Here is a 70569-nt window from a genome sequence, read left to right on the forward strand (position 1 = left end):
TTTTATGAGAGAGAAAATGTAAAATAGACCGTGAGATTTCATTTCCAAAAATAGCCCACCAAATTCAACGTTCACGTGACATTGGGATTTTGCCCGTGAGTTTTCGTGAACCAATCAAGATCTGCCAAGTGTAGGAGTGAGCAAAAAACAGTTCGAAACCGCCAGAACCGAGGAACCGGAACCGAACCGGTGCCTCAGAACCGCTAACGTGTGTTACCTTACGGTTCTTGGTTCTCCGGATTTGCATTAAACGGTTCCCGGTTCGATTACGGGTAAAACCGGCGGTTTTAGACTTGGAACCGAAGAACCGGAATATTAAAACGTTTTAACTAAATTTACCAAACCCTATTTTTTATAGAGTAAATTATTAACCGGCATCCATTCAATTATTCTTTATTTTAATTATTCATTCTTTACGTTCCAGACATAGTAACCTTGATCAATTTTTTATTTAAGCTATCAAGGAAATTTGATATAAAATTATTTGATCTTTCTTTAATCTATCGTTGCCAATGATTTATTTAACTTCAACAATTAGGTTTTAATCAAAAATATAACGGATGTTCATGTTGTAATCTAAATTAGTTTTACCTTGAAAGAAGATATACAATTATATAAACTTGTTTTGCAATTTACAAAGTTTGCACAACTCATTTGATAAATAAAGACCGAACCGGTTCTAACTATAACCGATTATCGAGAACCGTCTTTACCTGTTCTGAAAATAGGTTCCGGTTCCGGTTCTATTTTTCAGCCATTTTCGGTTCCAGTTCGGTTTCGAACCATTGCACAACCCTAGCCAAGTGTTTTCCATTCCCACCTACCACGCTAGTTTGCATACCAAATCTGTCTGAAACGTTAATTTTTGACATCAAATATATCCTGACGAAAACCAACTTTAACGTGATGTTTCAAGGTGTTTTCATCGGCAACGTGATTTTTCAAATAAGATGATTTTTTTGAGTTTTTTTGAAATTCATCTCCAAATATGAATTTCAAATAAATTACGTCTTTTGAAAAAGACAACCATCTTCATCATCTTCTTCATATTCATCCTCATCATCTTCTTCTTTAATATTTATCTTCATCACTTTTATTAATAATAATCCCACCACCTCCTCCAACCATATAACACCATCTTCTACACCCACCACCCACCAACACCAACACCAACACCAATACCAACATCCTTATTATCATCATCATCTATCCAAGACCCCAACTGCACCCAAACCATACCAACCACCTTCGCCCACCAAAACCCTACTACTAAAACTCGTGGATCCGATCATCAGATTGGAGTAACCAATAACCCCAAGAAACGTACCCGAGCTTCCCGCTGTGCGCCCACCACCGTCCTCACTACCGACACCACCAACTTCCGCCAAATGGTTCAAGAGTTCACCGGCATCCCCGCCGCTCCTTTCACCCGCCGCCTCGACCTCTTCCGACCCAAAATTCAATCTCAACACCCACACACACCCTTTCTTAATAATAATATTAATCTTGGCAGTTAAATTCAAATCAAAATTCGACTCCGAAGTTGAAATTCATTTGAAATTCATCTTTAGAGATGAATTTCAAAATAGCTTTAAAAACCATAAATTTGAAAACTCACGTTGGAGACGAAAACTGCCTGAAACATCACGTTAAAGTTGGTTTTCATCAAGATAGATTTGATGTAAAAATAAACGTTTAAGACAGATTTGGGATGCAAACTAGCGTGGTAGGTGAGAATGGAAAACACTTGGCAGATCTTGATTGGTCCACGAAAACTCACGGGAAAAATCCCAATATCACGTGAAAGTTGGATTTGGTGGGCTATTTTTGGAAATTGAAATCTCGCGGACTATTTTACATTTTCTCTCTCATAAAAATGGTTATTTAGGTAATTTTCTCTTTTTCTATATTAAGCATGTCTAGAATATAGTTTATGTAATTAATAATTCAATTAATGGAAATTGACCAATTTATACGGTATGTTAAATTTATAATCAATATTATGTTAGAACCAAGATTTTTTTTTCCTCATCAATAGAAGAGAAGTGATTTTGACGGGAATTTGATAGTGAGATTAACCTTAGAATGCCATGTGTCCAGAATTATTTTCATTTATTAATATAGGTAGATTCCGGTTAATATTTTGAGGTATTTAACCAATTTTTAGATTAATTATTAAAATTGTCAAAAAGTAAGAGTTGTAGAACAAGAGGGATCAAATTGTCGAGAAGGGTGGGGGGATTTTAGATTCGAACAACCCTAGTAATTCATTACTACATCAACTTATTTTCTATAAATAACTACTTTCTATATGTATAAATGTAAAAACCAATTATGATAGTAACAAACACTTAATATGCACTACTACTAATATAAACTAGTTTTAATCCGGCGCGTTGGTAAGGGATGTTCTGTAAGAACTATGAGATTTATCATGTATATTTTGAATGTAACAATTGAATGTAACAAATATTAGATCTTCAAGTAGACAAGTAGTGTACGACTTGGTTGGAGTCTTGTTTTTGCTTGCTGCTAGCTCTTGTAACTTGTTGCTGAACCGCACTATAAAAAATAACAACATACAGAATGACAGAAGCAAGGCTCAAACATGGGCAGTCCGTACCAAAGACAGACTTTGAGCTGAACGATTCAGCCAAATGAATTAAAAGAACGCATGTGTTTTAAGCCCATAAATATACCTAAATAGCAGAGTTGAACACTTTAAATTATGCGTCACCGTCAACCAATCTTTATCTTATGTTATAATATACAATGTTCAACTTTATATATAAGTTCTATATTGAAATATATATTTTTCCGAAAACTTAACCTGTAATATAATGTTTCTAAGTGTCTTATCATACGGTTTATATTCTATATTCTTATCACAGGTTCACTAATTTGTATTACTTGTTTAATAGTAAGAACTTGTTATGATCATTTTCTTGTAATTTTCTTTTAAAAAGATTGCTAAAAGAACTTAGTTAGAATGCTATTTCATATTCAAAGTTTTAGGTCCACAAATTTTAGAATAAACAAAATGTAAACCATAATCAAATACACAATAATAACTATAATCATAAACCAAACCATATCCTAACTCCAATTTCATTTCTTATTTTATCTTCGAAGTTTCAAGTCCACTAATTACAAAATAAAAACAATTAGGATTTAGAAGATTACCTGAGTCATGAACATGATGGCGATGAGTTGTCGACGGCAGGGGAAGGGCGGAAGGTTGGCTAGGGGTTTGGCATGGAGTGGTCACCAGTTTGTTATTCTCTGTCTTTTTTCTTTTTTCGTTCAAAAGAATCAAAACCCTTATCATCAAAAAGAAACTAGACTTGGGGCTTTAAGTTTTAACGAAATATTGGGCTTTTAATAATCGTCAGTTAGTGTTGGGTTCTAATAAAACTTTAAGTGTGTGAAGTGTTGGACTTTTATAAATAACTAAGGGGTAGCAAAATTAATGTCGGAGATAACGTAACACATAAATTGTGAAAAAAGGAAAAAAGAAGCCACTTCGTCGAAAAAGTTGGGTAGCAGTTGCTTTCCGTGCCAACGAAACATGTTCGCTACTGGTGATGTGACGCCAGGTTGCCACCATGGACAGAAGTGGCGCCCACTACACGCAGTCTTATGTTTTGTGATTTTGTTTTTGCATCTATTCAAATTTGCTTAAAACAGAAAATCATGTTATCAAAACAATTGGATTTAGTAAGTAGAAATTGATAAATATATTAACTCAAGTAGGAACAGAATTCGACCCATTAACTAATATACTAATGAAGAGATAAATTTGGGATTTGATTGCAACACGTAGGCATAACTCATAAGTGATCGAAGAGAGTTGATGGCGATATTAATGTAAATTCATGTAAAACGCCACTTGCTCAACGCTATCATGTTTGATGTTGACATCACTGAAACATCCAAGAACCATCATATACCCCACATTATACGAGTTAAATTTTTCATCATGCCTTCAAACTCTTTACAAATCTTTTGTGAGATAATTAATTATTTGTGTCACTAATACAATTTATGACGCAAATATATTCTTTCTAACGATGCAATTAGTTAGTGTTGACTTTTATTTTTATGTAAATACTACTCTTTCATTAATTAAAAAAGACTTACCCTAAAAGTATTATATATATGATCTAAAAAAATATTTTTTTTAATAATACCGTAGAATTTTAGGGGTGTTCAAAATTTGATTCGAATTCGAAACATTCGAAATTCGACTCAATTCGAGTTTCAATATGAAGATTCGCATTCGATTTCAAAATATTCGAATTCGATTCGATTCTTATTCGAGTATAGTAATCGAATACGAATCGAATACGAATTCATGATTTTTTATTCGATTCGATTCGAAATTCGAATTTAAATTATATAATATATTAATATATACTTAATTTATAATTTGTGGTCAAATCCGTAAATAATAAATGTCCAAAACATCATAATTAATCCCAATAACCATACTGATATTTCTTAATTTTGTCAATACTTAATTTTGAACTTATTATCATGTGGTATTGTAGTTACTTCAAACTTATATTTATGTGTTTTACATCGATGATTATGCTTTTTGAAGTTTTTGACATAAGTGAACTTGAATCAATTCGAATTCGAGTTTCAAATACGAATATAATCGAATTTCGAATATGGGATATAATATGAATACGAATACGAATCGGATAATCCAACTTTTAAACGAATACGAATCGAATACGAATACCAGCAAAAAAATAAATTATTCGATTCGATTAACTTAAAAATTCGTTATTCGATGACACCCCTACGTAGAAACATGTTATAAATTATATTCGGACACCAAATAAGTAAAGGACAATGTCTGTCAATAAATTTTATCTTAATTGGCATTGGAGGAGAAGTGAATATTTATATTGGAGGTTACAAGGTCTCAAAGTTCGAATCTGATTCAAACCGGGTTTTACCGTAGTGGGTCTTCGGATGGCGGGTTTTCCGCTGAACATGAGATGGTGGACCAGCACTATTTGCGATCACAGTCGTCGGGGTTGCTTTTTGTCATGGTGTTACTCTAGGTAGCCGAGCTTTTTTTCGTTTGCTATTTTAAAAAAGGACTGTTTGTAGTGAAAACAAAAATTGATCTTAAGTCAGAATCCGAGTTCTATATCATTAAATATAGCTCTTTTCTCTTCTTTACGTACAAATGGTTCCATGAATCTCTAAATAATATACGTACGGTTGGTAGTGTAAAATTGAGTTTTATATCTACAACTTGATTTTTTTGTTACAAACTAGCCTCCATATGCCCATCAAAAGAATCTTAAATTATAGAATTCGGTCTTATGTAAACAATCAGGTTCTATTTGCTATACTTAAGATAGATGTTAATACTGACACGTCCGTTGGTAATGGCCCCACCCGAACAATCGCTTAAAAAGTTTAGGTTTGAATAATTGCCCAATAGAGTGAGTCCGCTAGTAGCAAGCCGTTGGTAACACTCATTTATTGACTGGTTCTTGGTGTTTAAAAAATACGAAAGATAAGATATATAGTGTGACTCGTTTTATGCACGTACGTATATATAACTTTTGTTCCATTGACATGCATGTCTCTAAAAATGGATTAAATATAAACTATCAATACATTAATTATGTCACTGAAAAGTGATTTTTGTTTCAGACATTCTTCAGCGTCATTAAAAATTTGTTGACCTCAAAATAGCAAAGATATCTCGGGCTTGATCTTAATCATGTATCATGCATGTGTACGTATATGTTTTACAAAAAATAGACAACTATTTAAACCTAAAAGGTCGGTAACCTATAAGGGATTAAAAATCCTATTTTTATATCGAACATTTACATATATCTGTTATATTTAATTTGTTGCACACAAGAGTAATATTTTCCTCTTTTTATTTAAGGAAAAACATTTGAATGAAAATTATTGGATGTGGGGACAGGCACGGAAAAACCGTGGTCTGAACAGTTCACATTCGTATTCATTTATTCATATGCAGATTTGATGTGATCAGACAACTTGCAGAACATATACGTAGTACATGATGATACATATACTGCATACGCGTATACATACAAATATGTTACATGTATTATGTATATGCCAGTAATACAACTCATACACAAACAGTAGTGGACCCAGAAATTTTTCTCAGTTGACTGTCACTAGCTATATACTCGTAGGTCGTTCAGGATTTTTACATTAATAATACTTAAAAAGAAATTCACATGGGTGGCCGACCCTTGTAGTACCACTAGGATAGTTTCACCCAGTATATATGTCTGCAAACAAAGCGAATGCTCAATGAATTGTTCATGAACTATTCAGTGGGAAGTTCCGTTTATGCTCATTCATTTAATAAACGAACGAGCACGAACAAAAAGTTTGTGTTCATTTAATTAGACGAGCGAATATGAAAACATGTTTTGTTTATTCATTTATGTTCGTTAATGTTCGCTTGCATATTAGAATCCAATTATATATTATTTGTATTTCACAAATTATACCACCCTAATATGTTTTACATTTGTTCGCCTTTGTTCAATTCATTTACGTATGTTATAATATATGTTCATTCATGTCTATTTATCATTGTTCAACAATGTTCAGTTATGATCGTGAACTATTCAACTAGATTTTAAATGAGCGAATATAAAAGAACACAAATATATTCATTTTTTAATTTAAAAAAAGGAACATGAACACAAATATTTGTTCGATTAAGTATTCGTGAATGAACAGTTATAACGTGCGTTGTCTGTGTCCATGCAGTTCCCTTACACGCCTACGGGCTCTACACAAAACGAATGGCTAGATGTTATTCTGCCGTCTGCATGCATGGTGTTCCTACTTACGTACGATTTCCACTGTTACTTAACTTTAGCTATTTACTCTTACTTCGACGCACTGAAACACATACACAGACCAGTACAAATTAATCATCATTCCATTTAATATATATTATCAGATTCGGAAGTGAAGAAACTGTAAGTTAACGGACCCAGTAACAACCACCAGGATCTAGCTGTTACCGCCGGCGACCATACGTAACCAGTAACCACCCTACTGCACAACCATTAAATTGAGAATTTGAAAAAGGCCGACATGAAATAAAAGACGATCAGTAGAAGTAGATGGGGAGGAGTTAAGAAGCCATGGCTAATTCATTGGTTTGGTGTTCCTGGATGCAACAACATTATGAGCTACACAACAAATAATTTGCAGAATTTCATGCATCCATTTCAAATACTTTTGAATTATTATTATTCACTTATATTTTTTTGTTTTTGTTTTTTTAGGATGTATTGTTGTTTTCTTCTTTCCCAGGATTGATACCCAACATTACGAAATTTTTGTATTTCTGTCATGTATCATGACTTGACGTAAATGAATATTAATTACTAGATATTGTTATTGAATTTATATAATTATTTACCAATAATAACGGCAATGCATGCAAACAAAATCATCAGCAACTGCCATATAAGAATTTATTCAAATTAATCAACACTACTCGTATATTTATACGTGTAAATCTTTCATATAGACATATATGCAATTATGCTTACAAATAATATTGATACTTTTCATAGAGTCGCGGAGAACACGGTACGCCAAGTTTTAATTAAGCTTATACTTTTATATGTAATGCAATTTTCGTTAATTATAATTATGAGTGCTAAATTGATATAATCAATCTATAGTATTAAGATTATTTTCTTTCAATCAATAGGCTATAATATGATAAAATCGGAGGATAACTTATAATGATATGGAAATGGTTACATGGAGGTCTAGCCATCATTTTCAAAAAAGTGACCAACCCGTATATAAAACCTTTTCGGGTATATATCTAACGTCCGAATGCTTGAATGCTATCAACACTATTTAAATCCGTAGGACTCAAATGAAAATTATAATTAATGAATCAAACTTGTAACATCTAATATTAAATATATTAACATAAGTAACATGTATTTGAAAAAAAATGCATTTTAGATTAAAAAAAAGTACATAAAAAGGACAAATATATGTAGCTAGAATCACTACATAAATATAATACATACATAATTAAACCAACATAAAATTAACCGGCCCGGCCATGTTATTTTTAAACACTATATTATATTGTATGTTAAAAACAAATTACTACTGTTGGGTTTGATTAATTAATAGCTAACTTAAAAACATGTTGAAGATAGATCTGAGTCGGCGCAATACATTTTAATACCGTGTTATGTGGCATCGGTAGCATCACAATTTGTAAGCACTTGGTGTGGAATCTCTCCGGCTTTTGTGTTTGAATTAGAGACCTTCTAAAGGTACACTTGAACATGAAATGTAAAAGACGATGTAAAAAAAAAAAAGCAATCCAATCGATCATACTCACAACAATCCAATCAATCATACTCAAGGAAATTCAATTCTCATTCTGATCTTGTTGTATTTTGATGTGTTGTAGTTAGTGATATTTGATTTGGCGTATGTAACTTATTGAGGGTAGCAGCTTGCTAGTCTCATTGTCTTATTAGTGAAATGGTTATTATAAACAGAAAAGCTAATCTAAAATTGAATATCTAAGACAGTAATTGAAAAACAAAACAATTTTTATTATGCATATGTTAAAAAGATGCAACTTGTGATAATTCTATGTTACAAAGATAGTTAAAAACTTAAATATCAAAAACAGTATTTGAAAAACAAAAACAAAATAAACAATAAAATAAAACTATATTTAAGGGTCATAAATTTCTGACTATAGCTAGTCGTGGTTTAAAATAAAATATCTTTTGTTCTCGAATCAAATGTATCTGTATCTCTATGTTATGGTAAACATATAAGAAACTCGAATGAAAAAAAGGTTCAAATTTAAAAGGCAACTTGTAAAGGATGCCGACAAAAACAACATCCAACGGTTAAGACATGATCTACTAAATGCTACAATAAATTCCAAAGAAATAATGATCACTTAAAGATAGTTTTAAAAAATGAGAATTTTGTGATCCGATTCTGGCAAGACATTATTATGAATCCAATTCAATAAATACTTTACCTCACCATTATAAACCCATAATCCTGTAAAAAACAAATTTTAAAACATTAAGAATAACATTAAAACCGTATGTTGTCACTATCCATGATCTGATTCGCCCATCAATGTCTCATGATTTTGCTATTTAGCTTTTCAACATCTCATTCCATCTTTGTGCCTACAACCTAACTTGCTTTTTTGCTTCAACTAACAAACTCCTTTCTTGTCTTCTGATAATGGCTCAAAAACTTACTTCTTTGACTGATTTCTTCGATGGTTACATCGAACAATTTGCTGACACCACCAACTTCACATCAACCGATGCGGACGATATCTTCAGTACTCTTGAGGGTGAGTTCACATCCATGGAGAGCCGGTTTCATGCCAAAGAAGCCGAACATTCATCGGTCTCTCAGAAGTCCAATGCTAATTTACAACAACGTGTAGACCCGGAAGTGGAGACACTTAATTCTCCCAAGAGTAAACGTCAGAAGCTTTCACCTGTGGAAGATGGCGGCGGTGTGAGCTCGGATGGACAGCCGAAAGTGTCACATATCACAGTGGAGAGGAACCGGAGGAAGCAGATGAACGAACACTTAACCGTTCTCCGTTCATTAATGCCTTACTTCTATGTCAAAAGGGTATAAGGAAAATTTTTATTTAGAACGACAGCTATATTATAAAAAACTATCTGGTAAGCAACCAACTATATTTCTTTTACTAAATTATGTTGTTTTGAAATGTAGGGTGATCAAGCATCAATAATTGGAGGAGTAGTTGATTACATCACCGAATTGCAACAAGTCGTTCAATCACTAGAAGCAAAAAAGCAAAGGAAAGTTTACAGTGATGTTTTAAGCCCCAGGCCTTCACCCCTCAGCCCCCGGAAACCGCCTCTAAGCCCCGGACCACTCTTGCCTATTAGCCCAAGAACCCCACAACCAATGAGCCCTTATAGACCTAGGTTTCAGCAACCTTTAACTTCATCTTACTTACAACCATCATCAATAGCTAACTTGCCTTCACCTTCTAGCTCTTCATCAAACTCGAACTTTATTGTTAACAACGACCTTGTTGCAAATTCAAAATCATCCATTGCTGATGTTGAGGTGAAGTTCTTAGGCTCAAATCTTGTTCTAAAGACTATCTCACCGAGCTTGCCAGGCCAAGCAACCAAAATCGTTTCGGTTCTTGAAGACCTCTCTCTTGAAATCCTCCAGGCAGGCATTAACACTGTTGATGAAACTATGGTCAATTCCTTCACCATCAAGGTCAGTCATATATATATATATATATATATATATATATATATATATATATATCATATATGTAGACTTAATTTTTAAAATCCCATTTAAACAACATGAATAAATGCATGCATGCGAGCTTCCATATGTGTGTACCTAACGATTATTAATTGATTTGTAATAGATTGGAATTGAATGCCAGTTAAGCGCGGAGGACCTGGTTCAACATATCCAACAGACATTCTGCTAGCTAGTCAGTAGTATTCATGAGTCTCGATCATCTGCCTTATTTTTATACTTAAATGTGTCTTTTTTTGTTTAAGGATAGTATTGTTGTCTTGAGATCATACCTGATACATTGAGCATGTGCTTTTTGCATTGGGCATGATGTCAAAGCAAAATACAAACTAATTAACAAGTTAAAGAAGATAAAGGCAGTTTCTGGAGATTTTTGATATCACATGTTCAAGACCTAACCTAGCTCCTCTTTGTTTTGTAAAAGTAGTTTAATTAATCACTTATGTACGTGTTAATTATTACTCATGAGTAATTAACAGATCTTAGTTTAGACAATTGTATATCACAGTTGATTAGTTTAACTGTTGTATTTGTATTTGACGATCTTTGTCTTTATGTTTTGTTCAATTTATTGTTCCACATTTTCATGAGCTTCATTTATATGCTGTAAATATCGGTGATGAAAATACTAGTAGAAGTCTTATATAATCAGCTTAAACTTATTTACAAGTTACCATATATACTTGTACTAAATTGAAAAGTATGTTCTATATATATAATCAACTTAAAGTGAATATCCTCTTCTAACTTTTCATATATATAACATTGGCCATTTGGCGGCCAATAATTCTGAAAGAGAAGGAAAAGAAATTCGAAAATAAGAAGATAACTGAAGACTATCCAAGTGGTTGAAATTTAGTTAAAGTCTAATAAGTAAGTCGTGTACTTTAATCGAGTTTATTTATAATACATAAAAGAGTTTGAGGTTTGGTTAATCTCAAAACATTGTGTTCGGTGGGTTTGGTTGCTTAATGTCGGTTGCATATCCAACAATATGTATCAAAGCTACTTGATCAATATCGAACAAGCTGAAAATACCTAGCAGGTGAAGTACATATATTAGGTTGGCCAAACCAAAGCCAGAAATCAGAAGACTCAAACAGCCCAATCATTAGTAGCACTCTGACCAAACACACAACAATTAATTATTAGCATCAGCAAGTCCGAGAATTAAAAACTTCAATGAACGGATAGATTTTAGCTGAAAAAACTAAAACAATCGATCGATTGAAGGCATATCACAAAAACAACCAGAAGGATCGGTGCGGTTTTGAGAGGCAACGACAACCACGGTTCGATGGTATAGATAATCGGTGGTGTGACTGTTGGGCAACCAACATGCAACATTAACAAAATCGTAATGGTATAGAAAAATCAGTCTGACTATAACAATGAGTGAGATCATTTTCAAATATAACCCCCCCCCCCCCCCCCCTCCTCTCAAGTTGGAGAGCATGAAGTTTTGAATGACCGACTTGTTGAGTAGTGTTCGAGATCGTTGTGTTCCCAATGGTTTTCTTAGAATGTTATTGATCTGTGTTTCGGTGTTAATCTTCATGGGTTGTATCTCCTTCGATTCAACTTGTTCTTTAACAATATTACAATCCATCTCAACATGTCTAGTGCGTTCGTGAAAAACAATGTTGTTTGCTATATGGTGAGCCGCTTGGATATCACAAATCATATGAGTTGTGCTAGTCGGGGAAATGCCAATTTCACTCAAAAGTCATCTCATCCACAGGATTTCACCATGCGAATCTGCCATTGTCCGATATTCGGCTTTGGTCGATGACCTAGAGACGACCGACTGCTTCTTTTTTTAACCATGAGATGGAAGCCACCCCCCCCCCCCCCCCCCACAAAAAAAAAAAAGTGCTCCCCGATTTTAGATCTTCTGGTGATCGGACACCTAGGTCAATCAGCATCACAACAGGTTGTGAGAGTGGCGCATCCTTTTTTTGGAATGAGGATACCTTGTCTAGGAGTGTCTTTAAGGTATCAAAGGATTCGGTTGGCAGCTTCTATGTGACTTTGTCTTTGGTCGCCAACAAATTGACTTAAGACATTAACCGCATAAGCTACTTAGGGCCTAGTGGTTTTGTATGTAGAGGAGACACACTATCAATTGTCAGTATCGATTCAAACCAAGCCCATGGTCCTTCATTACATCGCCCAAATTTCAAATTGTGTTTCTTGTGCAATGAACTCGGTCGACACCCCATCATTCCAGTATATTTAAGGATGTCTAGATTATAGTGGGCTCAACACCATTCCTTCCTTCGTACCTCAATTCCAAGAAAAAACTTTAAAGATCCTTGATGCTAATTTTTTTTTTATTCAAAGGTAAGTCTTAGTTTCTTGTATTTTGGTCAAACTATACCACACAATAATACCATCATCCACATAAAGGGCAGCAGCAAAAACGTCACCTGTTTTACGTCCTCGTGAAGATAACCATGAAGGTATTATTTGCGTGTAGTTGGTGAAAATGTCATATTCGCTTCACAACAACCGTTAAAAGAGATCTTACGGTTACTAGCTTCGCTACGGCGGGACTCCATTGGGCTTATATTTTATCTTGTAAACCCGGGTCATTTCTATGAATAAAATATCAGTGGATATATAAAATAAAACAATAGGATGTAAGTGGATATAAAAATAAGTTATAAGTTCACGGTTAAATTGAAAGATATAAAACTAGGCTAGTGGCTAACGGTTTAGCCAAAAGAAAAGATTTCTTTGAAACATTTTCATGTGCTGTGAAAATGGTTGTAGTTAGATTTGTATTATCTTTAGCAATTCAAAATAATTGGTCACTATATTAATTACATATTAATAATGCTTTTTTATATGGTAATATTATTGAAGATGTATATATGGACTTGCCTCATGGTTATTTTTTCTAAACGTGAGTCTAGAGTGTGTAAACTAAATAAAAAGTCACTATATGGGTTAAAACAAGCACCTAGAATGTGAACTGAGAAACTTGTAAATGTTCTAGTTGAACTTGGTTTTGTACAAAGTATGTGTGATTACTCAATGTTTGCTAAAACTGGTAAATATGTGTTTCTTGTATTACTTGTTTATGTAGATGATATAGTATTAACTAGAAATTCTGAGTTTGAGATACTAGAAGTCCATAAATTTTTTAAAACAAAATTTATGAATAAAGAACTTGGTGAACTTAAATATTTTCTTGGTATCGACGCCATTAAGATTAATGTTGGTGTGTGCTTGTCCCAAAGAATATACTGGCTTGACTTACTTGCTGAGTATGGCATGATTGGTTGCAAACTAGTGAGTAATCCATTTGAGCAACATTTTATTTCAAGCATGCGTAAAAAGGATGATGTGTTGTTAAGAAATATGACTGGCTAGCAAAAACTTGTTGGCAATTTGATTCACTTGTCTCACACTAGACCTGATATTGCTTATGCATCACGTAGTACGGACATTACTTAAGTCAGTACATGCATAGTCCTTTTAACTCACATTTGAAAATTAACTTAAGATTACTCAGGTACCTAAAAGGGTCACCTGGAAATGGTGTTTATTTAGCAAAGATCAAAGGTTGGAGTTGAAGGTGTACGTAGATTCTCGTTGGGCCAAATATTTGGAAACAAGAAAATTTGTTACCGAGTTTGTATATTTCTCGGAAACTCTTTAGTTTCTTGGAAAAGTAAGAAACAAGCAACTTTGTCTAGGTCTTTTGCTAAGACTTAATATCGATCATGCTATGTGTGTTGCAACATGTGAGGTCATATGGATCATAAATTTGTTGAATAAACTTTAAATAAAAGTTAGTTTGCCTATAAACTTGTTTTGTGATAGTATTGTTGCAATTTCTATTGCGGCTAGTCCCGTCTTTCATGACATAACTAAATATTGTGAGATTTTTCTTAAAGAAAAAAATTGCAGGAGGTGGTATAAAAACAAGAAACATACACTCTAAAAGCCAAGTGGCCGATGTGTTCACAAAGGAGCTTCTAATAACACAATGTTGTTGAGATGTGCAATTTGCTTCATATGTTTGATGATGTCTTTGATATTTGAGCTGGAGCATTGGGCTGGATGGCTGGAATTGCTGCTTATGGGCCTGAAGTGTTGAAAGATTAGGCCCATCAATATTGTTTTCAGGTTTTTCTCAAATTTACCAAATGAAAGTTTTTGCTACTTATTTTTGAACCTTCTTTACCCTATAGAGATATTGAATCCAATGAGGTACTCCGTTTTCCACTGTAATTTTGAAAATGAATGCTTAAATGCCCTTCAAAAGTAGGTAAATAGATCCCACCCGGAGACTTGTTGAGAATGTATATGAACGTGGGTTGGGATCATAACCTTATTAACACACACATTATTGAGTCTTCTCATTTTTCAGTTAGGTTCGTCATGTTGATGAACTGCTAGTCTATTAGATTTACTAAGAGATTGAAGGTCACTGTCAGGCCCGGTTCTTGGGCAGTGCAGCCCGTGCACAAGCACGAGGCCCAAATACTTAAAGGGCCAAAGGTTTTCTTTAACTTATATAAAGCCCAAATCCAATTTAATTAAATTAAATAAAGAGAAAATAGTAGGAAGACCTTGAATTATATAGCAGCATTTTTTAAGTGGATTATTAAATTGTAACACACAAACACGTCCCCTGTGGCCCTGTCCAATTAATCTAAATAAACCACCTTTTTTTTTCATTTAACTTTTGTGAGTTTGTCTATAGGTATTATTGTAAAAACTCAAAACCCCATGAAACCTTGTATGCGATTTTTTTTTAAATTGAATAAACTTAACAATGGGTTTATAAAGCCAAATCAAAATGTAATATTGGTTTCATAACATCAATAACTAAAACTCTAAATATTTTTGTTTTTGTTTAGAAATAACACCTCTCGTTCTCAAATACAAATACCCCTTCAATGCGAAAAGAAAATTGTAAAAAGTAGCTAGATGGAAAAAAAAAGAGCAAAGCTGACAAAGGGCCGCGTATACACAAGGTTTTTTTTCCTCAAAACTACCTCCAAGCAATTGTATTGTGGTTTAACTGATGAGTTTGTATTATAAAGAGGAGGCCCAAATTCTATCTCGCACGAGGCCTAAATTTTTTTTATCATTCTCGGAGACGGCCCTGGTCACTGTGTTGGTGATCTTGTAGTGTTTGTTCTTGATTTCTTCCGTTGTATTAATTGTAATAGATTTCATCATCATCATCATCATCATCATCGTACTCAGTATATCCCACCAATAGCCAAGCTATGGTAGGGTCTGAGGAGGGTAAGATGTAGACAGCCTTACCCCTACCCCATAGGGATAGAGAGGCTGCTTCCGATGAGACCCCCGGCTGGATAGTAGTTTTGCATCAAGCCTTGGACATAAGGCACATAGCACTCAATCATCGAGACACAGGCTGATTGGTGCATGTACCATTGTCTTTCGGCTATCAACGCCACCACACGATGCCTGATTAACCTTCTGCCACTTTTAACGTTATTTTCACGAGATTAGTAAAATAACGTTAAAATTAGTGCAATTTTACTTTTGCCCACCCGAGGGTTCACACATATATACATTATATGCACGCACCGCAAGCAGGGCGAATTAATTGTAATATATTTAGTTGTGTTAAATAAATCAGTTGTTTCTGGTATCCATTTTTACATATTTAAAAGAAAAAAATTATGGTAGTAGCGTATCAGTGTGGTTTTTGTAACCATATTTGTGCCACGTTAGTTGTTAATAAACAGTTTGAAAACATGGATGAAGAAAATGTTGTACGTATTGTTTTACCTTCCATTTTGTTAGGTTATGTGCAGTGGGACTACAAATTTGGGCGACAAGGGGCAAATACACCGCTGGACTACGAGACATGAAAGTGGTTTCTTATTCTTCTTCCAAGCAAGGGCAAGGGCAAGGCTAGTTGAAGAAGATGTGCAAAAGGAGACCTTAATAGAAGTCAGTAAACAGGTACAAGGGCAATTAACTGTTAATTATACAAAGATGTTGCAATCATTGTCATTTCTTGCTTTGCATATCTACATCTCATCATTTATTTATCAAAACAACTTAACATGTTGTTCTAAGGTAATTTCCACCTATTGATCGAAAAATGGACCATCTCATTCTCTCGTATAATATTTAACTAAAAATGAGACAAATTAAATGTTATTCGAAGCTTTTATAATCATAAACGTTTACTTATATGTAAACTCATTGAATACATGAAATTCGATAAAAATATAACAAAGGACTAAAAATGCATAACTTGCCCAGTAATCCGGTATCGGATTGCATGTTTTACCACATCTTTAAAGCCCAAAGTAAGCACTAAGCACTAATGTTATTAGATATACTTGACAGAGCAGGCAGTCCGGGTAACTTGTTACCCTGGGCTTGGGTCAAAACAGGTTCGTGTCAAATTTAGGAAACATGTTAAACTGGGCTTGGGTCAAAACGGGTTCGTGTCATATTAGGTAACATGTTAAACTGGGCTTGGGTTAAACCAGGTTAGTGTCAAAAGTAGTTTAACCTTATTAAAAAGTATCAATTTGATTAGGACTAAATCGAGTTATGTCTAAAATGGTCACAACAACTGCACGAGTTGGTATAGACTTCAAGTTATACTACATGAACTAAAAAAGTCTGGTAACGCATAAGATACTTGTTTTCAGTTTTCACCATATTTATTCACAACTGGACCAGCAGAGCTGAAACTTCAACAACAAAATCTTTGTGTTTGTCCTTGGTTGACTAAACCATTTAGCAATTTTAATCTTATACAAGTGTGGTTCTTAAGGCTAGAGACAGATAGTCCAACATGACAACACTGAAACTAACACGAATGGAGGAACAGCATGTACCAGTCAGTCACCAAAAGCCAACAGCCTTCAAAGAAGCTTCATCCGTGGTACAACAGCCTGCTCTGGTCTGGTCTCACATCTACATGCGGTCAATAGGCTCGGTCCTGTCTTGGACTGCAAGGCGTTCAGACACGTCAGCAAGAGACCTGAGATTGCACTTGATCAATGCTTGAACAAAGTAGCATGTTTCATCCTTGGTATTCCCTTCTGGCACATCAACCACAAACGACTCCACCACTAGTGTCCCAGGACGCCCTTCAATAATTTCCGGATGGACTGTGATGACTGATGAGTAGTTCTGGAACAAAACGCACAATCAGTTTATATCATATATAGGCCTGTAAGCGAACCGAACATTCAGTGAACTGTTTGTGAACCGTTCGGCGGGAAGTTCGTTTATTTAAATTAATGAACGAACATGAACAAAAATGTGTGTTCATTTATTTGTTTGTTTGTTCATTTATGTTTGTTTTTGTCCGTTATCGTCTGTCCATATATATTCATTTATGTTTGTTCAAATATATTCATTTATGTTCGTGAACTGTTTGTTTAGATTATAAATGAATGAACATAAACGAATATGAACATGTTCATTTTCTAAACGAACAAACGCGAACACAAATATTTGTCCGATAAACTGTTCATGTTTGTTTAAAGTATAAGCGAACATGAACATGTCCTTGTCGTGTTCGTTCAGTTCATTTACAGGCCTAACCTTAAAATCAACATCATATATCCCTACTAATTAAGAATATGAAATCAATTACCCTGAGTCTATGATCACCGCCAACAATGCGAATGCTAAAGATATGCTGGTTGTCATCAAGGAGTTCCAGCCTCTCGGTGCTGGTAGTAGCGGGCAGGCCGGACTTAACATCAACTTCTCTAAGGCTACCAATCTCAAGATACCCCTGAGCAACACATCTGCTAACAAATGGCTTGTACTTTTGTGGTTGGTCAAATCTCCTAACCAATGACCAAACCTGTCACATAACTAACTAACATTACTCAAATTCCAACCAACAACACAACTTCCCAAATCCTATTCATACTATTAATTAATATAACTAACGGGCAATTTTTAAATGAGTTAGTTTTGCTATTAATTGCCCCTAATTAAATTGAAATAACACATTTCAAAACACAATAAAAAAAAAGATGTGAGATAGATAGATAATAATAATAATAATAATAATAATAATAATAATAATAATAATAATAATAATAATAATAAAGAAGAGAAGATGGGTTACGTACGAGATGAAGAGGGGCTTTGATGTGTTTAAGGAGAACTGAAGAGCATTGATTATCGGCAATCTGGTCTTGGTGTCTGTGATGTTTTTTAATGCATTCCATCTCCAAATTGTTGAATCCACTAATATTGCTCATCTTGTACGGACACCGATCACCGGATGGATGATGATGATATATGAATTAAGTAATTAAGTTGAGTCGACTCAGAGACTCAAGACCACCACCATGTCTACTCCATGAGACAGCCAGTCGGCCTTTTGTTATCGTCGTGTGTGTTATCTCCAGTGGATCTGTATATGCCCTCTGATATCTAACTAATTACCGTTTTGCCATGCTTTTTGGCTTTTTGTCGGTTTGTCTTGATGCGGTTTGAGACTGGTAGTACTGGGGTAGTAACCAATCTTATCGATAAAATTGATGAGAGTGAGGGTAAATTTTGTTGAAATTTAACCTGTTTTTGTTTTTATAATGCTTTTATGATAGAAATAAAAGAAGCAAAATTAATGTTGAAAGTGAATGTGGTCTAATTTACTAATTTCATACAAAAATGAAATAGGAAATACATTCTATTTGCCAGTAAGTTATCAACGTCAAAAAACTATAACTTTGTTTTCAGTATAATCGAATTTGTTATTTAAAATGAGGTGGCGGCGCAGCTTGTTACCCGCTTATCAACTTCTTTGTTGTAATTGGATTCTTTTATTTAATATATGAAAGTTTATACAATGAAAAATTAATATAAGGCAAATTCTATTTGGATAACATAAGTTATAACAAGTTGGAATTATTTTAAACTACATAGCTCAAGACAAAAGATAAATAATCTAAGCTCTCATGATATAAACGACCAAAAACTCGTCATTTACTCCTCATGTATCACAAATATCCTAATTTCATATTAATAAAGGTGTATGTTTTTCAATAAGGTACCTAAAACCTACAATAAGATATAGTGAGCTTAACTCTGAACCGATATCGATCCTGAATCTTTCAAAAATTCAGTACTGATACTGAAAGCGGTCGGTTCAGTATCGTATCGGGTTGATACTAGTATCGTAAGCAAAAATTAGATATATACCGAAATTGATCCTGAATTTTCTTTAGAACCTGATACCTATATCGACATTAAAAGACTTTAATATTAATACTCGTTACCATTTGTTTACCCCTGTTGAGATCTGTTGAGATCTGATTATCCCGCCTAATTTTTCTTGTGATCCACTATAAATCACTTGTAGAGTTATAGTGCTCATTACCTTTCCTTTTTCTAGGCCTGGTCTCTTTGGCACCACAATTGGATTTAAATAAATATTTCTTTTGGGTGGTGTATTATTTTAATGAAGAGATATTTTCTTAGTTTTTCTATTATTAAGTAATTTTTTAATAGTTAACGTTTTTGATTGGTGTATTCCCTATGTTGCTGATTTTTTTTATATTAACAATCGTATTTGACTAAAAATCATTTATAAAAAGTATTACTGTTAATGGATAAGTTTACATGTTTTCACATTAAATATAATGAAAGTAAAGATGGTTATTTTTAGAAAAAATATATAAAAAAATGAAAGATTTTGTCAATCCCACTTTGATGATGATGAGGTGGTAAGATGATTTGAGTATAAAATAAGAAGTTACGTGTTTAATCTATGTATTGTGTAAAAAACAAGCTTAGTTGTTAAAAAAAGGCTTGGGTTATACACGCACCAAGTAGATTATTCAAACACCAGGAGAGCCTATGCGAGTCGTATAGGCTCTATACGGCTCGTATAGGTGCATCGTTAAGTCATTTTCAATCAGCAGTGTCAGGTTTTATTCTTTTGTATCGTATGGACCCTATAAGAGCCGTATAGGGCTATACGACTCGTATACTTTTTTTTTCAATTTTAAAATTACAAAATATTAAAAATAACGCCCGAGTTGGTTACAAAATAAAAACACGTAACTCAAAAGTAAATATTTTGTTCCATACATAACAACCTACGTACAACATGAGCGTTGTGGTCACCATGGCTCACCAGTAATGCTCGGCCGTTGTATTTATTGTGGTATATATTTTCCAACTAATTGAAACAAAAAATTAGTTTTTCTTGTACCCGGACGTCTAACTTTCGCGGTTGACTTGTATACTCCACCGCGATCACACTTAAGGAATATTTTTATCACATCCCCCGCAGCGTTGTTCTTCGTTCGTTTGGTGACTACGACGACATCATTCTCCCGACCTACTTTTTGAGCCCAGTTCTTCAATTCATCAAGAGATATAAATATCTGTAATGAAAATTATTTGTTAGCAAAGGTAATATATACGATTGAAAAAAAAAGTTAGATTAGAGTACTTTATGATTTTACTTTATCGGTTGAAAAAATGGTATGTTGCTTGAATTTTCATCACCGGTAGCTTCATAATTTTAACCACCGATAGCTTCATAATTTTCATCACCGGCAACTCCATAATTTCCACTAAAATACTTTCTTCATATTTATTGTCAAATATTGTTGTGAAGAACTCCACTCGGTTAAAATTATGAGAAAAGAGACTAAGAAAGAACAAGAATAATAAAAATTGAAAAACTTAAAACACCTCTTTATATTATTTTCACTAGATTATTAAATCCCAATATTACAATTAGTCAAACAACTTTCTATAGAAAAATATAAATCATTAGACAAATCTATCATATTTTAGACTTATATCCAAATGTTACAATCAACCATATAACTTTTGGTATTATCTTACAAAGCAACAAACAAATCTTACATGGTTGGAGAAAGAAAATCTGCTACATGGTCTATACGGGTCGTATACCACCTACACGAGTCGTATAGACCAAAAAATAATTTAAAATCTTTGGTCAAAGTACATGCTGACATGCTATATATATATATATGAGTCGTATAGACCTTATACGGCTCGTACAGGTCAGACGAGTTACGTGGGCTATACGAACTGGAAAATCTATACGGCTCGTATAGACTGCAAAAAGCTGCCATATTATCACGTTTGTACGCATGTCAATAAGTTAGGGTTATACAACTCATATAAGCCTTATACAAGTCGTATAGACTTATTCACACACTAGGGGCGGGTGTTTGTATATAACCACCCTAAAAAAAGACAGAATTACAAAGATTGTCCTTTATGTATGTACCAGATTTCAGTGATTGTCCTTTTTCTTTAAAAATAACATGGCTTGTACTTTATGTTTTCCAAATGTTACACCGTTTGTTCTTTGACCCTAACTCAATTAGATTTTCTCGTTAAATGATATCATATGACTTGCACATTAGGGTATATTGGTAATTTTACCCATTTAATTAAAAACATTATATTAAATCACAAAAAAACAAATTAATTCCATACCATCCTACACCACCACTACCAGTAGGCCTGTTCACGAGCTTAGCCCGAGCCAAGGCTAGCTCAAGCTCGGCTCGACAATTAATCGAGCTGGCTCGGCTCGAGCTCGAGCTCTTAATCGAGCTAAAAGTTTGAGGTCAAGCTCGGCTCGGTTTTAAATCGAACCGAGCCCAAGCTCTTAATCGAGCTAAAAATTTGAGCTCAGGCTCGGCTCGGTTTTAAATCGAGCTGGCTCGGCTCGGCTCGATTTGGCTCGAGTTTACCTGTAAAAATAAAAGTTATATGCAACCATTAAGCTAAACTAAATAAATGTGACGTTAAGATCAACACCAACCAAATACTAACTAAATAAATACGTCTAATAACACCATCGAAAACAAAATATGTTCAACAAGTCTAAACCAAACCAAATACAAATTTAAGCAGAGAAGTATTATCTATGAGCGACGGCCGATGGCGGAGGTGAATATGGGCGGTGGCCGGCGACGGAGGTGAATATGAGCGACTAGGGTTAGGGTGGAAAATGGAAGGTATACTAATTATTGAGTGTGTGAATTATGAAGTCTCATATCTCAGTTACTCAGTATATGGAACTATGGAGTGAGAAAAGAAATTGAGCTGGATTAAAGGAAAGCCCATGTGTTAAAATAATTGGGCTCGATAATTATGTGCATGTATGTAATAAATTAAAATAAAATTGTTCGAGCCAATCGAGCGAGCCTATCGAGCGAGCTCGAGTTGAGCCGGGGCTAGCTCAGACTCGGCTCGTTTAGAAATCGAGTCGAGCTAGGCTTGGCTCGTTTACAATCGAGCCGATTTTAAGCGAGCTTCGAACCGTGAGCTCTTTGAACAGCCCTAACTACTAGCCCACCTTCACGAATCTCCAATCAATTCAACCAAATTTCCACTTCGATTTCAATCACTCAATCATATCACTCAAAATTCATAACAAACCTTCAATTAGCAATGAGATTCATAGAAAACGTTATTTATTACACATGACGATAACAAAGACAAAGCATTGAGATTTTTACAGATCAGAAAAGATGCCCTAGGGTTAGACTATCGAACTAATTCATCTGGAAAGCTCAACCATTAGATCTGGTTTTTCCGGTCATTCCATTGTTTCCAGCGAAGTCTAAAGTTATCCGGCCGCTAAATACATCATCGAAGGGCAGAGCGCAACCTGCTCTGTTCAGTAAACGGATTGCGTTACGACAAAGCTCTGATACATTGACGGCCCTCGGGAACGCGAATTGGGGGAATAGAGGAGATGATAATTCCGGCGAGAAGAAGAGCAAGACAAGCGTGACGAACATCGATGGAATGATGAAACGGCCATCGGAAGCAATTAGGTTGCCGCCAATGGTGAGATTCAAAAAGGGAAGAAGAACTATGAGTGCATAAACGGGATCTGGTTTTAGGCTGGCCGTACTAGGGTGTTATTGGTGACGATGGTGGTGAGGTTTGATGATGACAGTGGTGGCAGGAGAGAGAGAGAGAGAGATAAAAGGAAGGACTTTTAATTTTTATGTTTAATAATCATATAAATATAATTTGTTATTAAAATGTTTTTAATTATGGATAAATTGACCAATATACCCTCATGTGCAAGTCACATGATCTCATTTAACGAGAAAATCTAACTGAGTTAGGGTCAAAGGACAAACAGTGTAGCATTCAAAAAACGTAAAGTACAAGCCATGTTATTTTTAAAGATAAAGGGCAATAACTGAAATCTGGTACATACATAAAGGACATTCTTTGTAATTCGATAAAAAACAATAAAAAATTTTATCCGTTATTAATCGTTTAAAAAAAGAAGTTGTTGGTTAGGCACTTTGGGCGTAAATGGGGCGGTAAAATGGTAGAACAGCGCCCCCCCGACAATAATTGGGCGAAAAGGGGCGGGGTAATCTTGTCGCCCTGCAATGAAGAAAAATAATAATATTATATTGAAATAACCGTTGTTAAACGGACAAATCCGAGCACACCAAACACACCCTCATATGCTCGTAGTTTTTTCCTGGACGAAACGGTTAATTTAGCCAAAGATTTGAATATACCCGACGAAGATGAGGTAGAGGAGTTGTCTCGACCACGCGGGAGATCGAGGAAAAATAAGGGGGAAGTTTCGTCGTCAACACGATTCAATACGGAGCCCGTTGAAATAAACGAGTTGGTCGGTCGTTTGGAAACAAATGCCACCGTAATTGGAGCCGACCTTCGAGCATCCAACAAATAACAAGAAAAGCTGAACCAGACGTTCGAATTAAAACAAATGAAAGACGACTACGAATCTCTCAAAGCGGATGGGTTTCACGAGGATGCCGCATTATTGTTTCAACGCCGACGTGAAAAAATGCGCGAATATTACTCATATTAGTTTCTTTTTTAGTTATGTTTTTTTTTATTTTTTTCTTTAGTTATGTTTTTTAATATTTTTAGTTATGTATTTTTTTTAGTTATGTTTTTTTTTGTATTTCTTTTTAATTTTGATGCATTTTTATTTAATTATTTAAATAAATTGGTTTTTATTTGATTAGTTTAATCATAAAAAGAAAATAATAAAAAAAACACACTGTGAGCCCACTTGTAGCCCCTACACCATTACACCCAAAAACAAATTTCCACTCCATGCTGACTGAGCGTCACGTGTCACAATTCGCCCCTAATTGTAGCCCCTCCACTACACATAGCCTTAGAGACAACAAGAACGTTCAATGACAATTATCCACTTTGGAATTAACTAATTAAAGTTTTCGTCTAAAAAATTAATATCCAATAAAATGGTCCCCACCAATACCTAAACAACCGTACCTTGAGTCCTTGTTTGGGTGTCGTGGTTCATAGAAAACAAATAATATCTTGTTAAATTAATCGTCTAAAGTCTAAACTAAATCTTGTTTTCATAAACCTAATTCATGGAATCAGGTTAGTTAAGAAAACCGGTTAGCTGATGTTCGTTTTAGTTATTCATGTTTCCTTTTAACTTTTTTTTTTTTTTTTTTTTAATTTCATACTTAAGTGTTATATTATATGGAAAGAGATATGTATAAATAAAATTAATCTACTAATGAAATAAATAACTAGTATAATTACAGTTTTAAACTAAAATAATGATGTTATAAAAGATAAATTAATGTAATAATAATTACTCTAGTTTAAAAATTATAGAATAATAATAATTATATTTGTTAACATAAAATTCTCTTGTTATTTATATAATTCTCACAAATTTGTATTTGAGTCATAGAGTGTATTATATAACTTCATCTAGAAAAGATGAAAGTAAAAAACAAAAAAGTTCGTTAAACAAATTTTCATATATATTCAAACAAACTTTAAATATTATTTTTTATTTTAATACAAGCCACTTTTGAAGAAATTAAAGAATGTTGATTGAAACCTACAAGTCTAGTAAGTTATGATGGATATATATCTAATTATTAAAGTATTAAGGGATTAAATGGTTTCATATTGAATTGTTAAAAAATTAAACCTAAAGATAAGGAAATATGATACATTAGTTATCAGAAAATAATACATTTAAAATTTCAAAGTTCATTAAATTGTTTATAGAAAGATACGGAGTACTAGATAGATTAGTGAAACTTATTTATATTGTGCTATATGACTGGGTAAAACACGTAGGAGGGAGAGAAAACAACATAAATTAAGTGAGTTTTGTTATGTTTTATGTTTTGAAACCCGGCCCCGGGACCTGGTCTCAGAACCGGGCCGGGTGAGGCATTTGACCTGTTTTCGAAAAACCCGGCCGGGTTTGGCGGTCGGCCCGGACCCGGTGACCTGGCGGGTCAGCCGGTAAAACTCATTTTTTATGAAATCTAAAATGAAATGTATATGGTGGGATTCGAACTTGGGTCATTTTCTAGATAGAAGCTTTAATAACTACCCATGATCCAACCAACCAAGCTTTATTGATGTCATTATTGATCAAATATATATTATATATATTAAAAAAAATGTATGAAACATAAATAAACATTAAAGTTTGTGATTATTATTTTTTGTTATTATTAATTTTTATTTAAATTATTTATGACGTCATCCGGGTCAAACACCGGTCCGCCCTCCCGGGTCGGTCCGACCTTTGATCCGGTAAGACGTCCGGGTCAACGCCCGGGCCGGGTCTGAAAACATTGATTTTATCCACAATTAATTGATAATAAATAGTATGTTTTTGTCTGTCATTCATTATTCTAGAAAAATAAATGTATTTCACATATTTAAAATAGCAAAGAAAGTATAAGGGTGTTCCTGCGCCATTTGGCTTGGGATTGGGAGGCTCGGATTCGTCTGTTGCATTGCCACTAACCATTTGCCTATAGCTTCCGGGTAGACACTTTGGGTATGGGATACCAAAGATGGTGAGACAATTTGAATTTCCTAAAAACTCTCATAAAAATTTAATAAATAAAAGATAAATAGTTAAACATTTTCTTAAAATAACTCTGTTAATTAACACATATTTCTTCAGTTATTGTACACCAAAATATGTTATGTTCTTCTATTACTTATATAATATATTTACATCTTTTCTCCAAAAATACTACTTCATACTCTACAAATATTTTCACGTGATGTAACTAAATCATGTTCCCGAACCAGGTTTCGGAGATTACCATGACCATGGAACTACCAACAAGAAGTAACATCGGTAAAAGGCTTGGATCCAGTTTTTCGAAGACATGGACATCAAAAATCATGACACTTTAGGTTTTGAAAGCATTTGTTTGATTATTTTGTGCAAGAGATCATTTTGTCAACCAAATATATTCGAAATTGCAAAACATGCTTTTTATAAAACTTAACAACAAAGAAAAAAGAAAATGGAAATTAAAAGTTGTTAGAATTAAAAATAGTATTTTTAAGTTGTTTTTTAATGAAAAAATATTTCTTAATTATTGTATTCATTTAATGTTTTTAATATTATGAACTAATAAAATTTATGTACTTTTGTTTATTTTTCTGTGTTAAATATATAAATTAAGATATATATTAAAAAGTGTGAAATAAAAAGCTCATCCAATATTTTTCATACATCTCTAATAAATCTTCAAACACTTCTTAAGTTTGAGATGATTCTCTCCCATTGGTTGATATCTTTCCATAATTTTCTATCATTCTCCACACACATTTAATACTCAAAACTTAACTATAAGGTAATAATTAGAATTTGAAATATCCAAAAGTCCAAATTCGAAGTATCCGAAAATTCACATATCTAATCTTGAATATCCAGATTTTCGGATTTGATTCGGATGGTGATTTTGAAACATTTTGGATATTCGGATTGTGAATGTTCCGATCCTCTGATCGACATTTTTCTTCACTAGATGTCTCTCTAAACGATAGAGATCACAAATTACTGGTCTAAGGTAGTCATTACCTTATTCAACACATTATATCAAGATAATGTGAATTTACAAGTCTTCAAATGTTTATTATTTCAAAATATTGAACTCACTCAAACACTGTGTCAATATACGGTATATCCCTACAACAAATATAACACTGAATCAAGATAGTTGTATTTACGAGGATCGGAAACAGGGAACAACCTAAAAAGAAAGGGGCTAGGGTGTATAAAAAAGGCTTGGGTTATACATATACCATGTTGGTTATTCATACACCAAGGATAGCCTATACAAGTCGTATAGGCTTTATACGGCTTGTATAGGTGCATGGTCAAGTGATATTCAAGCAGGATTTATTCTTTTGTATCGTATAGCCCCTATACGGCTTGTATAGGGCTATATGACTCGTATAGGGTCTATTTGACTCGTATAGTTTTTTTTTTCAATTTTAAACTACAAAATATTAAAAACAACACCCGAGTTGGTTACAAAATAAAAATATACATAACAACCTACTTACAACATGAGCGTTTCGGGGTAACGACTTTTTAGATGTGGTAATGCAATCCATTTTGGTTGACACATATATGAGTTATCTAAGCTTTTGAAATATAATTACTATAAAATAGTTTGGTGTGGATGTTTTGGCTCATGTTAACTCAACTTTTGAAATATAGCCTTCATAATATAGCCTTTTGAAAATCTGATACCTGGTCTATACGGGTCCGTATACCACATATACGAGTCGTATAGACAAGAAAAGTAATTAAAAATCTCTGGTCAAAGTACATGCTGACATGCTGTATATACGAGTCGTATAGACCCTATACGGCTCGTATAGGTTAGACGAGTTACGTAGGCTATACGAGCTGGAAAATCTATACGGCTCGTATAGACTGCAAAAAGCTGCCACACTGACACGTTCGTACGCAGGTCAATAGGTTAGGGCTATACGACTCGTATAGGCCCTATACGAGCCGTATAGCGTTATTCCCACACCAGGGGCTCGTGTATGCATAGCATGACCCATAAAAAACCGGGTCTAGTTATTATTATTATTGTGGTGTGGTGGACTTCCGACCCATTTCTTCCGCTCCTCTGTCTCTCTCATCGCGACTTGGTAAACGCAAGAAACATCGACGAAACTTCCTCTTCAAATTAATCTATTTTCTGTTGATCACTTGCTACTTCATTTCATTTCATTCATCAAATAATCGCACTCTTCACACACTGTTTGTTCAATTCAACATCTGCTTCATCTTGTACGACTTTCTATTATATTATTTTATCATTTATTTCACTTTCGGTCTTTAAAGTTGTTATCTTTCTTGTTTTTAGATATTTGTGAGTCGAATTTGACTTGGGTGTTCTTTAATTTGAATTGGGTTTTCTTGATTTGGGTGAATTTGTTGCCTTGTGGGTTCGATTATACGAACAGAATTGTAAGTCTTTGTGTTTGCTTGTTTGACTAATTACAACTTACTTTGAAATGATCTATACTGGTTGGTTTGATAACTTCTATGTAGACTGTCTTTCTTAGATCATAGGGAAATTATTATTATTATTTTGCTATAATCATCCTGTATTCCTTTTAAAAAGTTTAGATGTTACTGGGTTGAATACTTGAATATTAATTTGCTATTTCTCTGGATGTATTTTATGTTGTATATGAATAAGATATTTTGCATTTTGGTGCATAGAGGATGGCCTATTCTCTGTATTGTGTTTTTGTCGAACCATAAATTTTTATGTCTAATTCGTGCGTATGCTGAAAGTACTACTTGTTTTTAGATTTACCAGTGTTTCTACTTGTTTACTTTTTATACCTATATTGTGATGTGTATTTTTGAATTTTGGTTAGTTTGCATATTTCAGTTGTCATCTAAATAGGTTTTTGTACATGTCTCCAGTGGCTGCGTTTCAACATTCCGAGTCAATTCAAGGCACCCGTTTTTAATTTAAAGTGTTGATGATGCCTCTTTAGCTGTTTACGCTGTAGTTGGAACTCTTTTCGGGCATTATTTATAGCAATGAATCAGCGGCCTGAGAAGTTTGTGAGGTTAGCTTTTGAATTATATATGCTGCTGTTGTGTATTGTATTATGCATATATGATATATATGATAAACTGAACTCTGAGCAGGTTTGAGGATTGGAAATCGGAAAAAAGCAGCAATGGGGGTTCTCCACAGAGATTTAAAACAGCCTTAGGCTCAGTTTCTAGTATGTTTCGGAAAAGCTTGGAACATGGTTCCGGAGGGGTTAAAAGCCTGAAACGATCGATGGAATCACATTCATTAAACAGGCTTCTGAGTAGAGGCCTTGGTTCCGGGAGTAAAACGCTTAATCCACAAGGGAAATTCCTCCAAAAGTGGAACAAAATATTCGTGCTGTCGTGTGTGATTGCTGTTTCAGTGGACCCGTTATTCTTTTATGTTCCAATAGTGAAAGATAACAAGAAGTGCCTTGATTTGGACAATAAGTTGCAGATAACGGCTAGTGTTTTGCGTTCCTTCACGGATATTTTCTACATAGTTCATATCATCTTTCAGTTCCGTACTGGTTTTATACCTCCTTCTTCCAGAGTATTTGGTAGGGGTGTTCTGGTTGAGGATGCTTGGGCGATAGCAAAGAGGTATCTTTCCTCATACTTTCTAGTTGATATTCTTGCGGTTCTTCCATTGCCACAGGTCAGTACTGATACGTCTGTTTAGGATTAAATGTTTTGCATCTTTCTTTGCTTGTTGATTTGATGATCTTTTGTTATTATATCAGATTGTGATATGGATCATTATACCGAAGCTGGGTGGGTCAAAATCCTTGAACACAAAAGACTTGTTGAAATTCGTTGTATTTTTTCAGTACATCCCGAGAATGCTTAGAATCTATCCTCTGTATAAGGAGGTTACACGAACATCTGGGATACTTACTGAAACTGCATGGGCAGGAGCTGCTTTCAATCTCTTTCTTTACATGTTGGCTAGTCATGTAAGAGGTGCCACATATTATTTTATAGATTTTATATATCATATTGTACACATAATATTGAGTGTTCTGTTATCTTTTGGGATTCTAGGTATTCGGCGCATTCTGGTACTTGTTTTCTATTGAACGTGAGACAACTTGCTGGCGACGGGCGTGTGGGAATATAACAGCAAATTTTAATACCAGTATATCAGAATGTGTGCATTCCTCATTTTATTGTGATGATGCGACACATAATGTGGCATATTTGAATGCAAGTTGCCCCATAGTAGAAATGGACAACCCTCCTTATGATTTTGGGATCTTTCTTCCGGCCCTTCAGTCTGGTGTTGTGAACTCAACCGATTTTCCACAAAAGTTCTTTTACTGTTTCTGGTGGGGTCTGCAAAATTTGAGGTTTGAACAAAATCACTCCCAACTCCCAAGTGGTTTCGGTTTTACAGAAATCCTTAAATGATGTTTTCTTGGTCAATTTTGCAGCTCCCTTGGTCAAAACCTGAAAACGAGCACCTTTGTTTGGGAAATTTGCTTTGCAGTGTTTATATCTATATCTGGTTTAGTTTTGTTCTCATTTCTCATTGGAAACATGCAGGTTGGTAATGGAGATCTAAACATAATTTGTTATTGTTATTTTTATAAACACGGATGTATTTATTAAGATCTAATGATGAGTGTTTTTAACTTTTTATTACTGCAGACATACCTGCAATCCACAACTATAAGATTGGAGGAAATGAGGGTGAAAAGGCGAGATGCAGAGCAGTGGATGTCCCACCGTTTGCTCCCACCAGCTCTTAAGGAGCGAATTAGAAGGTACGAACAATATAAATGGCAGGAAACACGAGGTGTTGATGAAGATACTTTGATCCGGAACCTTCCTAAGGACCTCAGGAGGGATATAAAACGCCATCTCTGTTTGAAACTTCTAAAGAAGGTCAGTTCTTTCGTTGCCTTTTTGCATTACCCTTAATAAAGCATGCATAATTATCCCTTAATCAAACATGTTTAAAATGATGTGTTGTTTGTTTTCATTCAGGTGCCCATGTTTGAGAAGATGGATGATCAACTAATGGACGCACTTTGTGACCGCTTGAAACCCGTTCTTTATACAGAGAACAGCTACATCGTGAGGGAAGGGGACCCAGTTGACGAGATGCATTTTGTAATGCGAGGCAAATTGTTATCCATTACAACAAATGGTGGTCGAACCGGTTTCTTCAACTCTGAGGAGCTGAAAGCAGGCGATTTTTGTGGTGAAGAGCTTCTTACATGGGCGTTGGACCCACACACATCATCCAACCTCCCCATCTCCACACGAACGGTTCAAGCACTTGAAGAAGTTGAGGCATTTGCATTGATGGCTGATGATTTGAAGTTTGTAGCATCTCAGTTCAGACGACTCCACAGTAAGCAGCTGCGCCACACTTTCAGGTTCTACTCACAGCAGTGGCGGACATGGGCCGCTTGTTTCATACAGGCGGCATGGCGGCGGCATTGTAGGAAGAAGTTGGAAGACTCGCTTCGTGAAGAAGAAGATAGGCTGCAAAATGCTTTAAGTGGAGCAGGTGGGAGTTCGCCTAGTTTGGGAGCTACAATTTATGCATCACGGTTTGCAGCCAATGCGCTTCGTGCTTTGAGGCAAAAGGGTGCGAGGAAAGGAAGAGTCGCTGAGAAATTACCTCCATTGATGCTTCAGAAGCCTGCAGAGCCTGATTTTACTGCCGAAGATTAAGATATATTATGTATGTATGTATGTTGGTTGTATCTTAATAGTATTTTGGGATGCTGTAAGAGTGATTCTTTATTTATCATTAGTGTTTGTAATTTGTAGATAAATCCTGAGTCCTAGAACTAGACTTTACATTTTTACAATCACCAATTTAATACCTAGGGGAGGGATTAGGACAAAATAAAATATTTTGTAATACATTTTACTTATGTGTTAAATTATTTTTTGTTTCCCGTTACTGATATAATTTTTTTTTAATTTTTTAAACATAGTTTGATGTTTTGTGAAAAGCCACATTTTGTCATCAAATGGGAGTCTGAATGGGTCAAGGGGCATTTGTGTCTGAATGCTAGGAGGCTGAAGGAGTCTGAATGGGTCAAGGGGCATTTGTGTCTTTAAGTTGGTTTATTATATTAGTGATAATTAGTTGGTTTTTTAGGGTTTATTTGTTTGTTTATGGTTGGTTATCTTGATGGGTCAAGAACTCAAGACAATTATAGGTTTGTTTGGGTTATTTAGTTAGAATTTAAGTTTATTAAGTTTGGGGTTCTAAGTCATATATGTAAGGGTTAATTAATTTCGGTTTTTATCAATAGAGGTGTCGATCGACAGTTGGATCAAAGTCTGCTTTTATTTCTTGTGTTATTCGCTTCGTTTTGATCTGACCCGGGTCTTTAATATATTTTAAGTTTTTAGCTTTTGATAAGAGGAAAGTTTCACAATTAAGCGTATTTAAAGCATTTAAAGTTGATGATTTTCAGGTGAGTGGTCTTGGAAGTGATAGTGTCCACTTGGGTAACAAAATCAAACCCGTGTAAGCTCACGTGCAAACTTAACAATATCGGTTGGTACATGGGACTGGATGTTACATGCAGTATCAGGGTCACTCTTGAGTTTATAAATCATTTCTCACAGATAAAGAACACTTTCAATATTCAGTATTAAGAGCATGTGGCATCTGAATGTAACCATTGATTTGGGCCAAATACAATTAATCAAAACATTATTCTGTAAACTTAGATAGCACACCATACATATATGATATGATATAACAATAACTAGTGGTGATTATTCAACAAATACTTTATGTACAGCACAACTCAGACATTGAGGATCTACAAGGACTAGACAGATAACGATAATAAATTACATAATATTATGATGCTGGTATACTGAGCCTCCTAGCTTATTTAGCAGAACCTGAGTTGACTTTGACCCCTTTGTCACCTGTTAGATATTGAGCTAAATTGAATAGATGGTCAAGAGTTAGTCAATGACAGTTGAGTTAGATTGGTTATGTCAAAGTTGGTAAAGTTGAAGATGTTACTCAGCTGTAACTTCAGGGACTGTTTTGTTATTCAGTTGTAACTTCAGGGACTGTTTCTGTTATTTCTTAAAAACATTGATGCTGAAGCCGTTAGCAAGTGGTTAGGGTTATAATTGGGTTTTTTTTTCTCAATTTAGTTTTAATTCATTTTTCTTGTAATCTTTCTCAGTACTCTCTCAGATTTCGATTTCATTGTAATTGTTCTGATTGTTCATAATAATAGACGAGTAATCTTTTGATCGTGTTCTTCTTCTGGTGCTTTGTAATTCCGCTAAATAGTTAACAATTGGTACCAGAGTCTCGGCTCTTGATCTCAGAAGAAGGTTCTTGAAATTCGATTGAAGATTCTTCAATGGTGACTGGTGCAAAGTTTGATATTGAAAAGTTTGATGGAAAGAATGATTTTAGTTTGTGGCGGGTTAAGATGCAGGCACTGTTGGTACATCAGGGCATCTCCGATGCTTTGTTGGGTGAACCAAATATGCCGGAAGCATTGACAGACAAATAAAAGAAAGATATTCTTGAGAAGGCCCACAGTGCCATTATCTTGAGTCTTGGAGATAGGGTTCTGAGGGAGGTGTCTAAAGAACTAACTGCTGCAGGTGTTTGGGCTAAATTGGAAAGCCTCTACATGACCAAATCGTTAGCCAATCGTTTGTATTTGAAGAAAAGGTTGTATATGTTTCAGATGAATTCTGGTAAGTCAATTGAATATCATATTGATGAATTTAATAAGATTATTCTTGATCTTGAAAATATTGAGGTGGAAATAGATGATGAGGATCAAGCAATTATTTTCTTGGCCTCATTACCTGTTTCATATGAACATTTTGTTGACACCTTAATGTTTGGGAGAGATAGTTTGTCAATGGATGATGTAGTGTCTACTATGAATTCTAAAGAATTGCACAAGAAGGGTGATACAAGGGATGATGGGGCTGATGGGTTGTTTGTTAGAGGTAGACCCGAACAAAGAAATCACAAGAACAAGAATTCAGTATCAAGATCCAAGTCTAAGGGAAAGAAGAGATGTTTTGTATGTAATTCAGAGAGTCATTTTAAAAGAGATTGTCCTGAATGGAGAAAGAAGAAGGCAGAATTCAAGTCTAACAAGAAGCATGGTGCTCAATCTGAAGAATCACAAGATGGTTATGATAGTACAGAAGTCTACATGGTTGCTAATCAGGGATCAAAGACTGATTGGGTATTAGATAGTGGTTGTTCTTATCATATGACACCTCATAAGGAGTTCTTTAAGGATTTGATCTTGGAGAAACAAGGTGTGGTTCAATTGGGTGATGACAGTTCATGCCAGATTCAAGGTATAGGTACAGTCTCTTTTAAGTTGAAGAATGAGTCTGTTATAGACTTAACAGATGTTAGGTATATACCTGAGTTAAAAAGAAATCTTATTTCTTTAGGAACTTTTGAGAAAAATGGTTGTTATATAGGTTTAAAAGATGGAAAAATTAAAGTTGTTAGAGGTTCACTGATCATTATGTCTGGTACTAGGAAAGAGAATAATATATATGTCTTAGATGGACATGTAGTTGAAGGTTCTGTTTCTGTGGCAGAGGGTAGTTCTGTAAATTGTGCAATGTAATGGCACAGGAGGTTAGGGCATATGAGTGATCAGGGTTTAAGTGAACTTAAGAAACAAGGTGTTATAGAAGATCTAGTAAGTTGTGACTATGGTGAATGTGAGAACTGTATGCTTGGAAAAGCTAAGAAAGTTAGGTTCTCTAGGGGTATTCATAGAACAAAAGGGATCCTAGATTACATTCATGCACATCTATGGGGGCCATCTAAGGATTTGTCACTTGGCGGCGCCTCATATTTCTTGTCAACAATAGATGATTATTCACGAAGGGTGTGGGTATACATCATAAAGAACAAGTCTGATGCATTTGATAAGTTCAAAGAGTGGAAGACTCTTGTTGAAAATCAGACTGAAAAGAAAATAAAAAAGTTGAGAACAAATAATGGGTTGGAGTTCTGTAGTGGTGAATTCAATAGATACTGTAAAGAACATGGGATTGATAGGCATCTTACTATACCAGGAACTCCACAACAAAATGGCTTGGTGGAAAGAATGAACAGAACATTGTTAGAAAATGTCAGGTGTATGCTCTTTACTGCTGGTCTGTCAAAGTCTTATTGGGCAGAGGCATTGAAGACTGCTGCATATTTAGTGAACAGGTCACCATCTTCTGCTATTGAGATGACGGTTCCTATGGAGAAGTGGTCAAGTATGAAGACTAACTATGATAATCTAAGAGTGTTTGGGTGTTTAGTATATTCTCATGTAAGTAAAGGCAAGTTAGAACCTAGAGCTCAAAAATGTATTTTTTTGGGATACCCTGAGGGTGTGAAAGGGTATAGGTTGTGGAGGTTGGAAAATGGTATTCCTAAGATAATTGTTAGTCGAAATGTGGTTTTTAAGGAAAATATTTTGTATAAAGATGTTAAGGGTAAAACTGTAAATTACCAAGATGATGGTAAGAATGTTCAAATTGAGGTGGAGTTGCCTCAGGATGAACACAAGGACACAGTTGTTACTAGTGATCAATCTGAAAGTTCTCGAACAAGTAGTACAAGGCAGAGTATTGCAGCTAATAGGCCAAGAAGGAATATAGTTCCACCTATTAGGTTCAGAGATGATTTGTCAGCATTTGTCTTTTGTGTGGCTGCAGAAGAATCTGCAAGTGAACCATTGACTTATCAAGAGGCTGTAGAGTCTAAAGATAAGGAGAAATGGTTAGCAGCCATGAAAGAAGAAATGAGTTCTTTTCTCAAGAATAAAACTTGGGTCATTGTAGATAAACCAGAAGATCAAAGATGTGTGGATTGCAAGTGGGTCTTCAAGATAAAAGAGGGTTTAAAAGGAGAAGAACCTAGGTATAAGGCAAGATTAGTTGCCAAAGGATTTACACAAAGGGCTGGGATAGACTATGGTGAAGTGTTCTCACCTGTAGTCAAACATGCCTCTATAAGGGCAATTTTGTCATTAACAGCTGTATTTGACTTAGAGCTTGAACAACTTGATGTCAAAACAGCTTTTCTGCATGGTGATTTGGAAGAAACGATATATATGAGACAACCTACTGGTTTTGAGGTTGACAAAGAAGGGAATAAAGTCTGCTTGTTACAAAAGTCTTTGTATGGTCTCAAGCAATCACCAAGGCAGTGGTATTTGAAGTTTGACAGACATGTAGTAACTCATGGGTTTAAAAGAAGCAGTTATGATATATGTGTGTACTTAAAAGAGTATGGTGAGAAGCAGTACGTGTATCTTTTACTCTATGTAGATGATATGCTAATAGCTTGTAAAGACAAGCAACAAATTGATGAGACTAAAAGGGTGTTAATGGAAGCTTTTGATATGAAAGAACTTGGAGAAGCTAAGAAGATTCTTGGCATGGAAATCTGTAGAGATAGGGCTGCTGGTACTATAAAGCTATCTCAAAGCTCTTATGTCAAGAAGGTGCTTAAAGATTATTTCATGGACAACTGTAAGTCTGTCATTACACCACTTGCTTTACACTTCAGATTGTCTAGTTTGGATTCTCCAACTACTGATGAAGAGAAGGGTAAAATGGTAAATGTACCATATGCAAGTGCTATGGGTGGTCTTATGTACTTGATGGTGTGTACAAGACCAGATATTGGTTATGCTGTCAGTGTTGTTAGTAGATATATCAGCAATCCTGGGAGACAACATTGGGAAGGTATTAAATGGATTTTTAGGTATCTAAGTGGTACTATGCATAAAGGTTTAGTTTTTGGTAAAACTGATAATTCGAATCAGGTTATCAGTGGGTATGTGAACTCTGATTTTGCCAAAGATTTGGACAAAGGGAGGTCCATTACTGGTTATGTGTTTAAAGTTTTAGGTGAAGTTGTAAGCTGGAAGGCAACATTGCAAAAGGTTGTTGCCTTATCCACCACTGAGGCTGAGTTCATTGCGCTGACTGAAGCAGTTAAAGAGTGTATTTGGCTTAAAGGTTTCATGTCAGAAATGGGTCTTGAAATAGAAGATGGGTTGGTGTATTGTGACAATATGAGTGCTATTCATCTGTCAAAACATCAGATCTTTCATGAGATATCAAAACATATTAGCGTAAAGCTGCATTGGATTAGAGAAGTTTTAAGTTCTAGGGAGATCAGGGTTGAGTATGTTGATACAAGACACAATGCAGCTGACATGTTAACTAAGAGTGTGCATGGAACTAAGTTTATGCATTGTTTGGAATTATTGCATATTTCTTAGGTTCAGGGGCAGTTTTGGTATTTTTCAATTTCTGCTCAAAGGTGGAGATTGTTACATATTGAGCTAAATTGAATAGATGGTCAAGAGTTAGTCAATGACAGTTGAGTTAGATTGGTTATGTCAAAGTTGGTAAAGTTGAAGATGTTACTCAGCTGTAACTTCAGGGACTGTTTTGTTACTCAGTTGTAACTTCAGGGACTGTTTCTGTTATTTCTTAAAAACATTGATGCTGAAGCCGTTAGCAAGTGGTTAGGGTTATAATTGGGGTTTTTTTTTCTCAATTTAGTTTTAATTCATTTTTCTTGTAATCTTTCTCAGTACTCTCTCAGATTTCGATTTCATTGTAATTGTTCTGATTGTTCATAATAACAGACGAGTAATCTTTTGATCGTGTTCTTCTTTTGGTGCTTTGTAATTCCGCTAAATAGTTAACATCACCAAAAATCCATATTGTCTCTGCTTCATCAGCTCTACCTACTTTCACTTTCACTTTACTTCTCAAGATGTCTTTGCAAACCTTCCTCTGATTCTAGGCTGACTGTCTGCCAAAGCCTTCCTGCAAGCATACTGAAAACCATAAACCATTATCAGATTAATAATAACTTCATTTCTACACTTAATAACTTATAAAATAAACACAAATATACCTTGATTTTTCTGCCAAAGTTCCTCTTTGTTTTCTTGTTCCTGTATCTTGAGAGCTTTTGCTTACGGTCTTCGCTTATTAGTGGTGGCGGATAATAGTTGTGGCTTGTGTTGGCTTCAGATAAAGTCTGTCATAAACGAAAAACATTTAGCACGTGTTAGATGCGTAAACAAATGTCTGCACATAAAGATCCATTCCAAGTGTAAACATGAATATGAGTTGACAATCGCCGCCCGATAAATAAATATTTTGCTTTATTGTTTAATAATTCTTGAAAATGGGATACTTCATGTCCCCTAAGTTTTTGTAAACAAGGGTATTAATATATTATAGTCAGTTTGGAAATTTGGCACTCTTTATAGTTTTAAGTTTTTCTGGTTTCTTTTATATAGAGTTTGTCCTCCCCACCACAAATATGATCTAATAATGGGCATATGAGTTATGACTCAATCTCTATCATCATATTATTATACACAATGCAGAAAAGTTATAATTTGAGTTTGACCTTCATGTCTCCCTCGCTAAAAGCCCTTCGTATACCGACATCCATTACGCCGAAATTCAGAAAACTGGATTTAACTTGAGCCCCTTGAATCCAATCCATAGAGTTTAGACTATCCGAGCTCATGCTTTTAGGGATGTGACATGACGGATGAACATTTTCGTTAACAACAGGGGTTTCATCGGTTTTAATCGGGAAACTGAGGCTTACGACTTCAGATAACGGTGATGATTCACTTCCAGATGCCAATATGTTCTTGCATTCATAGAAAACATCAGTCAAAAACTCTTCCTTTTGAAGCGACTCGATATCCGTAACTTGTTGAGGGGAGATTGTGTCTTCTCCACAAGAGATCATTGACATGGCAGATGTCATGGGATCAAGGGTGATTAATGGTTGTTCGATTATCGGTCCCGGTGCTTTAAAAAGATCCCCTTCACCTCCAAGATCATAATCTGATATAGTGGAGGATGTCTGAATTAAGTTATCCTGAACAATATTCAAGCAAGAAACTAACAATATGAGTAGATGAACAAATAGTGATGTAACCATGATGTATGAATCAACTTAACAAGCAAATTGAGAATATAAAACATCATAAATTTGAAAGAATAAGTACTACCCTCCACTAAGTTCATAAAGATCCAATTGTTCATTAGCTACAATGCAATGACTAATAAAGCTAAATACTTTTTGCCATTTTTCACACAATTTTAAACAAACAAGAATGAAGAATCCTAGGTTGGCTTGTAGATGTTGTTTGAACAATAGAGAGATTTAAATAATAATAATAATAATAATAATAATAATAACTTTAGAAGGTCAATAGTCCTTTTCCCAGATTAGAAATTGCATAAACAAAACAAAACAAAACCATTGGATCAAATAAGAAGATGAGTGGCTTTGCTTTAGCTTTACCTTTACCTTTTTTGTTGATTAAGTGGGATGGAAAGGTGAATCTTTAATCTTTATAATACAAGTTGACATCAGATATTAACCAAAGTGGAACTATAACACAAACTCATTATGTTTATTCCATTCAACACCAATAGGAAACTACACTTTCACAATGCCAAACAAAAATATAAATAAATATCTATTTCATTGCAATCTAGCAAAATTCCCTAAAATTATAGATTAAAAAATATATATATCAAAAACCCTAATTAAATCATATAAATTGGAAACAACATTCAAGATGATATAACAGTTTTAATGAACATGCAAATAAATATTAATGAAAAGGTTTGATAAGTTGAATTACCAAGCAATTAATGAACTTCTGGGAGTGACAGAAATCATCAAATTGTTGAACACCCGAAGAGAAATTATTATTAATATTATTATTATTATTCTGAAAATATGGGAACATGAGGCCAGTAGTCTCAGCATACATTTCTTTCTGAAGAAAGAAATAAGTTGGAAGTTAAAGATAAAAGCTTCCTTTTCTTTTCAGTTTAAGAAGCCTAGCCAAGAAACAAGTTGCAGAAGAAGCTAGCTATAATATAGTTAAAGTTGTGAAGATATATATATTATATAAAAACAATTAAGCAGGTCTTGTTGCATATATGGTGGATGGTTTTGTATGGGTTCTTGGTACCTGCTTCATTGATTTATACGGGGATTGTGATTAGAACACGACAAACACTTGTGGGTCCCACTCCTTTTGTCCTCACCGTATCACAAGTTACAATAATATAACTTATAAATTGTAACTAAGGCTGAGGGGTGTGGGGGGCTCTAACGGGGGCACGAGTGGGGGCTCCAGCCAATAATATTGTGACGTGTGGCAGAGAGAGAAACTGGATAAGATGGGTGTTGGAGCCCCCGCTGGAGCCCCTGGCCCTGGTGTGGAGGGGCGCGAGCAGGGGCTCCAGCGGATTTTTTTTTTTTTTATAGATATATTCAAAAAACGTATTATTAAAAAAAACTCATAAATTATTAAAAAAACACACATTAAAAAAATTTCCAGCCATGTTTTTAAAAAAAGGTTTGGAAGATTGGTTGATTTTGGGTTTTTTTTGAAGTTGTGGTAATTATTTTATGTGATTTTGGGTGTGGTATGTGATAATGGGTGTGGTAAGGTTTATATAGAGGAAAAACTTTTTTTTTTTAATAAAATTAAAGAGCCCAACGGCTCTTTTCTTCATCCCAACGGCTCCTTCACGCATTCCCAAGCCACTTACGCCATTTTCCTCCCGCTACCAGCCTTGCGCCCGCCTTGGTTCCCGTGCTCGCGCCCCTCTCGCGCCTCGGTGATGTGGTGGGCGCGAGCGGATGGCCTCTCGCGCCCATGCTGAAGCCCCACACCCCTCAGCCTAATGCAATTAGTTCCCAATATAGTACTTGCAAGCATCATTGCATTTTGTGCCATTCTTGTGTTAATCATTTATACTATTTTCTTTTTTTTTTGAACAGCAATCATTTTTACTTTTACTTGTCATTTTTTTAATGTATGATATTTGAAAAGGACAAATGTTTTAAATACTAGCAGGTTAAACTGGTTATACCGAATTTCGAGTAACGACCTTATATGATGTAGCCCGGTTATTTGAGCCGGCATCTTGTTCTTCGTATTACTAATTTATCATTACTTATTGGTTTTATTGCAAGCTTCCCCCCCCCCTCTCCCCCAAAAGTAAATCAAAAAATAAAAAAATCAGCGGCCCATTAAATCATTTAACCTGCGGTTTCAACTTTTAAACCTAGCGCAAGCTGATCGACCGTTCCTGTGCCCATATACCATCGAACTCACAACCAAACTTCTTGCTAATCTACAGGTAGGCCATTCCTTCCCGTCTTAATATATTGTGATATCTCTTTATAAATGTTCCTTGTTTTGTAGAACATGATTTATTTTTTATTATTGAATTATGTACTTTTGAATAATTATTTTTTGAGTTGATGTTCTATTTTTATGGAATTATAAGATTAACTATTCAACCTAGTTGAACCTCCCGGTACAACCCTGTTGAACCAATTGTACAATCTTTTAGCCATTCCGGCACGATTCAAAAACCGATTTTTAGAATATTGAAAAGGACTTGGTGTATATTTTACAACTTTTAATCAAACATTTGCAAAATCTAATAAAAATTTGTCTGCCTTTTACAAGATTTTTTTGCATGATCTAGCTTAATTTGTCGACTTACCAATCTCACACGTTTGCTTTATATTTCAATTTTAATTGCAACTACATTGCTAATGCACAAATTCTACTTTTTTCTAATCTCTCAATTTCAATCTAAAACAAGAAATGATTCCTAAACTTGATGGTTTCAGCATGTGACTCACAATGAATTACAATGTTGGTTCACTATAACTTTTGGGTAAAAATTTATTTGGCTGACACATGTCACATTTTGATATTCTCTCAATAGTGCGATTCTTGTACATTTTGTTGTTTATTCATTATATGCATGTAAAATCATTTGCATACAACACCTCCTCTAAATAATGTTATCTGCTAGAGTTTTCCAAAACGAACATTCGAATATTTTGTAACTCCTGTCACATTATGCATTAGTTCAAACGAATGTCGTAGTTGTTTCTTTATACATCAATAGTCTTAAAAGGGTTTTTTTTTAAATAAAGATTATTAGATGACTACCAACTATTTTAAACTATAAGATTCAGCTTATTGCGTTTTGATTCTGAAGTGGCCAGGGAGAATGAAATGTTCATTATCTATTAAGTGGAAGAGACGTAATATTATACAAGCTATCACAAAAGTGTGGATCCAACCCTTGTTCTCTAATTGACACGAATATGTGAAAATGATCATATAGTTGAGAGCGCTACCCATCAACCTTCTTAGCGAACTACATTTTTAGTGTAATTTTTTCTTCTTCTTTATTTTATGTATCGGCTACCCCTGAACAAAATGTTTTAAATCAACACTACCCCTCAATTTTTCTTTTAGATCCGTCACTTCAAAAGACTTCAAGAGCGCTTGACATAAAGACAAAGGAGTGAATTTGACAAAACTCCAAACCCTTCTTTTTGGTCCCCAACACAATTTCCATAACATTAATTACAAGTACAGTACTCCAATGTACCAAAACCACAACTCTTTCAACACATATGCATTGTTTCTGCACTAAATGGCTGGTACTGTACCACTCTTATTACCATTGCCTTTGCAATTGTTGGTTACTCCACTGCCCTTCTGCAAAAGTTGAATACATTTATAATTCATTGTATTTAGACAACACAAAGGCCAATTTGATAAATTCATCTTAACCTTTTATAATAAAATATTATATATATTATTTTAACACATTATGGCTGATTATTTGATTTTAGTTCATGCTCAAAGGAAGAACAAAACTAGACAACTAATATAGGATATCTTTGAGCCGATTTATGGTTATCACCTTTATTATGACTATAGTTACTCAAAGTCATGTACGGCTATAACATTTACACCATCAACTAACCCAAAATCATTTAGACCAAAGCATCACTCAACTCAAGTACCATTAATCTTTTTTTTTATTATTATTTTTTAAATTTTAAAAACACAAAAATAAACAATTAAACACACAACAATGTCAATAACTAGAGTGGTTTACAAAGATAGTTAATACATACAAGCCATATCGTAGATCACTATTTAGAGTCTATGGAAAGCAAGAAACAATTAGATCTTAAGTTTGGGCATGTCCAAACATGGCCGGCCCAAAGAAAGGGCGGGGAGAGCGGCCGGCCCATACCTTAAAAAAATAGATATATTTATATATAATTTTGTTTTAAAACAAAAACCTACAAAATACCTATTGGCTAATGGAAAGATTGCCGGCTTATGGGTTTGATTCCCATGAATGGTGTTCTTTTCTTTTATAAAACTTTCTTTTAGGTTTTTTTTATGAGTCATTTTAGTAACATGTTTGTTATTATTATTTTTTTTTGTTTTAGTCCGTATTAGGCTTTTGAGATGCAACCTAATTTATCATATAATTAAAAACTTGATTTTAGGAGCCTTTTTTGACTCACCTCGAGCTCTAAAAGTTTAACGGATCCTCAAAAACAACCATGCGTCCAAGATTGTGGAAAGCTTTCTTCGTATCGCGTCGTGTTCAGATTAGTGTGGTGTGAGTCAGGTTTAGTGTGAGAAATCTGATGTATATAAATCTGTAAGTTAATTGTCAATTTGTTTGTTGTTCTTTAGGCTAGCTTTTGCTAGTTGTTTATTATTAAATATGGTGAATATTTATTGGTCAATAAATGAGAAACCACAAACTTAACAATATCATACGTATTCATTGCGGTGAAGACTTATTGATCAATCAATCAGGAAACATAAAAATTTCAATATCATCGAAAATTAATTATATGAGACAATATTATAGGTTAAATCAATCAGAATATGTAAATAATTTAATAAAACCATCTAACTAATCCCTCATACTGCAGTATCAATGTGTTTCATGATATTGAAGATTTGAATCCATAAACATAAGGAATGAATTAGTGGGTGTGTGAGTTAGCCTTAATTTATATAAAAAATAATATCTTAATCCTCTCTTAACTTTTCTAGACATATTTTTGTGTAATTTATATATATATATATATATATATATATATATATATATATATATATATATATATATATATATATATATAAAAGACTACCCGAATGTATATACACATACCACTTTATATTAATATCACACTTAACCGTTCTTTCAACTCCATCTTTTTTTTTTCACAATACATCTTGATGTATAATTCTTTTTCTAAGGCTAACCGTTATGCATGGGAGGGTGAAAGGAGTAAGGTGAAAGTGACAAATCATGACACGTAAGCGATGATAGAGAAAAAATATTTCGCAACCCACATTTAAGCCCTTAGCGCTTGTGAGTTCATTCGTTCATTTGTTCACGAACATCAGGCCAACACCCTTTCACACCAAGCATGTTATGGTGTTTCCGCCAAACAGGTCCACTTTGACACTTTTGCGGCCACTTTCGAGCCACCATAACAAATTGTCTTAGAGAACATACTTAGTTAAAGATCTTGGGAAAAATAAAACTTTCATTTCTATATATTTCTTTCATAAAAGTTACACTTGTCATAAGACTTTACGTATAAATTCATATTCACTTTGAAATAATATTATTATCAATATATCTGATTTAAGTTATTGATTTTTAAAATTGAGAAACATAAGTAATTAATTAATTAGTGAGTTGCACTCATATGAAATTCTCCTGAACCAAACATCAATGCTATCATGAAATTTAGTAATTGATGATGACAATGGAGACTATGAAAAGATTTGGACTCATTGCAAGAAAAAAAGTATATATTTCAAATAAAAACAAAATGTCCAATCAGTTTAATCTTTAATATCGTTTTAGAGTAATATGAAGCTCAAGTCATTCGTTGATGTCCACCAAATCTTTTTGTTTTTGTAGGCTTTTGTTGTTTCTCTTGTTAAATTAAATTAAATAAATAAATAACATTAAACTATTAAAAAAGATATTTTTACCTATAGTATAATAAACCTTTAGAAAAATCTAATGTTGCATGAGCTTGGTGGCTATGATACTGACATACAAAAAGTGTAACGCGTATTGTAATATTCAGTTTCTGTTATAAAAAATGCTAATATTAGCTGTAAAATTAATATGAAAAGGAGAAGGATGTAAGTTATTCCTTTTTATTATATATTATTTGTGAATGGGGATGGAGAAGGTCAATTCCCCCACATTTACAATTTGCATATGAGATGACAAATTAAATTAGACATTATGCATCTCCCTCTCCTTTATGTCAATTTCTGGTGTTCAGTCCAGTGTGAAAAGTAGAGTGCTTTATAGATAAATATATAAATAAATAACTAATAATAATAATTAATGGAAATAACTTTTAGTTTATTTATAGGTAAAATATTTTTTATTGCATAAATATTTTTTTATGAACGACAAATTTCATATATGTTATAGGATTTGAGCTCATGATCTTTGGATGCTTAATATTATTTGTCTCTGACATTGAGCCACCAACCTCATGACTTAAAATTTCATTTCCTATTCTAAAAAAAATGTAAAAAAGAACTTAGCCACGACTTTAAGAAAAAAATGGTCAATAGTACTATAGTAGTTTATATAAAAACTGCTATCACCATATTATACCTTTACAAAATCTATATACATCCTTCTTTAAGTCAGCAACAACTTTTTCAGTTGCATATCTTTAGCAAAATAAAATGCAAATGGTGATTAGCAACACCGTTTTTCGGATGACCAAAGTCGCCATAAAGTACGACTATAAACGAGTCGAGATTGTATGGGTTCGAGCTTGAGTTTAAAATTAAACGAGGCAGCTCGAATCAGCTAGAGATCGAAGTTAAACAACCTAATTAAGGGGGTGTTTGGGATTCCTTATTTTACCTCCTTATAACTTTTTACTAAGTTAATAAGGTTACAAAAGTATAACTTATGGAACTTTTCCTCTCATAATATAAGCAATCCCAAACACATCATAACTTCTCAAAAAGTTTATAAGTTATAAGTTGGTGAAAATAAGCAATCCCAAACACCCCTTAAGAGCGTTCAACCGAGCCTCGGCTCGGTTACAAAAATGAGTTGGCTCGGCTCAAGGCGTTTCAAATCAAGTGTTTTTAGCTAGCTTCATTCGAGCTTTTATCGAATGAACTACAAACACGAGCTTTTAGTTGTTGATAAATGAAGGCATGTCTCATAGTAGTGTGTATTTACCGTTTAAAAAGTCAAGTAAAAAGGCCAACACTCTAAAAAAAATGTATTCGCTTGCTCCCTTAGTTCTCTTCCTTTTCCTTATAAAGAATCTTAAAATAATATAATTAGAATTTATCTAAAACGCTGACAAATCCATACTTGCTTTGATGTTAAAAAGTGGGAATTAAACTTCGTTTACAAGTATCCAACTGGCATTAAATGATGCAAATTCTATTCCATTCTATTCCGTGCACTAGAACCATATGCAAACAATTTCTCTATAGTTACACATATATGTTAAGAGTATCCGCAATAATTCCACAAGAAAGTGAAAAGCGGCAGTCACGTCACTGTCACGTATGTATAACACTCCACACAAAAAGGTGTGTATTGTGTAATGGTTTCACATAAAAAAGTGTGATGTGTTAGTATTGATTACCCCAGAAAATTAAGTGAACAATTACTCTCGCCCCACGCTTTTTAAATAAACGCCTGATATTTCAAGCCCAGTTGGCCAATTGGGCTAACTGGGCAAGGGGCGTCCCCCCATTACGCATGTCTGGTGATGCATCAACCAAGGAAAAACACAGGAACTCATGTGACAAACACATGCATGAAATAGACGTTGGCGTGTTTGATGACACTACTCGACTTTAGTTGAAAAAAGCAAGTTATGCTGATTCTTGATGGTTTTATGGCCATTTTAAGAAGTGGGGCGAGGAAATGCAAGACAGATGCCAAAGGGAAAAGAGCACACAGCTGGGAATGGGATGGGAAACCAAAGTGCTGGCACATATGGGTCCATCATTTTCTAATTATATATATACGCATACACACTTGTTCTTTTGTGCTTATATAGTGTTATTATTATTATTGCGATAATATGTATGCAAAAGGATAAAAAACATTTACAAAAGCTTACTGACAAGATATAAAAATGTTAAAAGATGCTGCTCCTTGTAACATCCAAAAATGTCAACATGGTTTTTAAAATATGCGGAGGCCTAATAAGAACTTGATAAGTTATCCTGTAAAGAAAAAAACATTATTTTTTACAAAAGTCCCAATAAAAATCTCAAATTGTTTTTTTATAAAGATAAATTTCTTTTACCTCCCGGAACAAAAATAAACATGTCTATACATTTCCGGTCAGAATAAACCAAATTTTAACAACTACTAAGCCCGCAAGTTACATGGTTAAATAATCTAATGGAGTAAGCAACATAGTGATTATTATAATTTCCAACGGCGTCATTTTAAATTTTAATTCTGCAACACCTTTTGAATATCAACTAATTATGAAATTATGATACTAATTTTTAATTTGTAATAATCTCTTTTAAAAAGCTGGAGCACTCTTTATGACGATATTAGTAAGTTAGGTAATTTGAAATGTTACATGAATATAGAAATCAGTTAATTGAGTAAATGAAATGACACAATTATGCATGCATTTATACTATTTATGTGTGTACAGTGAATGAGCTTAAAATTATGTTGCTTTCTTCATTATTTTGTTTTTATTTTTGGCAAAAAGGTAGAATTCTATTTATGAAATATTTCAATTAAAATTAGAGTATCCGGGAAAGAGAGATGAGCCTTGTGTTCCATGGCACGTGTTAGATAAGTCATGAAAACTTATTCAAATTAATAACATTAAAAGATAAGTTAATTAGAACTTTATTACATATATGGAGCAAACTTATTAAACTTTTATTACAATAAAAGATAAGTTTAATTGGAGTTTATGAGCTGGTAACCTTCCTATTTATTAAGCGAACTTCTCATTTTTCTTCCTAAAGGAAGGTTCCGATTAGTTGCCACACCTAGCGCCCCTCCTTTACCCTTTTACACTCGTAAACCCACTCATGCCTCGCCCTTGGCGCCGATGGCAAGGTGTTTGACACCCAAGATGTGCTGATGTGATGGTGAGCGTTAATCCATAACGTATAGCCTAGGATAAGTCATGTAAGTAGCTTGTATATGAAACTTATAATGACTTACCAGGGGACATTAAATGAAAACTTATTAAAAGTTAATTACATTAAAGATAAGTTCTGTTTAATTAGAACTTTATCGTTACATACAAGGACAATTTAGGTAAAAAGTATCCGAGAAAGAGAGATACGAGGCTTGAGAGTTCGCCCGTTAACTCATTCGCACCTCGCCCATGGCGTCCAAAAAGTGTTGATGCGATGGTAGGCGTCAATCCACAATGCATAGTCTAGAATAAGTCATATAAGTAACTGTACATTAAACTTTTAATGACTTACCAGGGGACATTATAAATACATTAATAATAAGTTTTGTTTATTTAGAACTTTGTTCTTACATATAAGGACAATTTTGGCTAAAGTTGTACTAGAAAAGAAAATGACAGTTGTCACCTCCCTAGAGTGGGCCTGTTGTACAAGACTTGTAATGTTTTTGTGAAGCTTGTCTTGGAGTCTTGTATATGTAAATGTTGGACTAGATAAATGATTGTATGTCCCCACCTCTCTTTTAACCATCTTCTTATTATGCTTTTAAACATTTCAATTTACAAAAGATCGACGTAACGATGATTGTATGTCCCCACCTCTCTTTTAACCATCTTCTTATTATGCTTTTAAACATTTCAATTTACAAAAGATCGACGTAACGAAGCTTTAGCGATTTAAGTGTCTCGTTCCCTCCCTACACATATACGAGCACATGGGCCGGTACGTAGACAAATGCATGTTGTGGGGTGTTCGTTCCCTTGTTGGGGACAGGTACCTTTGACATGGACATATCTTTTGTTAGATAATATATATGTGTCTGTAGGTTAGAGTCTGTTGCTTTTGGTGACAACTTTTGATAAGGGACAACTACCCTCCAATAAGCTAGACAGGAAGGCAGGCATAAATTAAATCCAATCAATTGTTATTGTACGATATGATGGGTCATGTTTTTAACTAAAATTCAACTTACCTTTTTAAAACCAACAGTAAACATTTTGTTATCATCTCACGATAATGGCCGGTAACTATGTCAACTGCATATATGGTACATACATATGCAAAACCACATTTATGAATTTAGCACATGACTCGTCTATTTATCCAACTGCCTATGAATGTAAATTATAGTTAGCTTTGTGATTTGCTTTATGTTTACTCTCAAAAGTCAAAAGTTAAATCCAAACATGACCCATATATTGAAGAAACACGGATCTACTTCCCACTAATGGGTCATAGATCCGATGAGTCTACATGGTAGGTGATATAATGCTAAATATTTATGTTTCCCGTATATATTTTAATTAATATTTTAATAGTTTTTGTTCGTTTTTAGTCGAGATTTGTATACTACTAACGTTTTTATGTTTCGTAGGTTCCGGGGTTTGATCGTGATGAAAAAGGGCGAAAAACGAGCCAAAACGGAGATCCGGAACGCATCAGGAAGGAACCGGTCAGACCGGGCCGGTCGACCACCCCCCATGGAGGAGCACGCAGCGCCGCACGAAGGCAGAAGGCTAAAAGCCCTTGGCGCGGCGCCTAGGCACAACTGGGCTAGATTATCTTCGTTTTTGCTTCTTGTCGGGCCTTGTTTTGGGTATTTAAACACCTTTAACTTAATCCTGACATAACCGGGAAGCCACCAGACGATTTTGGAGAGTTCTTGGAGCTATTTACGAGTTTGTTGGTGATTTTGAATGCACGAGAACAGCCGGTGAAGAGCTTTACGTTCAAGATCGAAGACTATGGGTTTTATCGCCTTTAATCTTTCGTTTCTCATTATTTCACCATGTTTTCAGTTTTATTTGCTTTGTTTGATTTAGACTATATGATGCTAGGCTAAACTTCATAAACTACCTAGGTCGTGATGAACCTTTGTTCGGTTTGTTTTTGATTGGGATGTCTTTTCGTTATGGATTTTATGTTCAAAGTAAAGTGTTGAGTTTGAATTAATTGATGCGTATGATTGCTTGGTTTTATTTACTTGGATTTATTGTTTCACATTACCCTTGGTGATTGTTTCATATGATAGGGTTTTGTTAGGTCATTTATTGTGTGTTCTTGACTAGTTTATGATTGATATGCATTAAAATCATAGAAACAATAAAATCAATTAAATAGATAAAAGTGAGCTGCTAGTCTAAAAAGCTGTAAGGTGATAGGCTATTGATAGATCTTTGCTTGTCGGGATTGCTAGATTTAGTTCTTCGTAAGGAGTCCGTCTAGGTGATTGTCAGCTTAGTCTATTAAGTTAATTGAGTCTGCCTGGCTATCTTTGAATTCCGCGCTGTAAGGTAGGATTTCGTCATAAAGATACTTACACATAAATTATTAAATAACCGTAAGAAAGTTTAATTTATAAAACTGGTGAGTCTTAAAACTTGTTAGAAATCCATAGGTGTCTTCTTGAAGGTCAAGGGTCCTGTTCGGGTTTTCTGTCAATGGTCTATTTTACGATCCAGTTCCATAACTTAAGTTTACCATTTGATTGATTGTCGTGACATTGGGGATTCTAGCCTAGGTAGTTAAGTTATTTTCATCATCTGAGTTAATCTAAGTGTTTTAATAGTTTATTATATTTTATTTAATTAGGGTTAGGTTAAGTTAATTAATAATTAGTTTAAAACCCCCTTCAAACATTATTATTAAATAGTCACGTCTTATAGTTGAGTCTAATTAGCTAGTATACGTAATTTATAGAGTCTCGTGGGTTCGATATCCGGACTTACTTAGTTGTGCTAGAGTCGACCGGTACACTTGCCGGTTAGTAGTTTAAGTTAAGTTTAAGAGTCTAGAATTATTACTTAGTGTCTAGATTAACTTATTTTTAGTTAATAATTATTTGACTACTTCAAGAACATTAAGTTTTTGGCGCCGTTGCCGGGGACTCTTGGCGATTGCGTTATTAGTTTTGATTGGACTTACTTGCTATATACTTGCTATTGTGTTTTTCCTTTTGAGTTTTTAGGGTTTTAGTTAATTAGCTTTTTACGTGTTTATTTTTATTTTTTTTATTGTGAGTCGTAGGTGTCTAATTGTTCGTGTCTTTTGCTTGTTTAGATTCCTGTAATTATGTGTGAAATTTGTAATAGACCTTACTTTACCACTAAATGTCCATACTACAGTAACCTTAATTGTGATACGTGTGGTGATCCTCATTACATTATGATTGTCCATACAAGGGTTCTCGCTTTATTTGTTATAGATGCGCTGGTTGTCATATGACTTGTGCATGTCCATATAATCGTACTAACCCTTCTGTGTAGCCGGTGCAAAATTTTTCAAAGTGACCTTTTCTGTATTATTTTGATAATTCGTATCAGCAACCTCAGCAAAACCAGGAGCAGTGTTATGATCAATTTTCTAAAAGCCTTTCTGATGAGGATGTAGTTGCTATGGGTAGGATAGAAAAGATGTTGGTCCAATACATGGCTACAGATACCCAAAAGATGCTCGTTGAGCATGATACCATCTTCAAAAATCACCAGGATATTATTTCAGATCTCCAACGTCAAGTAGAAGAAATTTCTAGGATACTTGATGAAGAAGATGAAATGGAGAGGTTAAGATCCTTGGAATATGTTGAGCACTCAGATGAGGAGATCATTCAAGTAACGGAGACAAAAATGGATTTTGAAGTTCCACCTCCGGTTCACATGCTATTATTGATTTTTGGAGTGACTCTGATGATGAGATAAACGAAGAGGAGAGCGTGCAGCTGGAGGAGCAACCGACACCTGGTTATAAGTATGATGCGGAAGGAAACTATTTGGGATATATGAATCGGTTAGGCGAGTTGTTCTCGACGTTTCCAGAAGAAGGGAGAGAGCCAATCATGGAATATGTAGATGAAGTAGAGGAGCTCATCCCGGATACGGAGACACGAGTGGCTGATGAAATCCCACCTCAGGTTTCACAGGTATATATTGCTAATTGTACTGAGTTTTGTAGTGACTCCGATGATGATTGTGACGAGGAGGAGTGGGCTGCATATCTGAGATCAGTTATGGTGAAACCTGTGTTTGAGGAAGAGATAGAATTGGGAGAGTCATTCGAGCTAATGTTTGGTGTTAAGGATATGGTTAAGGTTGATAATGAGCTTAACGAGGAAGATGAATTCTTGAATCTGGAGTTGGATGGATTTTCGGATTATGACGGGGGAGACACATTTTCGGACTATACACATCCTCCACGTTCCGTTGCTTTTTGGGACGATCACTGGGTTGGCTACCCATGTTTGGTACTTGATTTCTCTTATAATCCCAGCATGAAGAAGATCTTGCACTTGTTCATTCATGACCTTCTTGTTCTGGGCCCATCTTTCTTTTCTTTTGCACAATTAGGGTGATTAATGGATTCACCTTCAACTTGTGTTCTGAAATGCTCCGCGGGACACCGGTCATGTCCGCGGGCTGCCATGCAAAAATGTCGATGTTTTTGACCAATAGTTGTTTCCGAAAAGTTCTGACGATTTCAGAGATGGAAGGACCAATTATCACGGTTTGGTCCGGAAACTTTTTATTTAGAATCCATTTCTCTGGTTCAGTCCTCTGAGCCTGTCTTGGGACCTTGCTTGGTCTTGAGCTTTCAGTTGTAAAACAATGTCGATTCACATAAATTATCGCCACGCCGGTGCGAGTAGGGACTCCTACTGCGTCATGGGCTGTGGACGGATGGGCATTGAAGTCTCCGATCGCCTCTCGTCCCAATATAATGTCTGCTTGGAGGTTGCTGGAAGGACCAAAAATTCAACTTCTTCAGTTCGTGAGTGAACTCCGTCACTGAGTGTTACTGGGAATGATATCACCCCTCGCGGGTGCATTATCTCTCCCCCGAAACTAGAGACGGGAGCATGAATTGGTCTGAGTCTTTCCTTGTCTTCCTCATCCAACTGCTCGAAGAAGTACTTTATGCATCTCAAGAAGTACATTCCTTGCTTTCCAAAACAAAATATCTATAGTTGATTGATGGTCATCATAAAAGAGTACATACAAGTTTGCTTGTGTGGTTGAAACATAATAAATATTCTGTTTATCTGCAAAACAATTAAACAAAACTATGGTAATAACATTTTTATATTTCTGATATTAATTGCTAAACAAATTGGATTTTTAAAAAACAGTGTTTTATTATAAAAATGGCATGAACAATTCAACAAATTATTAAATATTAGAAACATGTCTAGAAGGATTGGATCATGTTTCTTATCAATTTGGGTTTTAATATTTTATATTAACTAAAAAAAGTCTTGTCTAAACAAGTGTCCTCAAATATATTAAAAAAATCATAACATCTTTTATAAAGTAAATAAATATTATTGTAGGTTGTACAAAGATTATATCAAGACTCCTTTGTTTTACTTATCTCAACGTGTTTGATTTTGAGGTATTAACATGTATAAAATAGTTAGGCCCATCGAGCACAAAGCGTACAAATTTATGTGGGGATCGATTAAACCATATTTAAAACCCGAATGTAATCTTATCTTATCTTAAATATATATATAAATAAAAGTTTTCTTTTTTCTTAAGCCACCAGATTACTTTATTTGCAAATGATGCTTTCTCATGCATTTGACCCGAATTCACAGGTATGGGTCTCACCAAACCCAGATAGCCATTAAACGGGTTATAACATATCATTATATTAAAAATTAACCTAACCAAATATTTAATATGAAAATCCTATAAAATAGGGATATACTAAAAATTAATATCTTTTTTAAGATACTATTTATAATTATTAAACAATTTTATAGTAAAAAAATAAACGGGTCATGGGTATCTTCAAACCCAGATAGCTTTTAAACGGGTTATACATCTCATTTGTTTGTGAAACTCTTTTATCATCAAACCTTATGTATATTATTAGTTTCCTTACAATAAATAAAATTAAAAATATATAAATATTAGAAACGTAAAATGTAAAACAAACCCCGTAATCAAACCCTAATTTAATTTGTCAATGTGAATTTAGCTAGACGATTCTTTTTTCTTTTAAGTTTAACTTAAATGAGAAGTTTCACAAAATAATATCCAAATTATAAGAAATGAACATAAACAAATAAATATAAAATTTAAGTGGATAGTTCATTCAACTTTTCTTTAAAAAATGAACATAAGCCAACATAAATTAATAAAAACAAGTTCAAGTATATTATTAACTTATTACAATAAATAAACTAAAATCCAAAAAACTATATTCACAATATTATAAACGAAAAATTTAAGCAACCCCGTAATACGGGGGATAAAAACTAGTTTTGCATAAACAAATATAAAAGAATACATTAAAAATTAACACTTATAGAATGAATAAGTGTTTAACACCAAAAATATAACATGATTACTTAGACTTAACTTGAAATTATATTATTATATAACTAGAGATAAAGATTAAGTTTTTGAAATTTGAAACTTTTACTTTCGGGAAAAATATTTTTGAAAAATGTTTATAATGTTTTGTTGTTAACACTTAACATATATCACAAATTCACAATTGTATTTATACTGCTAAACGTGTGGACAAAAATAGAAAAAACAAGTATTACGGTAGAAGATTTATTCTTAACTTAATTATAATTTGTAAGGTAAGTTAAAACGAAGTGGTTCTATGGTCTAGTGGTTAGGACATTGGACTCTGAATCCAGTAACCCGAGTTCAAGTCTCGGTAGAACCTTAAATTTTTTATATTTCTTATTTAATATGCTATTTGCTTTCAAATCAATTAATCATCTTTCTTTTTTTTTTTCCCAAGTGTTGGTCACGTATAGCAGCCGTATATGATATAAACTCCAAATAATCAATCTTCAACACGCATAAACGCATTTTCAACATGTTAATTATCATTTGATATGATTAAACATTGACATGAAGATCAGCCTTTAAAAGTGTACATCCACAACAAAAACAACAGTGTTGTATGCTATGCGATTTGTTTGATTCAGTTTCATAATCAACTAGTTGAATTGGTATCCTTATAATCAACTTCAAACTCATCAACTGGATTTTCAGTTCATAATCAAACAAGAAGTGGTTTATGCTTTGCATTATTACTTTGTGAGTTTGAAACAGACTGCTTTTGAGGAAAGGGATGTCTGCTCTTTAGTCTTTACTTGATGTTCAAGTTTAGAGCACACTGACTGACACAGTGAACAAAACTTATTATTATTATTATGCCTTTCCTCCACATTTGGTGTTGCTTTTGTCTCTCTCTCTCTCTCTCTCTCTCTCTCTCTCTAGAATATTGGTTTAAACACATGCAAATGCAAGCACTCTCTTTTGTAATATTATCTTTGATTCATGAAGTCGCTTATCCTACCGTTTCCTGTTCCATTTTCCAAATCAACCCGAAACATAGCAGACGAACTGAAGTTGGATTCTAATAGGAGGTTGAGGCTTGTGTGTTCTAAGAATAAAAATACGAGGAACTGTAGTATCAAGATCATCAACAACTCTAAACAAGACGACGAAAAGGATGGTCTTTTGGGATTTTTTGACGACGAAGAAGATGATGAAAAGGAGTTTCAGCTCATCCCTCAATCTGGTAACTTGGTTCTGTCATCATTCATGTTCTACCTAATAATCTTGTACATTATTATCAACCAACCCTTTTGAATCAGAAATGCAGCCTTTAATTTCTTATAATTTGGATCTTGATAATTTGGCAACCAACTAATAATTCCAAACACTAAGCATTTAATCTGCAACTTCATATGATCATTGACAACGGTTGACGGACATCAATGATAAATAAATATTAATACTATCTGCATTTTTAATTTAAAACCATAGTAAAAAATGGGAAGGGTCAGCTTATATTGTGGTTTGAGGTCTGCCAGCAAATAGAATAGAACAATAGCTTACTTCTATTACAAGTAACTTGTCCAAATGTGTAGGGATGTAAACGAGCCAAGTTGATCCCGAACTCGACTTGTTTTGAGCTCTTTTTCTAAAACTCGAGCTTGGCTCATGAGTTGTTTTTTTAAGCTTGGGCTCGGCTCGTTTATTATTTATTAATTAATTTATAGACACTTTTTGTTATTTTTATATATTTTGAAAACACACTTTTGAGCCTAAGCTTGGCTCAAGCTCGTGTAGTATACCTTAAACGAGCCAAAGCTTGACTCTAGCTCGAGCTTGTTTGTGCAGTGTAAAATTAATACTTAGAAGTCCAAAAGAGGAAAAACTTAAAAATACGTAAGGCTCGTTAAGGCTTGACGAGCCTAGATGAGCTTCCCAAACAAGGCTCAAGCTCAGGCTCGATAATTAAACGAGCTTTATTTGAGGCTTGGATTGAGCTCGAAAAGCTGCGCTCGTTTTGAGCCTTTTATCAATCTGAGCTCAAGCAGCTCGTGGGCGCCACGGCTCCTTTACACCCATAAAAATGTTTTCCGTTTGCAGTTAAACGATTTCTAATTGTATATATAATTAGTAACTCGTAGCGAACTGTGAAAACTCCCAGGTGACATTGAAGCAGGCAGCTTTCCTGCTGACAAATTGGAAGATGATGAATTAACACCTGCAGGATCAGAAGACCTTAAGAAGGAGTCATACAACATAGTATTTGTTACTTCTGAAGCTTCACCATACTCAAAGACAGGAGGGTTAGGAGATGTGTGCGGTTCCTTGCCCATTGCACTTGCAGCACGTGGACATCGAGTTATGGTTGTCTCTCCAAGATATTTACACGGAGGCCCCTCTGATGAAAACTTAGCTCGCACCACCAATCTTGATTGTCCAACCAACGTCTACTGCTTTGGTGGGGTCCAGGAGGTTAATTTCTTTCACGAGTACAGGAAAGGCGTTGACTGGGTAAGTTATATAATCAGCTTTAACATAACAGAACATGTTGCAGATAATAATATTAAAATGTGGTTTCAGGTGTTTGTGGACCATCCTTGCTATCACCGTCCAGGAAATCCATATGGCGATGTTTATGGTCCGTTTGGCGATAACCAGGTACTAATTAATGGCTTAACATGCTATATTTTTTATATCAACAATAACATGTTTTCTCTTTTGATTAAACAGTTTCGGTTCACCTTACTTTGTCACGCAGCGTGTGAGGCTCCTTTAGTGCTCCCTCTAGGAGGCTTTACGTATGGACAAAAATGCCTGTTCCTGGCTAATGATTGGCATGCAGGCCTTGTGCCAACGTATGTCATCATCTTACTGAACACTCCCATCATTTGATTTCCTCGCTAATGATTTTGTGTATTAGACTGTTGGCAGCAAAATATCGTCCGAATGGAATCTATAAGGATGCCCGGAGTATCATTGTGATTCATAATATTGCACACCAGGTACACTTGTTTTGATATTCTCCAATCATGTTACTGGAAAAGTATGTGTTTTTAATATATGTATGCAAGGGAGTTGAGGCTGCATCAACATACTGTAATTTGGGATTGCCTTGGGAGTGGTATGGAGCTTTGGAATGGATATTTCCTACTTGGGCAAGGACACATGCTCTTGACACTGGTCAGGCTGTTAATATTTTAAAAGGCGCAATTGTGACTGCTGACCGGATATTGACGGTTAGTCAGGTACCTTCTTTTATCAAGAATAAAGATTTATATACTGCCGTGAAGACATTTATTAATGACTTCATATTTCAGGGTTATTCTTGGGAAATAACAACCCCGGAAGGTGGATATGGTCTAAACAAGCTTCTGACTAGCCGAAAGTTTGTTGTGAGTGGTATGTAGGTAATATTGTGTTCTACTTCAGTATGAAAAGGTATAAGCTTTGCTGATAAATGCAGGAATCACAAATGGCATTGATGTTACTGAATGGGACCCATCCTCTGATGAGCATATCTCTTCTCATTACACTGCTGATGACCTTTCAGGAAAGGTGGTCATTGCAATCTACTTAATAATATGTTATATATATATATATATATATATATATATATATATTATAAAATTATATAATAAATATCTCATTGGTCTGTATGTGAAATGAAGATGGAGTGCAAGATTGCTCTACAAAGGGAATTAGGTCTTCCAATTCGGCCAGATTGTCCGTTGGTGAGTTATCGCTCTTCATTTATGACCAAAAAGTGTGAAACGACAACTCCTGCTATTGTTATAAGCGTGTGAAATCTGACAGATTGGATTTATTGGAAGACTGGACTACCAGAAAGGAATAGATATACTACTCTCAGCCGCTCCAGCATTGCTGCAAGATGATGTTCAATTTGTAGGAATTTATTTAAAAGGAAACGAATAGAGGTTGGGTAATAAAACGATGGATGAGTAAAGACGGAATATTTTTTCAGGTTATGCTTGGATCAGGAGAGAGGCAATATGAAGAGTGGATGAGAGCAAGTGAAGCAGCATTTAGAAGCAAATACCGCGGATGGGTTGGGTTTAATATTCCTATTGCTCACCAGATAACCGCAGGGTGGGTAACTAAATCACACTGTAATGAATGCTTAAGTGGGTGGGGTTGCTTTTATGATATATCTGAGTGAGTGAAATCTGCAGGTGTGATATCCTGTTAATGCCCTCAAGATTTGAACCATGTGGTCTAAACCAGCAGTATGCAATGAGGTATGGAACTGTACCAGTTGTCCATGGAACCGGAGGCCTTAGAGTGAGTTAAATTCAATACTTTGCATGCTCTGTATGGTTTATAAACTAAACATTGCAGAAAACTAATAAACCTTTTGACATTCCAGGAAACTGTCAAGACTTTCAATCCATATGCAGAAGGTGAAGATGAAGGCACCGGGTACTGTTAGGTTCGGAGTCACACACAAACACGAATACAATAGTAAAACCGAAAGAATAAACGAAAGAGACACAAAGATTTAAGTAGTTCGGTCACGGTGTATGACCTACGTCCACTGTCGATAACTAGGGTTTTCTTATTATTGAGTGATACCAACTTACAAGTACAGGAGAGAATATATAGACTAGACAATTAGGGTTTAACCCTTTAACTAAACTGGGCCTGATTAGAGCTTTTGGGTTTGGCCAAAACTCAAACAGCTTAATCTCCTAATTCTGTCTATTCGTCTAAACCGGACCCGACCCATGATGGATCGGAGACCACAACATAACAGGTACGTATATGGTACCCTGCCAGTCCACATCATAAGTTATTTGTAGACCACCTGTTAATATTATTTTTCTGTATTGGTTTTAACAGATGGGTCTTCTCACCTTTGACAAGAGAAAGCATGCTGGATGTAAGTTCTGAAACTCAAAATTATAATAATATTATTAACTGTTTTTACAGTATGTTAGATTTACAGAACGATTGGTTGATGGTTTAGGCGCTAAGGACGGCTATAAAGACGTACAGGGAGCACAAGACATCATGGGAAGGGTTAATGAGAAGAGGCATGGAGAGAGATTGCTCATGGGATAATGCTGCACTACAATATGAGCAACTTTTCCAGTGGGCCTTCACGGACCCTCCTTACGTCACCTAACCAACACCATCGAGGACTGTTTGGAAGTTGATTATGTTAAGAACACACCACCTTTACTATTGAATTCATGTTCATGTTTCTTTGCATCATTTTGATAAAAAAAAAAATAGGGACCACAACTTTGTTTTATACGGTTTATTGGCTTACGATTCTACATAAAGTTAAGCTCACTATTACACATAATTGACATGAATTGTAAGTGTACATCTCCATCATAAGAGATACCAACACCTTGCAGAAAACAGAGAAATGAATACCTAGTTAGCCACAAGGTGTGAGCTTTGAGTTTCCGGCACCTCGAGGGTTTTCATCTTTCCAATCATCAAAGGCCCTTGCCTTGTCTTGGGCAGCTTCGTCATCCTCATCATCCTCGTCGTCATCAGCGCCACCTGGCCTTGGCTTCCACTTGTCATTGTGCCACGAGGAGTTGGCTTCTTCAATCATCTTAGCAGTCCTCTCTTGCCATTTATTCATCATCTCCATTTCCTTCAACCCAGCCTCCTCTATGCTCATCGTAGGCAATCTAACATTTATTATGAAAATAGCATATATAATTACTCACAATCACACACCTTAAAAGATCATCTTTAGTAACACTAGAATAGTATAATATAATACCTGTGACCAGGTTGAAAAACTTGTGCAGCGATCCTTTCTCTTTCACTTGTTATGCTTCCGCCCACGAGACTAGCTGGTCCAAACATGACTGGTTGGTGTTTGTGATCATGTGCCTGTGAAACCTTAGCTCTCCCTTCCAAAACATCTTGGGCAAAAGTAGCGCATGTTATAGGTGCTGCTGGTTTCGTGTATCGAGCTCTAGCAGAAGCATTGCGGTGCCAGTCTTCTACAGTCTTTGCACGTTCTTCAAGAACCGCCTGTGAAATTTCAGTGTCTCCTTCCTGCACACAATAAAATACTTATAAATATTATGAAACTAGCTTAAGACATTTGATGAGGAGTTTAGTTATACCTGCTCTTGTTTTTCCTTTATTGCAGACAGCATTTCCTCCTCTTTTGTCAGCATTTCCATTAGATCAAGAGCCTACAATATAATTTAATCAGGGAACAATTAACTGAAAAATGCAAAAATAAGAGACTGGGTCAAGACTATTAAACACTGACCTTGCAGATAGACAATGAGATTGTAGTAAGCCAAGCCTGCAAATTCACAAACAGAAAAATGAATTAAAGGTGAAGCCCAAGCAATAAGCTTTCTAGAGCTGGAATATCATATTTTCTTTCTACATTGCTATTAGAACTCTCCAATCCCAAGACATAGTGACTGTGTTGGTGATTAAATCTTGTGTCAACGATTATATTAAAACAACTATAGTAATTGAACTGAAGTAATTATTGGCCTTCTTATGAATCGTGAGATAGCGATAGATCAAACATTCAAATATTAAAAAGAAATCAGATTTTATGAAAACGGATTATAATTAGTGGCTTGATGCAATAGCTTGTAATAGACAGGACCTAGCAAGTGGACCATGATGCAACCCTGTTCATAATTTAGGATGGTTACAAATTACAGACTATGCAAGAGCACGTCACATCTTAAAGATGAAAGTCTCTATTAAAACTTCAAGGAACTGTGTTGAACAACACTAGAGTCCCTAAAAACATGTTGAGCTATTGTTGCTAAATGTAACTGTTTGGTCACTCTAATGAAGAAGATTATACATACACCCAAGTACAACAAACAAATGTAATAACCGACCTCCCTTTCGATAAAAAGCTCGAAACGACCAGAGTTTTTCGAGTTCGAGCCTCTCAAATAAAGCTCGTTTAATTATCGAGCCTGAGCCTTGTATGTGAAACTCGATTAGGCTTGTTGTGCCTTAACGGGCCTTGTGTGTTTTTAATTTTCACCTCTTTGTATTTCTATGTATTAACTTACACTTGACAACCAAGCTCGAGCCGAGCTTTGGCTCGTTTAATGTACTAAGCGAGCCCGAGCCAAGCTTAGGTTCGTATAAGATTTTTCTGAAAATATATAAAATTATAAAAAATGTATATAAATTAATTAATAAATTATAACCAAGCCGAGCCCGAGCTTAAAAAACAAACTCACGGGCCGAGCTCTCATAAATCAAAAAGAGCCGAGCTTGAGCCTAGTCGAGCTCGGCTTGGCTCGTTTACACCCCTAGAAAAAACCCAAGGCTAACGGTGTTGAACACCATTATAATTCCTAAAACATGTAAGGCTGTTATTCCTAATATAACAGTTCATTTTGCTGCCCTGGTCACTCTTATGAATCCAAAGATGATTAACATCCACAAAACAAACATAATAATAACTAACCTCCCTTTCTTCTTCCCCATCATCATCAAGCACATCATCATCCCCAGCATCAACAGGAGTAGATAGCGCAGCAGCTCTAGTCGAACGCCCACGTCTTTCTTTCCGTTCCTTTAACTCCAACAGTTTCGACTCTGCAGCACGTTGGCGCTTGAACCGAGCAATCTATATTAAAGTCAGCCCCTTAATATCGCACAAAACATATAATAATAATTGCACAATAACAAAAATATTAATACGACCAACCAACCGACCTACCTTCTTAGCCCTCTTGTCGATAGCAGTAGTATTCTGAGCTCCCGTTTCCAACTCACCTTCCGGCACAAGCTCCATCTCATCACAAAACAAAAGAAACTCCTACACATCATTCAAACTTACACTTAACCAAAACTGCTACATATTCAACAACTTAATAACAGTTAGTTAGTTAGTTAGTTACTACCTTTAACTTAACCAGTGAAGCCTTCAATATCTGTATCCTATCACCGTCTACCGTCTTCTCTATCAATTCCGCAAGATAAAACGGGACCTATCCCCACAAAACCCACAATCAAAACCTTACTACATATACAGATTTAGTCATTCAAAAGCAGTCGAATCGTGCAATATCTTAACACACACTTACCAGAATATATTTGAGATTTGTGGTACTAATTTCTTCCTTGGTCTCGTTACTAGAAAACAAGCCTAGCTTGCTAATCATTTCCTCACATTGTTGCAAAGCCTCACATCCTTTTCTCAACGTTTCCTACAAATAATAACATATCATAATAATAATATTCATATACACACATACATATATACATACATACATGTTGGGATATGTATACAAGCCTACCTTGTCGACTGCTGAATCGGTTGCAAGGATGTGAATCTTGCGGGCTTGCTCGAACAAAGCCGGCAAAGACATGTCTTCCATTTTCATTGATCCCATCGCAAATCAAATCAATTGATTTTTGGTTTCTGTGTTTCTTGTTTTTTTGATGAATCGGGTAGAAATCGGGTTGAGATTTTGGATCCGAGATGTAAATAGGAGTGACGATGGGTCCCGTTTTCTTGGTTGGTTACGAGCACCGACTTATCTGGACCGTCGATGTAGTTGATAAAGCAGCATCTTGGCCGTTGATCTAACAGTAGGATGGAGCTAATGTTTGACCCGGCTTTATTTGATCCTTCTAGTGTTCTCTAAAGTCATGCATCATGAGCCGAGCTAAACCGAGTCGTATTCAGCGACAATTTTCCAAGTATTTTGGAGTAAGGATTGAGCGGTTTGGACAGACTTAGTGTCATCTATTTGTATGGTTATTTTTTCTGTAACGTATATTTTTACTTGACAAATACCTATATAGTGATTGTTTTAATTATTTATTATGTGTCTGATACTATTTATATATAATGAATGAAATTTGAACACATTTAAAATCTTAACACATAGCACATCTAAACACATAAAAATAAAGAGATTCAATGCATCTTTGGTATTTATCAATTACGCGAGTGGCACTATATGATGTTGTAGACTTATCATAAGTTTAAAATATGATTGACAGACATCACTTCATGGGATCATATAATCCGTATATATGTAAAACAAACCATTTGTGATCCATACCAAAGATACATCAGTTTTGAAATTTACCATTTTCATGTTTCTTAAAACGAATGATAGCTATTAAAAGACAATAATAATTCAAATAAATAATTTTGTTGTCATTAATCTTTGGGCTAAAATAGGCCCAGGCTATGCTGGTATGGGCTTTGAGACACACTTATTGTGCAAATCAAGGTCGGGTCGGGTCGTAAACCAAAACCTAAAATAACATTATTGGACAGACTGAGGTAATATAAAATGAAGGAAAGAAGAAAAGGGTGGATTGGAGGTCCGTATGAAAATGGCAATGACGATGAACTCAATGGGGCTTCAGTCTTTATATTCAAATTCATCATTATCATTATCATCATCATCATCATCATCTGTAAATTAATAATAATCCATCAACTCAACTCTCTACAATTATTTTATTATTATTATTATTATTAGAATTTGTGTCATAAGTAAGTTTTAAATAACCTCTTCAATCATCTATGTATCTATTTCATTTCAGCAGCAGAAGCTCCAGTTCAACACTCGGCGATCCAACTTTAACATATACTCCAAGGTCAGTCGGTCAAGACATACATCTGGAACCCATCCATAATAATTATCCAAATTTGTATTCTATTGTATTGTATGTATCTAATTATTTGGTGTTCTAGGGTAATGATCACTCCCAAAACGGCGGCGTTGGGCGTCGGAAGATATGGAGGAGAAGAAAATTGGTACATACTTTCATTAATTAATTAATTGCATTCTTCAATCTATATTATATTTAGGATAAGTAACTTTGGTGGATGTGTCTGTTCTAATTTGATTATTCTAGGTTAATCGCTAGTCCCCACCCTGCCTGACTAGTGATTAGCCGGTTCTACAACACCGGTTCGTGTAAGTGCTGATTTAGGATAAGGAACTTAGGTTTGTCATGGAGTAACGCAATCATCTCAGGGCTAATATTATACTCCGTAATTTATAATTGTAGTCATACGGATGAGGTCAATTGTTAGTTAGTTAAATTATTTTAGTCAAAAACAGGAGGAGGTTTAAATGAAACTAATTGCAATAAATTTTGTATCAAGCTTCTACTTTTCCATGAACTTGACTCTGTCTCAAGTATTTGAGTATAAATATAGATGGTTCAGGTAATGGTGTTGTATATGTAATGTGCATTATTTGGATTTAACGTTAGTTGTTCCTTTTTTGCGTTATTAATGATGATTTCCAAGTAAATTATGGACTTAGGCTTTTCATTGCTAAGGATGATCGATCTAAAGCTGGTAAATTTTCACTGTTGAGGATTTAAGTTTTTCATTGCTGCAGTAAATTTTGGATTTGTGTTATTAGTTTGACTTTTGTTTGCTTGCTTGCTTGCGTGAGTCCATGGGGGCAGTTGAATTTTTTTTTAAATTCACAATGCTGTGATTTCAGTTTCATTCTTTTATTATTACTGGTGATTTACATGAATAGCTTAAGGTTAAGGGAATAGTGACAATTCATTGCTTTGGATTCTAATTCGTTGCATATGGTTATGTGAATTGGATGTTAAAAAACTTCGCTCTCCACATGGAATGTTAAAAACAATTTGTAATTCATAGGGAAATTAAACTAGAATTTGCAGCCATTTATGTTTAGTACTTTAGTTGTTAAAAACATGTTGAAGTTGAACACGCGTGTTCTTATGAATTGATTTTGTGTTTCAGTAAACCAAGATTGTATATTCATGGATGAAAAGGAATCGATTCTTTGCATTGCATTACCCTGTGAAATGCAATTATGAATTTGCAGGAGTGTAATTTTGATAGAGAAATGAATGCAAATGCTTATGAGTTTGCAGCAAATCATAAAATGTGCTTTTTTGGGAGTATAAATTTGATCTATTTCAAACTAAAGCAGTGTGAACGAATATGTTTTCAAAATACCCGATTAACCCGAAACTCAAAAAATACCTGATCAACACCCCATAAATTAGATAGTCAACTTTTATTAGAAATCTATATTTGAAAAAAAAAAATAATAATAATAATAGGACCAAATAGTTAGCAGTTAAATATTGTACTTGAAAGAAAGCGAAACAATATTAGCTTAACAGAATAGAGATAGAGAATGAGATGTGAGAGGATAAATGTAAGTCGAAAACTTTTTTAGAGAGTGATTTTTCTTTAAATTATAGAGATAGATATACAGAAGTTGTGAATGCTCTGGTTGGTCTTATTAGTGTTTGTTGTTATGGACTGTAGACAAAGAAAGATGAGATGATACGGTACGCACAGGAAAGAACACCGTTTGTGGAAGAGCAGGTGAGGGACATATGGGAGACCGGAAAGCTGGTGGGGTATGACATAGAGAGGCTTAAGCTGTGGGAGGATAATATTTTTGCTTTTGTCAACAACTTGGCTGCTGAGGCCAATGAGTTGGTGGAACAAAACAAAGATGAATATGGGGGTAAAAAGAAAGCCATTCTTCACGCGATAAGCAACAGAATGAACGATTTGGGGTTTTATCGACCAGAGGCATATATGAGAACCGATCCCTTCAAGCATATCACCAAGATGGACACACATGACCTTGAGGACGATGAGCATTAGACCCCCCCCCCCCCCCCCCCCCCTTGCTTCTCCACTTTTTTCATAGCTCATTTGTATGCATAGTTTGTTATCAATCCTTAGTTATGTAATTCAGTTATAGAAGAGAAGAGATAGGATGAACTCAGTGGCGGTGGTGTCACATCTTTTTTACAAGTTTGTGTTAATGTTGAGATTAGAATCATCACATTAATCACCATGAGCTTATATTCAAATATAAAGGTTGCACAAATACTTGATTTTAGTAAACTAATGATAGGATATGATGACAATTTGTAAAACACTTAAAACACTAGAAAATTTTATCTGGTAAAACAGAGTGGGTATTGGAGATTCGCAATAGTTTGTGTTCGTGGTTTCACTGGTTGCATCATATGTTGACACAGAGATACGAGTAGCAGGGATTCTCTCTCGTTTCTTTGGGTTGTAGACAACCGGAGGCCAAGTCCACTAGAACAACGGATCCAATTATACGGACCTGGTGTATGAGCAAATGCACATGCATATGTATATATTAAGTGTTGAATGTATAGGGGGCAGAGATAATCTAATCCGTAGATTATGCTTGAAGAGTTGAAGTAGTCTTTGAAAACCAAAATGCGTTTGGTCTAACAGTACTATATTCTTAGATAAAACTTTTTTTTCTTAAATGGTGAGGATTAGGGATGAGCTGGTACTGGTACAGAAAATACCGGTACTCATATTTTCCAAATCTTTTGGTATTGGTATGTTCGGTGTGGTACTGGTATAGTGTTGGCATTGAAGGCAAATCTGTGATATACTAATACCAAAAACTCAAAACTTGGTATCGATTTGGTATGATACCCGTTTGCTCATCCCTAGTGAGGATTCAGGCAGAACACCTGGTAGAGAAACCCATCTTGGGTGAAATAAATACCGCGACTTCTATCTTTTTCAAAGTCTTGTAAAAGAAAACATTATTTAGGAGTTGAGGGTAGAGAGTTTTTTAAGTTGTAAAAAAAAAATATCTAATCCGTTAAAGCAGTTAGCGGCCTGAATTGGCGCTCAGTATCTGTTATCTTATCCTCATATTACATATCTATCTCTCCTTCACTCTTAAATCTTTCTTCCTCTTCTTCCAATTTACACTCTCTTTCTTTCTTTCATCAATGGCTTTATGGAGTCCACGCTTGCAAAGGTTTATTTTAAACAACCACCACCACCACCACCACCTTAGTAATAAGATCAACTTGAAGAAGAATAATATTAATCATAACAACAGCAATAATAATATAGTTAGGAGTAGCAGGTGGCGTTGTTCGGCGATTGCAATTGATGCTCCTCCTTCTTATGGTGTTGCTCCTGGGATCAGATGGGGTTCTGCCAAATTACAAGGTGCTCGCGAGGAGATGGAGGATGATGCTGTTATAGTCGCTAATAACGACGACCTTGATGGTTTCTATTTTGCTGCTGTCTTCGACGGCCATGCGGGTTTTTCTTCCGTCAACTTTCTCAGGTTTCTTTCTATTGTTTTGCTTGCACATGTTTTGTTACTTTGATAAGAGTAATCTTGCATAACTACGGGTTTTTTTGAGTTGGTTTTTCTCCTAGTTTGACTCCAATAAGGCTTTGTTGGGGAATTTCGGGAATAATAACTTGGATTATCTGAGTTGTATGCAGTGACGAAGCTTTGATGAAAACGATGGGGCAGACTACGTATAAAAAGTTTCATAAACGGAAAGGGGGGGGCTCAAAATTTAGGAGAAGACCGTTAGATTTACATTACATACAAAAAATTTCAAACGAAAACAGGTAAATTTACACTACTGACCAAACAAACAGGGGATGCCCCCCCCCCCCGGCCACAATAACGGTTCTCCCATGGTTGTATGCCCTTTCGGATTGAAACGGTTTGGTGGTTCTCCAAATATATTAATCGGATCAAACTCAGATGAGATCAAGAACCGGTATTTGCAATGAAAATTTGAGCCATAGAGTGCAACCAAAACTATCCGATCGTATACCAGGAATTAGAGGTTATCCATTTAAATTTCGAATTTCATTAATAAACCCTTAGACCCTGCTACTCGGGGTGCTGCCCCCTTGTAACCCCGTTCTTTAGGGGTTTCTCTCCTAACATTGTAATAAACTAATACAAGCATGCACCCTGCACCTCCTGACTTGTTTAATGTATATTATGATTACATTGGTCGGTAAGTCAATCCAATTACACTAAAATATTTAGTAGGTTTATGATTTATTTAGGATTGCTAGGCCTATATATATCAATCCATGTAATCTTAAATCAATTATCAATAACAGTAAACAAGTTTTGAGTCATAATCTTGTTCTAAACAATAGCAATTGAATTTTTCAATAGGATCGGTAGGTTTATAAATCGGGTTTATTTGTATTATCAACACAAAATTAATAAACAGTCAAGTTTTACACTAATACCTGAAATTTACTTATAAATTTTTTTGGACTATAAGTAAGTTTGATTGATTTCAGGGAGGAGCTATATAAGGAGTGTGTGAAGGCTCTAGAAGGTGGCCAATTGTTGGTTAAAAAGGACTTTGTTGGAATAAAGAATGCATTGCAAGAGGCTTTTCAGAAGGCTGATGCCAAACTTGTAAACTGGTAAGATAACATTAACATGTAACATGTGCTTACACGGACAATTTCAGAAAGAATTGTCAAAGTAGTATGTATGTATGTATGATTTCATTTTAATTGCGTTGAAGGTTTAGACGCTGTTTCATTTTGTAAAGGCTTGAGACGAGCGAGGAGGACGATGAATCTGGTGCAACGGCTACTGCTATGTTCATACGAAATGATATGCTGTTCATTTCCCATGTTGGTGACTCATGTGCGGTAAGTCCCTAATATTACCAGGTTTATTATGTTTGATTTGTTGTTTCTAAAAGAATTAGAATTTGTGGTAGGTTCTTTCGCAATCTGGAAAAGCAGAAGAAGTGACCAATCCTCACAGACCGTATGGAAGAAACAAGGTTTCTCTTCAAGAAATCAAGCGAATTCGAGAAGCAGGCGGATGGGTGTGTTATTCTCTTTCCTTTTAATTCTTCACTTGCATACTTTTTTATTGCAATTTCTCTAAATGCCAACTAGTAGTATTGATGCAAGTTTCTTCGATATAGCTTTCGCCTGTTTTAAATAATATTCATGAATTTTAAATGAACTCGTGTTACAAAAGTGATTTGCAACTTGTCTTTTTGTGTATGTAGATTTCGGATGGAAGAATTTGTGGAGACATCTCTGTATCCCGTGCCTTTGGTGACATACGGTTTAAGACCAAGAAGAATGAGTAATCTCTCTTTACTTACTGATAATCCATATGTATTAGTAGTTGACATTTGCATTTATTATTGAAAGGATGCTTCAAAAGGGAGTTGCAGAAGGAAGGTGGTCTGAAAAATTTGTATCCCGGTAAGTTTTCTCTTATGTTTTATGTGGAGAATGTTAATATTTTAATTCACCATGTGAGAATTAATATGAAGTTTGGAGCAAGTGAGCAACAAGTGATCATTTCCTTGATATTATTTGTGAAGATTACTGTTAATTGATCACCAACCGTAAATTGATACAGCATGCTGTTTTTTGGAGACTTGGTAATTGCTACTCCTGATATTTATCAGGTTTCGTTGGGCCCTGATGCAGAGTTTATATTGTTAGCAACCGATGGCTTATGGGATTACATTAAGAGGTGCATCATTTCACCTTTCTTCTGTTTATTATTTTTCTTTTAATAAAAATTAGCAAATGGCTTACAGCGTTAAACCATTTTTAACCTTGTGCCAAAAATCTTAATACTTTCAGCTCGGATGCGGTCAACTTTGTCAGAAACCAACTTAGGGAACATGGAGATGTTCAGGTAACCATCAACCGATTTTCGTTATATTAATTTGTATTTTATTTTAATATATTCTAATGTTGCTACAGGTTGCATCTGAAGCTCTGGCTCAAATGGCCTTGGTAATGACTTCTATAGTCCCTTTTGACTTTTTATTATTTTTTTATTTTATATTTTTCACTTCTCAGGTTCTTGTTTCTTGTATTGCAGGACCAGTATTCTCAAGATAATGTAACCATTGTCATTGCTGATTTGGGGTATGCCTTTTGCAAAATATATGATACTAACAAGTCGCTTTTCAGTGACCCTTTTCTAAACTTTTTATTCTTTATAGGCGGACGGATTGGGAAAATTTGCCTATACAACAACAGAACGTTGTATTTGAACTGATACAAGCTTTTGCAACCATTGGAATCGTGTCACTTGGGATATGGATGTCATCTAATGCTTCGTTT

The 70569-nt window shown here is 34.9% G+C and overlaps 7 protein-coding genes, 1 non-coding gene and 1 pseudogene across 11 annotated transcripts in view; 6 read left to right on the forward strand and 3 right to left on the reverse strand.

The window, feature by feature from the left end:
• Nucleotides 1-9059: 9059 nt before the first annotated feature.
• Nucleotides 9060-10811, forward strand: LOC143591323 (transcription factor SPEECHLESS-like). Its single transcript, XM_077071565.1, has 3 exons — nt 9060-9693; nt 9799-10323; nt 10484-10811. The coding sequence occupies exons 1-3, from the start codon at nt 9289-9291 to the stop codon at nt 10547-10549; spliced, it is 996 nt and encodes a 331-aa protein (XP_076927680.1). The 5' UTR covers nt 9060-9288; the 3' UTR covers nt 10550-10811.
• Nucleotides 10812-16857: 6046 nt separating this feature from the next.
• On the reverse strand, nt 16858-18754 carry LOC143591333 (abscisic acid receptor PYL8-like). The gene is made up of 3 exons (XM_077071572.1): nt 18486-18754; nt 17996-18211; nt 16858-17526 (listed from the first exon to the last, which is right to left on the reverse strand). Exons 1-3 carry the CDS (start codon nt 18615-18617, stop codon nt 17308-17310), a joined length of 567 nt encoding a protein of 188 aa, XP_076927687.1. The 5' UTR covers nt 18618-18754; the 3' UTR covers nt 16858-17307.
• A 9541-nt stretch (nt 18755-28295) lies between these two features.
• On the forward strand, nt 28296-32121 carry LOC143593020 (cyclic nucleotide-gated ion channel 1-like). Of its 2 annotated transcripts, none has more exons than XM_077072774.1 (8): nt 28296-28483; nt 29132-29280; nt 29360-29909; nt 29995-30207; nt 30296-30600; nt 30685-30796; nt 30902-31138; nt 31241-32121. In XM_077072774.1, exons 2-8 carry the CDS (start codon nt 29252-29254, stop codon nt 31934-31936), a joined length of 2142 nt encoding a protein of 713 aa, XP_076928889.1. In that variant the 5' UTR covers nt 28296-28483; nt 29132-29251; the 3' UTR covers nt 31937-32121. The 2 variants fall into 2 exon arrangements, with proteins under 2 accessions (XP_076928889.1, XP_076928894.1); XM_077072779.1 differs by having other exon boundaries at nt 29363-29909.
• Nucleotides 32122-33067: 946 nt separating this feature from the next.
• On the reverse strand, nt 33068-40226 carry LOC143593035 (uncharacterized). Its single transcript, XM_077072787.1, has 5 exons — nt 39943-40226; nt 38682-39167; nt 38178-38303; nt 37969-38097; nt 33068-33160 (listed from the first exon to the last, which is right to left on the reverse strand). Exons 1-4 carry the CDS (start codon nt 40072-40074, stop codon nt 38029-38031), a joined length of 813 nt encoding a protein of 270 aa, XP_076928902.1. The 5' UTR covers nt 40075-40226; the 3' UTR covers nt 33068-33160; nt 37969-38028.
• A 14740-nt stretch (nt 40227-54966) lies between these two features.
• Nucleotides 54967-55038, forward strand: TRNAQ-CUG (transfer RNA glutamine (anticodon CUG)). Its single transcript has one exon. It is a non-coding gene; the product is annotated as a tRNA-Gln (tRNA).
• Nucleotides 55039-55661: 623 nt separating this feature from the next.
• LOC143592103 (soluble starch synthase 1, chloroplastic/amyloplastic-like) lies at nt 55662-59904 on the forward strand. Its single transcript, XM_077072108.1, has 15 exons — nt 55662-55905; nt 56824-57173; nt 57243-57320; nt 57393-57517; nt 57583-57664; nt 57734-57907; nt 57980-58061; nt 58126-58217; nt 58331-58393; nt 58476-58565; nt 58645-58769; nt 58853-58961; nt 59047-59099; nt 59520-59559; nt 59647-59904. The coding sequence occupies exons 1-15, from the start codon at nt 55662-55664 to the stop codon at nt 59803-59805; spliced, it is 1866 nt and encodes a 621-aa protein (XP_076928223.1). The 3' UTR covers nt 59806-59904.
• Nucleotides 59894-63108, reverse strand: LOC143593046 (PP2A regulatory subunit TAP46-like). Of its 2 annotated transcripts, none has more exons than XM_077072793.1 (9): nt 62945-63108; nt 62732-62854; nt 62549-62635; nt 62365-62463; nt 62110-62271; nt 60928-60963; nt 60776-60847; nt 60424-60704; nt 59894-60328 (listed from the first exon to the last, which is right to left on the reverse strand). In XM_077072793.1, exons 1-9 carry the CDS (start codon nt 63038-63040, stop codon nt 60067-60069), a joined length of 1218 nt encoding a protein of 405 aa, XP_076928908.1. In that variant the 5' UTR covers nt 63041-63108; the 3' UTR covers nt 59894-60066. The 2 variants fall into 2 exon arrangements, with proteins under 2 accessions (XP_076928908.1, XP_076928912.1); XM_077072797.1 differs by having other exon boundaries at nt 62365-62460; nt 62546-62635.
• A 1085-nt stretch (nt 63109-64193) lies between these two features.
• LOC143592114 (protein PLASTID TRANSCRIPTIONALLY ACTIVE 7 pseudogene) lies at nt 64194-66485 on the forward strand (annotated as a pseudogene). The gene is made up of 3 exons (XR_013145855.1): nt 64194-64265; nt 64363-64425; nt 65938-66485. The product of XR_013145855.1 is annotated as a protein PLASTID TRANSCRIPTIONALLY ACTIVE 7 pseudogene (transcript).
• Nucleotides 66486-67302: 817 nt separating this feature from the next.
• LOC143591344 (protein phosphatase 2C 57-like) overlaps nt 67303-70569 on the forward strand; it is a 3403-nt gene continuing 136 nt past the window's right edge. The window contains exons 1-11 of the mRNA XM_077071581.1: nt 67303-67759; nt 68755-68883; nt 69015-69117; nt 69189-69299; nt 69489-69568; nt 69637-69690; nt 69851-69967; nt 70081-70135; nt 70204-70236; nt 70325-70371; nt 70449-70569. The exon at nt 70449-70569 is cut by the window's right edge and continues 136 nt beyond it. Of these exons, the coding sequence (XP_076927696.1) occupies nt 67413-67759; nt 68755-68883; nt 69015-69117; nt 69189-69299; nt 69489-69568; nt 69637-69690; nt 69851-69967; nt 70081-70135; nt 70204-70236; nt 70325-70371; nt 70449-70569 (1197 nt within the window). The 5' untranslated portion in view covers nt 67303-67412. The remainder of the gene's footprint in view (nt 67760-68754; nt 68884-69014; nt 69118-69188; nt 69300-69488; nt 69569-69636; nt 69691-69850; nt 69968-70080; nt 70136-70203; nt 70237-70324; nt 70372-70448) is intronic.

Source organism: Bidens hawaiensis, unplaced genomic scaffold, assembly GCF_021521415.1.
Source record: "Bidens hawaiensis isolate Kalapana, Puna unplaced genomic scaffold, B.hawaiensis_p1.1 tig00001685_1, whole genome shotgun sequence".
Classification (NCBI taxonomy): Eukaryota; Viridiplantae; Streptophyta; class Magnoliopsida; order Asterales; family Asteraceae; genus Bidens; species Bidens hawaiensis.

Bases quoted from the DNA above. Each gene is read 5' to 3' on its own strand.
- LOC143591323 (XM_077071565.1), top strand. From the start codon at position 9,289: ATGGCTCAAAAACTTACTTCTTTGACTGATTTCTTCGATGGTTACATC. The intron at 9,694-9,798 runs GTATAAGGAAAA...TTTGAAATGTAG, and splicing joins CTTACTTCTATGTCAAAAGG to GGTGATCAAGCATCAATAAT. The intron at 10,324-10,483 runs GTCAGTCATATA...GATTTGTAATAG, and splicing joins TCAATTCCTTCACCATCAAG to ATTGGAATTGAATGCCAGTT.
- LOC143593046 (XM_077072793.1), bottom strand. From the start codon at position 63,040: ATGGGATCAATGAAAATGGAAGACATGTCTTTGCCGGCTTTGTTCGAG. The intron at 62,855-62,944 runs GTAGGCTTGTAT...TATTATTTGTAG, and splicing joins CCGATTCAGCAGTCGACAAG to GAAACGTTGAGAAAAGGATG. The intron at 62,464-62,548 runs GTAGTAACTAAC...AATGATGTGTAG, and splicing joins CTTCACTGGTTAAGTTAAAG to GAGTTTCTTTTGTTTTGTGA.
- LOC143593020 (XM_077072774.1), top strand. From the start codon at position 29,252: ATGAATCAGCGGCCTGAGAAGTTTGTGAG. The intron at 29,281-29,359 runs GTTAGCTTTTGA...CTGAACTCTGAG, and splicing joins CGGCCTGAGAAGTTTGTGAG to CAGGTTTGAGGATTGGAAAT. The intron at 31,139-31,240 runs GTCAGTTCTTTC...GTTTTCATTCAG, and splicing joins GTTTGAAACTTCTAAAGAAG to GTGCCCATGTTTGAGAAGAT.
- LOC143593035 (XM_077072787.1), bottom strand. From the start codon at position 40,074: ATGTATGCTGAGACTACTGGCCTCATGTTCCCATATTTTCAGAATAAT. The intron at 38,304-38,681 runs GTCAAACTCAAA...CGTTTATGACAG, and splicing joins TTAGCGAGGGAGACATGAAG to ACTTTATCTGAAGCCAACAC. The intron at 38,098-38,177 runs GTATATTTGTGT...TATGGTTTTCAG, and splicing joins ACTTTGGCAGAAAAATCAAG to TATGCTTGCAGGAAGGCTTT.
- LOC143591333 (XM_077071572.1), bottom strand. From the start codon at position 18,617: ATGAGCAATATTAGTGGATTCAACAATTTGGAGATGGAATGCATTAAA. The intron at 18,212-18,485 runs GTACGTAACCCA...GTTATGTGACAG, and splicing joins TCAAAGCCCCTCTTCATCTC to GTTTGGTCATTGGTTAGGAG. The intron at 17,527-17,995 runs GTAATTGATTTC...GTTTTGTTCCAG, and splicing joins GCGGTGATCATAGACTCAGG to AACTACTCATCAGTCATCAC.
- LOC143592103 (XM_077072108.1), top strand. From the start codon at position 55,662: ATGAAGTCGCTTATCCTACCGTTTCCTGTTCCATTTTCCAAATCAACC. The intron at 57,174-57,242 runs GTAAGTTATATA...ATGTGGTTTCAG, and splicing joins ACAGGAAAGGCGTTGACTGG to GTGTTTGTGGACCATCCTTG. The intron at 59,560-59,646 runs GTAAGTTCTGAA...TTGATGGTTTAG, and splicing joins CAAGAGAAAGCATGCTGGAT to GCGCTAAGGACGGCTATAAA.